This window comes from Gigantopelta aegis, chromosome 12, assembly GCF_016097555.1.
Source record: "Gigantopelta aegis isolate Gae_Host chromosome 12, Gae_host_genome, whole genome shotgun sequence".
NCBI classification, from domain to species: Eukaryota; Metazoa; Mollusca; class Gastropoda; order Neomphalida; family Peltospiridae; genus Gigantopelta; species Gigantopelta aegis.
Genome location: NC_054710.1, coordinates 42,062,202 through 42,134,290, shown reverse-complemented (window position 1 = coordinate 42,134,290; position 72,089 = coordinate 42,062,202). Strand labels below are relative to the sequence as shown.

At 35.9% G+C, this 72,089-nt stretch overlaps 1 protein-coding gene across 2 annotated transcripts; it reads left to right on the top strand.

Annotated features, from left to right (window-relative positions):
• Positions 1-43,778: 43,778 nt before the first annotated feature.
• LOC121386947 (hemicentin-2-like) lies at positions 43,779-71,863 on the top strand. 2 transcript variants are annotated; one of them, XM_041518006.1, is made up of 9 exons: positions 43,779-43,896; positions 51,480-51,779; positions 54,451-54,711; positions 56,656-56,916; positions 57,394-57,672; positions 58,636-58,938; positions 59,935-60,297; positions 69,633-69,747; positions 69,929-71,863. In XM_041518006.1, the coding sequence occupies exons 1-9, from the start codon at positions 43,809-43,811 to the stop codon at positions 70,038-70,040; spliced, it is 2,082 nt and encodes a 693-aa protein (XP_041373940.1). In that variant the 5' UTR covers positions 43,779-43,808; the 3' UTR covers positions 70,041-71,863. The 2 variants fall into 2 exon arrangements, with proteins under 2 accessions (XP_041373940.1, XP_041373939.1); XM_041518005.1 differs by having other exon boundaries at positions 51,480-51,809.
• Positions 71,864-72,089: the final 226 nt, after the last annotated feature.

Sequence of the window (72,089 nt, the reverse complement as noted above, 5' to 3'; positions counted from 1 at the left end):
TATTTCAGCACAGCACTACATCATCAACGTCTAATGACTGTCAGTCTAGGGGTTTTCTTGACAGGATGCAACACATCTCGTTCCTATAAGCTGTGCCCCAAAACGGCCTTAACGAGGCCACTCACGTGGACATATGTATCGGACTTTAAACTTTTAGACCTTCGTTCAAAATTTTATGTCGAAATTAATTTCTGTTTTAATATTATTAAATAGTCTTTCTCTTATTTATTTTTTGGACTGTCCTTCTAAAATGCTCCAAATTATATAAATATTCGGCTGACCAGTCAATTATTTTTATTTTTGGCTTGTAACCTTTTATTTAATTTTTTGTTTTTCAAATTTTATGAACTTTTATACTAATTGCTATTTTCAAAATTCTGCCCATTTTCAACTTTATTCCCCCCCCCCCCCCCCCATGCCAAGTCAGGCCACCGATCTTATCGGAGGCAGGGCACGGGATGGGCGTGTTCGAAACCCTAGTGGTATATGGGCACGTTAAACTAGATATCTATCTATCCACAATGTACACTGACTGGATTCGACCCTACTGCACACTTCGAATGACATTTAAAAATCCCTCACCTTAAGGACAATTCCATGGCAACACACGTGATATTCAGACATGTCTCTCAGTTTCTACCGAATAACTGTGATATATCTAGGTGCTCTTGGGTGCTTTATTATAACGTATATTGGTTAACCTTGTTACATATCCCAAACATATTAGACACTGGTGAGGGGTTGGGAAGGAAAGTCCCAAAAAGGGTTGGTATCACACACGCGACTTGGAATTGGACAAAGGTTTGAAGTGTCATGGATTTCATTCAGAAACTCTGTGAAGTGTATACAGATAACAAAGTGTGTTAATAGATTGAAAGATGATCTACATCTAGCCTAAAACAAAGGATAGTAATTCATAGTCTCCCTGGGATCTACGTCTGAGTTGGTGGTAACACACGTGAGAGAAAGTCTAGAAATGTCATCAGAACCACTGCAAAAAGACATTCAAAGCAAACAACATTTAAATTTTAAAACAATGTTTTTATGGAATTCCAGAGATTGCTATACAATTCTAAAATGTTAATAAATAGTAGTTGCTTCTCAATTTTTAACTGATCACCGTCGCTAATGAAAGTTAAAAAAACCCACCAAACATTCCCTGGTTTTATTATTATATTTAAAGTTTTAAATGCATCAAATGGGCTCTTTTTAATGAATAGTGAAATAGATGAAAGCCAATAATTTAATAAGAACAAGACCGTTAATGGATAACTGTTTAAGGGTGAATCCTTCTTGGCTGGAATATTTGAAATGGAAATATCTCTTATAGGGAAGACATCAATAAATGAAAATGTCTCTTTTATGAAACACAACAATTTTTTGCAGATATTCTGACTAACATGCTCTAAACATGACCCCAACCATTATGAATATTTTTTAAGCAATGGAAACTTAAAGTTTGATTTATTTAGTAAAACCACTATGGCACATTGATTTATTAGTCTCCATTTAGTTTACAGATTAGCTGCTAATTCTGGAAGCATTTTTAACAGAGTATGTGGAAACCTCACCACTATAAGTTGTCTTCCCTAGACGTGGAACTTCAATCTTTCTTGATTTGTGTCACGTGTGGTGACTTCTGCTACAAATTTACTTTCGATTTGTTTGTTAAAAGCCAACCCAGCAAGAAATAATCATCAAGGGAGCCTAACTGCAGCCCTTTGAGAATGTTTTGGCTCTTGTGCAGAAGTGCTTGGGATTAGAACATTCTCCTCCACCCTTGGATTTCTGCTGCTATGACTACAACCATTACAGTTAACATCTTGAGAAATCTTATTATCTTCACTGACTTGGAAATTGTCCTGGGGATGAGATTATACCTTTAATCATTAGTGTATAATAATAGGTCTTCAGTAGTTACCAGTGGTTTCATACAGTGTCACAATTAACAGGATTATTATTTATTTTTTATATCATTGTTTATTCTAACTTCCATTCATGTGACATCAATTAAAAAGCACCCCCACCTAATATAGTGAACAGTTGTTTACACAGTTTTGGAGACTGATATTTAGTCCATTGTTGAACACCACAAATTTGATTTAATTGGTAATACATGTTTATGATTGTTGATAGAGCTACAGTCTTTGCAATGAGACATTGCTTTCCGTCCACACAAAATAATGTTAAGTAGCTTAAATAGTGGGTAATAGTTTACATATATGCATTATGGAGTATGGTTTTGTTATCTGGGGCCTAAGGTTGATGTTTTTGTGTAATGCCCTTAACCACTCGGACATATATGGCAGAACTAAATGCAGTAATGGAACTGATTTGAATTGGGATTATACACTGACTAAACTGACAGATAATAAAATACAAAATGCCAACATATATTGTATGAGGGCTATACCTAGAGGAGAGGTAAATCCCTCTGTCCCCAACAAAATAAACAATACTAATGCTCAGATAGTTTAGAGGTGTTTTTTTTTTTTACCCCATTTGAGGTTATAGGGGCGGGACACAGACCAGTGTTAAAGCGCTCGCTTGATGTGCGATCTGTTTGGGATCGATCCCCGTCGGTTGGCCGATAGAGCTATTTCTCGTTCCAGTCAGTCCATCACGACTGGTATATCAAAGGCCTTTGTATGTGCTATCCCGTCTGTGGGTTGATGCATATGAAAGATTCCTTGATACTAATGGAAAAATTGTAACGGGTTACCTTTCTTAGACTAAATTAACAAATGTTTGACATCGAATAGCCGATAATTAATAAATCAATGTGCTCTAGTGGTGTTGTTAAACAAAACAAACTTCCCATTTGAGATTAGGTATGACCCCGTGTATGTTTGTTAGGCATCAACAAAGTCATTCAACTGGGTTTTTTTTATGTATGTTTATTTTGTAGATGGTCCAGACAGTGTCCAGGTAAACACCACTTCTCCACTGACAGTGAAGGAAGGTGACGATGTAGGTGTGTCATGTAAAGCGACTAACTGTTCTCCATTCTGTTCTTTCACGTGGAAGTTCAAATCTCAGATAAAATCAACCAGTTCTGTGCTGTTATTAAATAACATACAGAGATCAGCAGCTGGTGACTACACATGTACTGCTAGAAACACAAACACACAGAAATCATTAGACAAGACCATTACTCTGGATGTGCAGTGTAAGTAAAAATATATAATAAAAAAGTAAAAACATCAGACCCATCATACATATCTCCAGCTGTGCAAATACTACACTAACATCTTTTGCCATTCAGTCGAACTTAAAACACACACACACACACACACACACACACACACACACACACACACACACACACACACACACACACACACACACCACACACACACACACAACATCAACAAACAAACTATTATTTTACCTTTTATCTTTACATTACCAGTGAAATGTTTAAAAGCTAATTATAATAGTTGGAATAGGGGTGGATGCAGGATGTTTGTAGCCAGGAGTGCGACTTTAATAACGGACACGTACAATATTCTAAAGTGCACCAATATCCATTATATATAGCAATCTTCCACAGAATCACCTGGGAGTGCAATACATTACACCGGGACACTGAACGTAATAATTCGATTATATACATTCATTACACACTTGATTTTGGAGGCACTTCTAGCGTCTTCCGCTTGGACGTATGATTGTTGCTGTTATTATTAAAACAGCATATTGTTTCATATTGGATGATTATCAACAAGTTAGTAGTTAACATTAAATACAGAATTGCTTTTTAGTAACAACAAACAACCATAGCAATGGGTATATATTTATAAAGTGAATATATACTCAACAACGAAAGTTTAGCAAATATCTTTTATGATGTCTAAATTCGCCATGGTTGAATAAACTTAAAAGAAAACCAGGTCCTCCTGTTGTGTTAAGGCAAAGGTTGATGAGTTTATGTTGTTTGTAAATGGTAAACATTTCAGATAATTAATAAAAATATGTTAATATGCCATTTCTTTTAACATTAGCTAAACTTTCGTTGTTGAGTATATTACGAGATTAATACATGTACATGACGAAATGTAACTGTGTTAATAAATATTGTTTTTCGCCCAACTGATTAGGTTGCAGGAGTACTTGTAAATGTTATATGAAGATGAAAGTGTTATGTTTGCAGATTCCGTCACCTTTGCTTGGTCAATCCCTTACTTATTTTAATACTTAGAGTTGCGACTTTTTTAACATTTTAGTTATTGTTTTAAAATAAGTATCACTTTCATTGAAATATATTTTAAATCCTAGTTTCGAGTTCGTAAACAATAAATAATTTATTATTAAATTACGTCTATAACGCGTTAACATACAATTAATAATTTTTATCTTCATAAAATAATTTCGATACATTTTGTTTTAATTCTCCAGCAATACTATGTTTTACATGTACGTAGAATGCACTTTTAAAAGTTGAATATATGTACTTGCAGACCAATCGTCAATCACTGCACTGACCTTGAACTCAAAGTCTACAAAGATTACAGTTGACGAGTTGACTCCTATGACTCTGAGATGTGATGTTGACAGTAATCCAGGATCTAACATCAAATTGCTTAACAACTCACATACTCTGCGTGAAGTGACAAACTCTAAACAGGCTGAGTACACGTGGAACGAGGCTGGATGTCTGGATACAGGACACTACACGTGTGAAGTGGGAAACATCAAATCAGCTGTCAGTAAAAGTGTACAGCTTGTTGTCACATGTGAGTTACACATGTAAATATAAATGATTAATAATGTTTGATAATCTTAGTATGTATTTTTCAAGACCAAAAATAAGATACAAATATTAATATTTAACTCTCACACTACAGAGGAACCGGGTTTTTGACAGCACACATCCTTATCTATAATTAATTGGGTTTCCACTTTTTTTTATGGATGTCCCGGTTACTGAACGATTAAGGTCCTAGACTGTCAAATACCATCCGATTCGGTGCAGTAGCTTTAAATCCTCACAACTGACACTTTGTGCTTTGAAATCTTATGGAATCAAGAAACCTGGCTAGGTACATCATCAGCATCTCCTTTTTGGATACTACCCCGGCATTTAGTTGGATGGAATAAAAATTTTAAATATGTACAATTGATGATAATTAATCTTAATTTATTTCTGTTATGCTGTTATTATAAATAAAGTAATGTAATACCAATTAAGACACTTCTGGACCACGTCTACAGAATATGAATGCCTTGTATGAAGATAAACGTATTTATAGCTAGTTAATCAGGATTAAGTACGAACACTGAAGAGAATACGTTACATGTTTTAGGAAAGTTTCTTTACTCTCTACTGAAGTCAATTGCAATTAATTTCACCAGTCAATATATTTCAGGTTCACCAAGACGAGATAATCGAGTTCCATTCCAGAAAGAGTTTACCGCAGCATTAGGTGGCGATGTTATTCTGAAGATATCAGTGATTGCCAATCCAACACCGACATTCTCCTGGTATAAACTGACGGATGGAAACAGAACTAGTCTTGAGTCTGAGAGTTCAGCTACCACTGACGTACATGTATCTGCTGTTGGAAAACTTGCGTTGACAAATGTTCGGAGGGGAGATGTTGGTACCTACCAGGTCGTCGTTTCAAATGGAGTTAGAAATCTTGTGGAGGACCTCAGACTTGTTGTAGAAGGTATGAGTAGTGGTGTGAGTGAGCTGCAGAGTGTAGTTCTAAATAATTATCAGATTAATAGGGAGGAGATATATGGAAATTGGCTCTTGGTCTCTGCTAGTTGTAGATCTGTAGTTGTGGATAAATATTGTTGATTGTTATTGAAATTGAATCTTACTGCCACTCCATATTGGTCCTTCTTTCGATTTATGTCCTTGCTTATATCGAAATAAGGTTATGCCACAATGTCTCCGACACACACTTAAGTTGTCTGAGCTGTCTGTCCCTGGAGAATAGGTATCAATTATCTGTTGATAGTTCTTATTGAGAGACAAATTAGTATAATGGCCTTACATATCCCCAAGGAACCATATAAACTTGCCCTGAGTGGGATCCGGTACCGTGGCGAGAATCTAGTAACCATAATATTGATGGCTTAATCACCATTTTGTGTCTAATTGAACGTCTTCGTGAAGGTTAATTCCACATGTTGAGCTCTACAGAAGAGAACATAATTGTATTTGTTCAGAACACCATCAGTGTCACAACTGAGGTGATTTACAAACATTTCAGCAGCAAGTATACTGTTTAAAATATAATATATTCAAATATTCAAATAACTAAATAATAAATAGAGGATTCGTCACGAGTGGGTTTTTTTAATATGGAAAATACCAACAGAGTCTATGTTAATCAGAGCCTCGACAAATATGGATTAACTAGACGATTAAATAGTATTCCCACACTCTCTGAAGTCATGCCGCTGATACGATACAAGAGTAGCAAATTCTATTTATCCTATAACACCTCTAAAATAACCCTTTAACCGATTAGCACAAATTACTTTGACCTCACGCATTTTAACTAAATCTTATGAAAACGTTATGCTCTGTTAAACAGGTATTGTTGGCTTGTAAACAAATGACTCATTGACAGCAACACGTTATTACCTAGAGACCTTGCAAATTTGAATATACCTGCATGCCGTTATTAACCGGGTTAATACACTAAATGTTCATGTGGGTTTATGACATGAATATCATGGGTAAGTTTGTTAGGATAAATACATTTATGACATAGTTAATAACTTTGACAACTGTACACAATAATATACAGGTAATATAATCAAACTTATTAAAAACATTCGTGCTGAGGTGTAGTTAAACATCTACTCTATTCTATTCTATTCTATTACAAACTTACGACAGATAAATGCTTTTAAACACACCATTAATCAAATTACTAAAGGTACATAATTTCTTTATATTTGATACTTTTGGGGAATTAAATAACTGCATTAAAAACTGAAGGTGTTGGGTCTAATATTTCTTCTTTTTTCATTTAAATTTAGTTTTGTGCTTATATCCAATTATGATTCAAGCATGCTGTCCTGAACAGATACATCAGTTATCTGGGCTATCTGTCCAGAACACTGGTTAGTGGATAGTTGTTAGTGGTTAATGAGAGACAAGACAGTGTAGTGGTCCTACACCTACCCGTTGAGTTGTTAAAAACTTGCTCATGGTGGGAGCCGGTACCGAGCTACGAACCCAGTACCTAGCCGCAGTATGTCTGATGGCTTAACCACGACACCACCAAGGCTGGGTGAATGTAATATAGAAATATTTCTTTACATATTTACTTCTTTCATTAGTAAAACAGAGATATTAAAACAAATAATGGAACTCATCACCTAATGCAATGTTACAGGGGACATATTTTATCTTCTTCTTTTTTTCAATATTCTGCCATCTGACAATTTTTATTAGTAAATAATGATTACTAGATCTGAAGCGGCAAAAACTAATGTGAAGTTTTTCAAGAAAGTACAAAAGGTAATTTTCACATTCATGTATTATTTTAAATATCCTGTAGGCATTTTGGATACGAGTTTAAGTTAACATTCCAACATGTATGTATCTCTCAGTCATTCAGAAATTGTTTGAATAAAATATATTTTATTTAAAATGTTTTGGCTTAATCAATAAATACCCAAACTTAATTTAATTTATTTAGAGTACGATATATTTGTATTAACCATTTAAGCCTATAACCATGTTGAACATTTTCACTTATCATAATTCCATACAGTATTGTTGATATTTTGGATATCTTTCCGGCTATCAACGTGGCCCAAACATCGAACACTGTTAATACAGCTGTACTACTACTACTATCACTACTACTATTACAACTACTACCACCATCACCACCACCACAACCTCCACTACGTCTACTACTACTAATGTGTGGCACGTGATGTATGAGCTACGTATAATAATAATAATAATAATAATAATAATAATAATATTAATAATAATAATAATAAATAGATGAAGTCAATGATCATGTAGTTTGAAGGCAATAATTGTTTTTAATAGTTTAATACATTTGTAGTATTGTTTTGTTTGTCTTTTTGTTTTTTCAAAAATAATACGACGTACTGACATAAATATATTGCTTAATAGTTTTTGCTCTATTTTGTTCATAGCAACAGTAAAACGTATCTTTGGGCAATGATTGTTGTTTATTTTATTGTAGATGAATCTCTTCTGCCGGCCTCATCAAACATATTAAGCGGAGAAGGACTTGCGGTAGGGATTATTATTGGGATTGCTGTTTCTGCCTTGGTAGTGGCTGTCTTTGTTATTTTATGGAGACGAGGTTTAGTGTGTGTCTCTGCAAAATCAGGTACGACTGGGACAAAAACATTTCAGGTAATACACTGTGTCTGATCACACAATAAAGAATTCTCGACACTTTTTATTTTGTATTTGATTAAATCTCAAATCGTATTATATTATATATTGTACACATTTAACATTTTAGCTTAATGTTCAGGAAAAGGATGGGTTTTTTTTACATAGTTCATCATATACACGTTCTGAAAACCATTATTATTAGTAAGAAGGAACATATGACAAAAAAGTAAACTACATATTTACAAAGACTACCTACTTCTTTTTGCGTTCATCGTGTGCTTATTATTTTATGTTGTTATTTGTGTTTTTGTTTGACAGAAAAGAAGCAAAATGAAACCAGTTTGTAAGTATAGAATTGGTTTAAAAGTGTTACACTTTAAAAATACAATCAAATCGTGCTAATATCAAACGTGATTTAATTCCATAATTTGTAAACATTTTGAATGTTGACTAACTTTGTTCAGCATGTGCACAGTGGTATGATTGATTTATTCTTCATTGCATATCACTTTTCCTTGTGTAAAATTAATTTTAAAAATGTAAGATTCGATAAAAGTAGTTATAACTCTTATTTAAATATGAAATTTTGTTTGTTTGTACGTATTTATTTTCACATATTTGACTGAACGTTCGAGTCGATATTTGGTTTACTAGATATGTTTATGTGGTCCTAATATATCGACACAATGGTGCTCGACCATGTGTGTGTGTGTGTGTGTGTGTGTGTAAATTTAAAGGAAATTAAAGTTTCAAGGGCATACAACAGTTGAGATCAAAACTAACCAATCATACGTCATACCCTGAGTAAGAGACATCATGTGATATCTACATTTAATCAATTTTGTTACAGACATCAACACATATCGTTAGAAGTCAAAAGACGTGGAAACAGTAATGGTACGCATACTTTATTTTTATTACTTGCCAGATTATGTGTTCTCGCTTTTCAAAACAAAACAAGGTATGCGCATGTTAAAAATATGGAATACCATCAGCTATCATTTTAGTCAATGATGTCTCATATTTAATAGATACAACTTCCAAATGTCTACCATCAATAATTTTGAATGCCACAGAAGTCCCTGGACATCATAACCAAGATGGAACATCTTCTGTGCCAGAATGATATGGCATCATTTGACATTTGCCAATCTGATTAAAATTGGCTCTACTGAATCTACCAGTAGATCTAACAGCATTGCGTGGACTCACATGTCCAGGTGACATTTCATCTATAAATAACAATTTAAATATCGACCAATTACACTTCGCCTTTTATAGCGTTATTCGGGAGCATACACATTCTAAAAATATCGGGTGAGACTATTTATGCAATAGGCGAACTTGTTGGTCTATTTCAACATTAAAAAACAGGGGGGAAAGTCCAGTAATAAACTCTGGATTGTATACTAGTATAAACAGATTTTATGGCTATACCATCACGGATTTTGTTTCGTTTTGAAACGAATTTTATATAAAATATTTTATTGCAATTTGTTTCCGGCATACTTCGTAATTCACCTGAATCATTTTGTATACCTCGGCATAATCCCGAATGTTTTCAAATTCTTTGCAAATCACTGACATGATTTTGCAAGTAAGGTTTTGATTGATCGAATGAAAGGTCAACTGGACATGAGCTCCAACGGGCTGCTGTTAGATCCACATGTAATAGTAGAATTAATTTTAATTAGATTGGAAATTTCCATAAAAATTCTAACTTACCATCATGAGTCCCAGGACATTGTAATCCTGATAGAACAACTTCGGTATCAGAATTATTAACACATCATATATTTCAATTATTTGATACAATATTATAGTAGTGTTTATTGTGTAATATTGCATTTCATCTGTTATCATATTGTGAGTAGTAGAACTCATGGACTTTTGAAAATATAAGTTCATTTCATTGTGCTTTTTAGAACGTTGTGTTTCAGATAACCAAACACATACGATGAACTGGGAACTCGAGAAGATACACCGTATGCAAAATTAGAAGTTTATGAGGATGTCAAGAACTGATGTGTACAGATTTTAGGTGTGTTAAATATACATTAAATTGGTGTATTAATCACGCATTTTTATTGGTGTATTAAATAAACATATTGGTGTATTAAATATATATTTCATTGCTATATTAAATATACATTTTATTGGTGTATCAAATACGCACTTTATCGATGTACCAAATACATATTTATTGGTGTGTCTAATAAACATCTTATGGAGTATCAGAATACATATTTCGAGTATCAAAGAAATATTTGATTGGTGGTTTCGAATACACATTTTATTGGTGTGTTATATACACGAGTTTCTTTCTTTTGACATCCCATATCAGTCATGTTGTGTCGAACAAAGGTACATGTAAATATAAAAAAGCAGACACCCTATAGCCGATGTATTTTTCGTGCTGGGGTGCGTTAGACATCCATTCATTCATTCATAAACACGAAGTTCCATAATCATTTACTATGCTTCCTGTTGGCATGGCATGCTGTCCAACCTGATATCTGCCTTAGCAACTTTTAGCATGCTCATATATACTATTTAATAATTGTAAATTGAATATATTGCTTTAATAAGGTATTACCGTACTAAATTATGGAATCGAACGCAGAGGAGGGTGCAGTATTATTTACAGAGGGGTTGCGAGGGGAAAGTGAACCTACAGTATTCAGAAAGGTTTACAACGTTCACAAAGGGCACGTGCTATATTCGAATGTAACTAAGAAACAATAAAATAAAATAAAACCGCAAGAAATTAATTGTATTAATTTGATAAACGTTGGAGATATTCGGTATTGCTTGTTATACCTTTGTAAGATTCTTGTAGTGGTGTTTGTATTGTATTTATATTGCGTGCTGTGCATGTGTTGTATGAGTGTAATGGTTATATATACTGAATGTTATAAATATAAATTTCTATTGCCCATATTGCTTATGTATTATGCACAATTTTGTAATATTTACACGTATATATTTTGACTTATTGATACTATTGATTATATATTTATATCGTTAAATTCAAATAATAATACAAATGTGATATCCTACTAACGTATTATTTTTATTATTTTGTAGTCGTTTTTGTTTATATCAACTGGTTCTGCTTGGGAATAAATCGCTGAAACCATCCTCGTATTATTTTCATTAGACGAGTGTGTTGCAGACCTAAAATGGCATGATGAAAAGTATTTAACTTATTGCTCTAGTTTGTTTTAAAGTAGGTTAATAATATTTTGCTAATAATTATTAGTCACCAGAATATAAAAAATTAAACCAAATTGAGAAGGAAAAAACCCCTCTTAAATGAGCAACTATTTATATTAATATGACATTTATCTTTTATATTGAAGTCCTATCCACGTTAATTTTAAATTCACATTCATTATTATAGAATTATAAACTTTTACTGAGGCTGAATAAATAAATCTTCATAATAACACCTGTTGCGGATATTAATTTGTAAACATGATAAATTAGTTGGGAAACAAATGTCAGCCATCGTGGATTCCACAAGAACTTTGTTACGCAGTATCAAACTTTAGAATTGTCTTACAACAGATATATATAGCAACGGAGGCGTATTTATTTGTTAACATCACAATAACACACAACAATAATACCGTTTCTGTCAATGACTGAACATATGAAGTCAACTTTCATTTTTAGTATGGAATACACTATTTACACGAAAACGAAACCCGATTTTATATTTTTAGCAGATATAGTTCAATCATTTTCCTACTCTCTAAAGAGGAGATGTTTTCGTATATGCCCGTTAACACACCGTAATAGGGCGTTTAAAGAGAAGCCTGTTAAAAAGGAGATGGGGAAGGGAAAGTACTCTTACATTACTGTAATAAAGTATCGATAGTCATTAATAAAAGTTCATACACGAGTAAAGGCCACAAAGAACATTTTTTTCATGGCGCTATGAAATTGAAAATTTACAATGTATGTGCTGAATGCAACCGCTGTTGATAGGGGCTATGGGGGGCCTCCCCAATAATGGAAATGGGTTGGGTTTAGGTTTAGGGTTAAGAAAATAATAAGAAAAATCTGCAAAACAATTTGGGTATGACACCATTCTGATTTTACCCTCTGGCAGAAACGCTGATCGTGTATGGCTACTAATTATACACACAATTTGTACATTATATAAATATACTGTGTTGCAATGAATGAACGATTGAATGTTTAACGACACCTCTACTGTATTGGTTTACCTAATAATGTTGCAGAATATACACTTACATACATCTGAATATGTATAGATATTGATTGATTCAAGTGCTAATTTACTGCTAGCTGTAATACTGAATACATTTTTCTTTTTATTATTTGTAATACTTCCATGTAATAAATGTATAGCTATGCCTAATTGTAGTTCCTTATAATATACATTTGCATATATCACTGTATTTACCACAAGTGGTAGTCTATACTACCAAATATGTAATATAGAATGCATTCTTCCATGTACATGCATGTAGATATTAATATGAACAAACCATATGTTAGATCCGAATATTTAACATTTAGTTTGTTTGGCTGCTGCACCTTGAAACATGCACTGCACTTTAAACCCTTTATTGTATGTGTAGTAACAAAGTTTGTTTTCAAACAATGTACTTAATACACGTCTAGCTCTGTATCGTGTAGACACGGCATAAATATACCTTTCAGTTATAGAGTTGTAACAATGCGCATAAGGTTATCAGGTTAGTACCGTGACCAGACTCCCAGCGGACACTATTGTTATAAAATTATTTATGACTAAAAAGTTCGACAGAGAAATGTCTTTCACAAGGACACGAAGTGCCCGGTATAGGCTATCTAGAATGTTAGGGCATTCTTCCCTGTGAAACATATTTAAAATTGCATGGCCGAAAACGGAGGTGGGTGGGAGTCATTGATATGGCTATATTTAGCATTTTCTCAATATTTTCTTATTTACTGAGCTAAGTATTATATAATTCCCTTATCTGCACTACAGAACGATAGCAGATATTGGTAGCAATTGGTCTAGTCTGGCAATATGTGGGTAGGTATTTTTTACTAACAAAGGTGCAGGGTTTTTTGAATGGGGGACAGGCTGAGTTTTGCCCGAATTAAACGAACATGCCAAAATCAGGATAACAACATTCATTCGTATTACAGGGACAGACCCTAATTGTAAACACTAAGGCATATATTTCACTATTAGAGCAGTTTATGATCACTGAAATCAAACAGTGCTTATAGTTTATTGTTTAGATTATCAATTTCCGTACATCCTAAGTGTTTCTGGTCATCCTGGTGTTTCTAATACCACAAATTGCATTTTTTATATTTTGAAAAACGCACGTGCGTCTGAGAAATAACAGTTATGGAGTCGAGTTTTAGTCTCTTTTTAACGATATTTCACCGTTTCAACGTCACAGACTCGTTTCAATCTCTTGTAACTTTATACAAATGTGTAACAGGTTTGTAACTTAACCAAACCTAGTGTCCATTGTTACGGGTTGAAACTAGGGTCTGCGCCTTTAACATTAATACCAAACAGACTTGTAGGGTTTCAAACGAACCACTACGCATTTTTACATGGATTACAACTAGTAAATACTTGGTAAAAATGTCTCAGGGCAGCTCATGTGTATAAGGTTTGCCCGAATTTGAATATTTTCTTCAGAACTAGTTTGTGGGCAGAACCCCGACGCTCCCCCCCCCCCCCCCCCCCGATCGCGGTCTCGTACGCTTATGCATACTAAGATCAGGTAATATAACGAATTGCATCTGATTGTCTGCAGTAGGTAGACTACACATAATAATAATTTAAAAATAATAATAATAAAAATCTTACCAGGGTGCCGAATAATGATTAGAAGACAATATTTTATATCAACTTAATATTGTCTTTACAATTAATATTTGCGGTAACAACATAAGATAGTGGAGACTCAATCTTTGATGATCATTATTAAACGGTAAATAAGAGTTATTCCCCTTATACCATAAATCTACTCTAGAAATTATTTTAATAATAATAATAAATAAAATCTTACCAAAGTGCTAAATAATAATTAGAAAACAATAGTTTGTATAGAACTATTACATTTTGTATAGAAGAAGCATAGTTAAGTACCAAAAACGACCTCTCTTACCAGTTGGGCGATCGGAATATTTTGAATGTGTTCGGTAAGGGAGCAGGTCAACTCGCCCCAAAACAATCTCGCCCCGTACTTGTTTAGTCAACTCGCCCCAGTTGCACGTTATTATGTTGAAAGTAAACTCAAATTAATATTTTTGTTTGATGGAACTGCAACATATTGAGAGGCATAAATATAAACGCAATAGGTATCTCAATGATATTTGCTTATAGAAATGTCATCATATACACCATCGACGTCCCAAACTGCGAATACGATATTTTCGGAAATACTATTCTATGTCCCCCCCCCCCCCCCCCAATTCCGGAAAATGTAGGTGTAATCAGTGGCGTACTCGATATCATTATTTACTTGGCTGACAGGTGCCCCCCCCCCCCCCCAAAAAAAAAAAATCCTGCCTACGCCACTGCATTCCAGTTAATAACTTGTAAAATATCAATTTTCAAATGACTTGATTCGTAATTAATATAACTTATACACTCAAAATTATTTACCATTGTTACGAATGGATTATGAATAATATTCACTACACGAAAATGTAGCATACCTTTTACAGATCGAATTTCATAATTGAAAACAAATTCTAACAATAGGGGGCTTAAAATCATCAAAATTAAATGATTTGGCCCAGTAGTCCATGGGCCAGATACCGAAACCCCCCCCCCCCCCCCCCGGGATTTTGGGAGACAAGTATTTTTAGATACCTCATTATATATGAATTTAATATCTGCTTGTCTGCAGCAAAAATGTTGGTGGATTAAAAAAATATCACCATTTGAATGGGGGTACCGTTGCACATTTTTTGTCCCAAAAACACTATATTGAAAAATTAAATATAGTGATAAAGTTGTCATACATATAAATTTTTAACAGATATAAGGCCAAAATGAATGATATTCATCCTATACTAGATGTTAATAGTAAGAAACCAAATAACAATGCAATATGTGGTATGAATAATGATATACTCATCGGCAAAAGTTAAGTAATGCCTGAAATGCATTATTTTCTATATTTACACATATTTTGGGCTGCTTGAACCTTTTACTATTAAAAATTGCACTGTATTTAATATATTGAGGCAGCATTATTCCAATATGGTTCAGTATATCTGCCTATACTATACTCAACAAAATTAATTAAGGTCCAATAGATATTTTAGCATTTTCCTTTAAATATGGGGGAAAATACAACTTCTTCCGTTGAAAGTTGTCAGCATTGTGGCATGTTCTTAAACTTAATGACTTAAATAACAATTTTGAGGGAACACAATGCCAAAAAAATTCTGAACAAATGTGTAACAAATACTTGCCTAATGCTCATTTCAATATTTTTCATAAGTATGTGAAATCCCAGTAAAGGTTTACTGAAACAATGTATAGAAGCCATATATATGACCAAAACATGTTAAAATTATATGACAGTAACAAAGAATTATATTATAATATAAGAAAGTTTACTAGCCCTTAATTAATGTTGTTGGGTATACATGTATGTGCATCAATATTATGAATATGTCCCTCTTTACTAAACACCAGTGTTAAAAATTTAAAGCATCAGTTTTGTGTACCTACCATAATTTCTTTTGCATTACATGTACAAGTCATCTATCTCACAGAAGTTCATCTTATACTAGTCTGTGTTTGTAATAGTTTTAGATTTGCCTTTATATTTACATTGTGCTTAACTTATGCTCAAGTGTATATAATTAGTTTCTACATCAAATATTATCTAGGAAAGTTTTGACTTCCTTTCATATTCCATTGCATTTTCATGCAATTAAAGTGTGTCTGTCATGTTCACAATGTCTGGTATTCTCCTTCTCCAGGCTCTGCTCTGGTTCCCCCATCAGTATGTCCATCAGCTCTCATGGTATCATATCACTATTTCATCTCTAGTGTGCCTTCTAAAATTTCTCAGCCATATGACAATTTGGTTAGGGAATAGCCTGGACTGGCTGGTATGACTGATACCAAATGACAACTTGGCAATTTTTTCTCCTTGTGTGCATTCTCAGAGCATTCTCAGTGAATACATACATGTAGAGTGGAGAAGGCTGATTTATATTCTACTGTAGTTCAATATTATCATCCTTGGTTTGGCAACAAACATTTCCAGATATTTCTCAAGTCATGATGTTTTTGTATGTTATTCGCACCTGCACTCCCATAGAGAAGGTATATGAAATGATCTACTTCTTAAATATATGAACATCAATTGTTGCTGAACTTCCATGAGCTAACAACATTTCAAGGAAGTCTTGGTGTTGCTTGAGAATATTCAAAACCTCCAGTTTTCCATTCTGCATAAAAGCACTGTTGGTATCATAGCCAGTAATGGCAAGCACAGCTGGAATTTCTAGTTGGTGTCTTCCCTGCATCCTTAATGATGCTGTGCACATATATAAGATGCCTCTTGTTGCCAAATTGAGTGTATACAAATGTCCGTATCTGGGATGGTGAACTGGCAGCAATGTACAGACACTGAAGTATAATCTTTGTCTCTGCATCTTCTTGTGCACTTTACAACACCTCCAGACATGGTTTGCGTTTGAAACGTGTACTTTGTCTCACAAATAGAACCCTCTTCCCAAGAAGCTGAGGGCAGAGTTTTCTTTCTTTTTTCATTTAAAAGGTCTTCCAGTCTTTTAAGACCTTTGTAGGGATTCTTTAGATCAAGTGTGGCTTGGAAGAATCCCTTTCACATGAGAAATTTTGTGCCAAACCACGAATGCTGTTATTGTGCTACTGTGGATTAGTTGCAAACCTTCCATCCAGTAGATATTCCCTGAAAATATGCTGTACCAATAGAGCAAATTGGAAGAGAGCAAATTGCCATGGTCTCATATGGTATTAGTCATATCACAAAGTCCAAGGTATTCCTCAACCACATAGAAATGGCTGAGAAATGTCCAAAGAAATACTGAAGCTGAATTGGATGGTTTGTGATCTGATAATGCAAGAGCTGTTGACATATTGAGGGAGGAACAGGAGCAAAGGCCCAGAGCAAAAATAAGAAATTACAGATATTGTGAACATAATAGACATCATATTTGAGTCAGATGATAAGACTGAAGTAGGAAAGAATGTCAAGTGCTAGATATGCCTGATGACTATATCTGATGTCAATTATATAAACCTAAGCATAAATTAAGCACAAGTTAAATACAAATATGTTTTTAAAAATAGTACAAGCTTCTGTGAGATAGATGAATTGTAAATGTTTTAACACACATAATTGGCTGGTACTAAGAACAGAGGGAATTCTTCATAAATTTGTGAACATAGTATATAAACTCCATATACTTAACCATATTTGAATATTGAAGCCTCAATATGTTATAGAAAAAAGCCAGGTCAATTTGTTTTTTTAATAATAAAAGCTTCAGGCAATCCTAAGTATGTGTATACATAGAAATTAATACATTTCTGGCATTGCTTACTAGTAACTTATTTTGAGAAGTATATAATTATTTATACCTCATATTATATTGTTTTGTAATTGTTATTAACATCTACTTTATAGAATAAAAGGAAGGATGTAGAAATAGAAAATTGTAAACTTCGCATATATTATATTTGAGTCACATAAAATGATTGAGAATTGGAAATGAAAGTTAGATTTTTATAGTGCTAGATATTTGCCTGATGACAATATTCTATGTAGATATGAATTATATACACCAAAACATAAGTTAAGCATAATATAAATAGAACTGCAATTTTAAAATATTACAAAAAGCAACACAAAAAACTAGCTATTGTAAGATGAACTGTTGTGATATAGATAAATTGTATATGTTATGCAGACTTGCCTAGAATGGTATGTAAATTCACTTTTTATGTTTGTAAGACTTGTGTGTAATATAAAAAATATTAAAAATATCCATGTAAATGGTTTAGACAGCATGTACTGCACCATATTTAAGTAATGCTGCCTTCAGATATTAAATACAATACAATAATAAAAGGATCAGAATGTTTTAGGTGTATATACACATGTACATAGAGAATCATGTATATCGGGAACTGTGTAACTTTTGCTGGCGAGTATACCCCCGGTACTATATCCATACCACATATTGCACTGCTTTGTGGTTTGTTGTTATGAACATGTAATTTAGGATGAATAGCATTCATAATTTGGTCTTAAACCTGTTCAAAATATGTCTGAATGTTAACTTCAATATTGCCATGCAGGTTTTTCATATACTATGTTTGTAATACTCAGGACATTTCAAATTCATTGACTTACTATGCTTAGTCAGATGCCAAAAATGTATTATTTTTTGGGTAGAACAAGAATTAGCACACTGAGACCACTGATGGGGATCGATCCTAGACCAACTGTGCATACGGCAAACGCTTTACCACTGAGCTATTCCCAGGAGCAGTATTCACAAACTAATAGAGAGATATTTTGGAAATCTTAAATTTGTATTAAAATTTTTAATTTTAAAATAGAAATTTAACATTGAAAACTTACAACATGATAAAAAGGTTATTCTAAAATTAAGCATTCCCATGTGACATATATTGCTTATACATGTATGTGTGGAAAGACTTGAATTTTAGTAAATAACATTTTCTATTTAAATCATAGCAATTTGTGATAATCCATCATGCATTTTATTTTAAGTATAACACCACTGATGAAGGAAGGAAGGAAATGTTTTATTTAACGGCGCACTCAACACATTTTATTTATAGTTATATGGTGTCGGACATATGGTTAAGGACCACACACATATTGAGAGACAAAACCCACTGTCACCTCTTCTTGGGCTACTCTTTTTAATTAGCAGCAAGGGATCTTTTTTATGCACCATCTCACAGACAGGATAGTACATACCATGGCCTTTGTTATACAGTTGTGGAGCACTGGCTGGAAAGAGAAATAGCCCAATGGCTCCACCGACGGCGAACGATCCTAGACTGACTGCGCATCAAGCGAACGCTTTACCACTGGGCTACTTCCAGCCCACCACCACTGATGAAATGTTCTTGCTTATATGCCTAAAAAAAAAAATTCTAATTCGGATCAATCACTTAAGCATTAATTTTCAAAAATTCATATTATACATGTAAATTTAAAATTCATATGATTTTATGCAACCAAATATCAGTTTAGTGATATTTTTTATATATAGACTTTGAGACTCAAGTGGCTTTTTGTTTTTTGCCATCCCAACCAGGTATATCAAAAGCCATGGTATGAGCTATCTTGTATGTGGGAAAGTACATATAAAAAGATCCATTGCCGCTAACAGAAAAATGTAGGTTATCTCTAAGATTATTTGTCAGAATGATCAATATTGGATTGACCCCCCCCCCCCCCCCCCCCCCCCCCCAAAGGGCTGAACACAAGCCAGATCTCCTTGACTTAATGTATAATTTGACCGGCGTCGTGGTTAGGTCATCGGTCCACAGGCTGGCAAGTACTGGGTTCAGATCCCAGTCGAGGTATGGGATTTTTAATCCAGATACCGACTCCAAACCCTGAGTGAGTGCTCCGCAAGCCTTAATGGGTAGGTGTAAACCACTTGCACCGACCAGTGATCCATAACTGGTTCAACAAAGGCCATGGTTTGTGCCATCCTGCCTGTGCGAAGAGCAAATAAAAGATCCCTTGCTGCTAATCTGAAAGAGTAGCCCATGTAGTGGTGACAGCGGGTTTCCTCTCAATATCTGTGTGGTCCTTAACCATATGTCTGACACCATATAACCGTAAATAAAATGTGTGGAGTGTGTCGTTAAATAAACGTTTCTTTTTTTTAATGTATAATACAATCAAAGGACTCCCAACAGACAATATAAGGTTTGAAGAGATCCGTCCTACAATTAGTGTCTCTCTTCCTCAAGCTATAGCCCCACCCACCCCCACCCCAATTATTCTGAATAAAAAATATTATTTAATTTATTTATTCTCATTGTTAGTTAGGGTTGACCACCCTGTTACAAGAAGAGTAGTGCAGACATCAACACATACGTATGAAATATGAAAATCAATCATAATATCTATGCATACTAACCAAATGACTTGAATTAACTATTACAGAATACTTCCCGAATTCTAAATGCTTCACAAAAATAAATTTACTTAAATTCCACTTCTGTGTATGACATTCTGTATTTAATAAAATTATCATTTTTAATCTATTGGGATGACACCTGTATTTTGGAGACAGATATTTTATTCTTAAATCCCTATATAATGGACATATAAACAAAAAATGGAATTCATCTTCCAATATGTCATCACAATAGTGACACTGTTTAGGTAAGTCATGTCTGTATCTATGAGTGTTGATAATTGTATAGCCTAATCTAAATCTTGTGAGTGCATTTCTAAAATGATGTATATTCCAATCCAAATGTTTTTCTAAAAGTATAGTTGATTTAAAAGATCTATATATTTCATATATATCACTACTATTTATATCTGTTAACCATTCTTGTAAATATACATCTGTTAGTCTAAATTTTAAAGTTTTTATAAATATTTTAACATCACCAATTTCTTGAAATAGCCAGGCATAGCCAAAGCCATTACGGCATAAAATATTTTCCAAATGACTTACCCAATTATTTTTACCTTTGCAACAAAAATTATAAAGCATTAAGTATGTTTGTTTACGTAGCCTAGAAGAATGTAGCTGTAACAGACGTGTCCAATATTTAACAGCTTTGATAATAGTTATAATGTAAAGGGGATAACGACCAGTCTCGGAATACACCATTAGATTTGGGGTTTGTGGGGGAACACATAAATAACGTTTACATGCAAATAAATGTACCTTTTCAATTTCAGGAAGACTGGAAAGGCCCCATACTTCTGATGAGTATGTTAACATAGGCATAACTTGACAGTCAAACAGTTTAAAAAATATTTTACTATTAAATGAACCCATTTATATAATGATCTTATAATTTGAATAACAGCTCCTTTTGCTTTTGACAGAGTATGTTGTAATGCCAAAGTTCTACTAAGTTTCGTAGTGAAATTCATACCAAGGTATTTATAACTATTTACAACTTTGATTTCAAGGTTTCCATATTTCCATTTTTCTCTAGCAGAAAGGAACCCACCATTTTTAAAGTCTATCAGTAGATTTCCTCAAATTATTAATTTGCGTTTGCAGTCCACCAGGGGTAATTGATAACAAAGCTATATCATCTGCAAAAAGGAGCAAAAATAACTGATTTAAGTTAGGTAGAATTTGTACACCATATTTACCACCCTCTATCACTTCATTTGCCAATTCATTTATAAAAAAGAAAAAAGCAGAGGGCTTATTTTACACCCCTGTTTTACACCTAAGGGACATTCAAAGAAATCTGTAAACTCATGTGAATTATATGACACATGCCTTAACAGATGCATACATAGCTTTCAACATATCCATCGTCTTAACATGAATTCCAATAGTTCTTAAAATATTCGAATAAAAAAAAATAAAAAAATAAAAAAATAAAAAATATTATTGGTAAATCATAAGACAGATATGAATTTTACTTGTAGAATGCAGGAAATTCCATTTCAGGACAACTAGTTTCTAAAAGTGTACAGGGTTACAAGGCACACCTCCGAACCCCCTAGAAAGTTTGCTTTGCACACTCAATCTATCAGCCCCCCACCCCCCACCCAATGTTTACTTGCTTTTGCCATGCATGCATTTTAAATGTAAATGTATTCTTATGCATACATGTTGATAACCAGTGCACCACGACTCGTATATCAAAGGTTATGGTATGTGCTGTTCTGTGGAAAAAGGTTAACGTTTGTTTTGTTTAAGGACACGACTAGAAGACATTGATTAATTAATCATCAGTGATATCAAACATTTGGTAATACTGACGCAACGTAGTCATCGGAGGAAACCTGCTACATGTTTCCTAATGCAGCAAGGGATCTTTTATATCCACTTTCACACAGACAAGACAGCACATTCCATGGCATTTAACCATTTTTATATCCACTTTCACACAGACAGGACAGCACATTCCATGACATTTAACCATTTTTATATCCACTTTCACTCAGACAGGACAGCACATTCCATGGCATTTAACCATTTTTATATCCACTTTCACACAGACAGGACAGCACATTCCATGACATTTAAAAACTGAAATTGGGGCTATTTGACCAAATACTGGGGCGAGTTGGTAACTTTGGGGTTGCGGGTTGGTAAGGGGCGATCTAGTTTTAGGGCGAGTTGGCCAGTATTCTTCTGGTAACTGACGATGGGTACCAGGCATTTCTCCCCCAAGCCAGTTCGCACCCAAGTAGGATGTCAGTTCGCCCACGCGTGCTTAACCAGTTCGTCCCTACAAAGGAACCAGTTTGCCCCCATAAAGATAATCCCTCAATTAGAATAAGGCTCACCAGAAGAGGTCATATTGAATTGGCATTGTGGTTCAAAGCCCTCTTAGGTGTTTGCCGAAGATACATAATCAGCATGAAGGTTATGTAGCTGATTAACCATAAGGTGGAAGTTTATATCGTTTTATTTGTGATAGTTTGTAGATGCTCATAATTCTTTTTACACAAATTATTTCTTTATTCTTAAAACAGATGCTATCTCTAGCAGGAATGGATGTTTCAATAAATGTTGATAATGTGGTTTATATGTGTAAAAGTGCTCTTATATATACATATTAATGAAACTGGTGATTTATCATCGGTGTCCGGACTGACTCATGAAGCGTCTAAATCGTGGAAAGACAGCAATCCCTCCCCTCTAAGAAAAGACACACACACACACACACACACACACACAGTTTAACATGCCTTTTGAGAAACAATACAATAATTGTTTAAAAGTAACAAATAACTGGGAGTTGGGGGCGAACTTAGAAATAGTTGGGGGCGAACTGGTATATGGGGCGAACAGGTCACACTGGAGGCGAAGTGCCTTGGGAGAAAAACGTCATGGATTCACTGAGGAAGTTTGGTGAGCTGGATGTCGCTTATGCATGGCTAAATTAACATCAGCAGAAAGACAGACTTATTATTATTTAGATTTCTTGGCAGACAACTGCATGAACTCATCAGTGTTTTCTGACCAAAGAAATAGGACACTGGTTTGCTTCACAGTTCGGTAGTTAAAAAGTGTACGCTAAATTAAACCCCGATTTCGTGTGACGTCATCTGTCATGAACATGCCGTTTGATTTTAAACCATTATTTATAATTCCACGCCGCCCCCTTGCTGTGATACAAATTGAATAGGTATTGTATATCCATCTGCGTATTTTATGTTGCGTTTCACGACGCGGTTTGATTGAAATGTTCACTAAATTTGTGCCAACAATTCAGTTACGGTGTAAGGGGAATAACTCTGATTTATATTGGAGCAAAAAGTATTGAAAGATTGAGTCACCACATTTTCTCCAATGTCCCACATCAGTCTCGGAAGAGTCGGAGACAAAATAGCTTCTGTCATCTTTTTCAAACAAACAATGGTATTGGGGGAGGAGGGGGGAGGGGGGGTACAACAATTGATAATGAAATGTTTCTTCACTTCATGGTTATTATCAGTTCTAGTATATATTCTACTACTGAACACAAATTTAAGAAAAAATTAAATAACAGAAAAAAAACCCCAGATACCCCCCCCCCCCTAAAGAACCCACCTACCTACCCCCTGAATTTTTTTTTTTTTAAAATACCCCCACGCCGAACAAATAAAATAATCAATTTTATATTTTGTATAGTTCAGAATTTGTTTTTTTACTGATTAAAGTTAATGCTTTTACAAAGTGTTTCTTTTGAATTGGGAGGGGAGTGGGTGGGAGTTAACTCAGTCGGTTGAGTACTTGCTTGATCTACTCCCACTTTATAGTAGCAGCAATTGTTTGTATATATTTATACATGTATTAATGTGTGTGTATATATATATATATATATGTGTGTGTGTGTCCCCACCCCCACCCCTACACTTTGTGGCACCTTCCTACACCTGTGACAAGGAATCCTTTGTTTATATGCACCATCCCACAGGATAGCACATACCATGGCCTTTGATATATCAGTCATTGTGCACTGGCTGGAACGAGAAAAAGCCCAATGGCTCCACTAATAGGGAATGATCCTAGACCAGCTGCGCATCAAGTGAACGCTTTACCACTGGGCTATGTCCAGCCCACCACCACTGATGAAATATCCTTACTTATATGCTTAAAAAAAAAATTCTAGTTCAGATTTGATTTTCAAAAAGTGGATATAAAAGATCTCTTGCTGCATTAGGAAAAATGTAGCAGATTTCCTCTGATGACTTTTACCAAATTACCAAATGTTTGACATCACTGATGATTAATTAATCAATGTGTTCCAGTAGTGTTGTTAAACAAAACAAACTAACCTTTTTCAAAAATTCATATTATATATGTACATTTTAAATTCATATATAGAAATTGTTTTTTGATTTTATGCAACCAAATATCAGTTTAGTGATATGTTTTTTTAATGTAGACTTAAGAGATTCAAGTGGGTTTTTGGTTTTTCCCATCCCAAGCAGAGCCCACTACAGGTATATCAAAAGCCATGGTATGAGCTGGCTTGTATGTGGGAAAGTACATATAAAAAGATCCATTGTTGCTAACAGAAAAATGTAGGTTTTCTCTAAGATTATTTGTCAGAATGATCAATATTGGATTGACCCCCCTCGATGAGCTGAACACCAGCCAGTTCTCCATGACTTTATATATAATTCAATCAAAGGACAATATACGGTTTGAAGGGATATATGCTGCAATTATTATGTCTCTTCCTCAAAAGCTCTAATCCCCCCCCCCCCCCCCCACCAATAATTCTGAATAAAAAATATTGGTAAATCTTAAGAGAGGTGAATTTTACTTGTAGAATGCAGGAAATTCCATTTCAGGACATCTAGTTTCCAAAAGTTTACAGGGTTATGTAGCATAGTATGATACCTCCGAACCCCGTAGAAATTTTCTTTGCACATTCGATCTATCAGCCCCCCAATGTCTACTTACTTCCACCGTGCCTCCATCTTAAATGCCAATGTATTCTTATACATTCATGTTCATAACTAGTGCACCACGACTGGTATATCAAAGGTTATGGTATGTGCTTAAAGTTGTTTTTTTCAGAACGCTGGCCTGTTTTTATTCAGAGTAAACTAGCTATTGAAATGTTTTTGTTTGATGATTAGGAAAAAAAGAAGTCGGTTTTGTTTAACGACACCACTCGAGCACATTGATTAATTAATCATCAGTAATGTCAAACATTTGGTAGCGAAATGTCTCTTCACTTTATGGTTATCGACCCTAGACCAACTGTGCATCAGGCGAAAGCTTTACCACTGAGCTATTCTCAGGGGCAGTATTCACAAACTAATAGAGAGATATTTTGGAAATCTTAAATTTTTATTAAAATTTTTAATTTTAAAATAGAAATTTAATATTGAAAACTTACAATATGATAAAAAGGTTATTCTAAAATTAAGCATTCACATGTGACATATATTGCTTATACATGTATGTGTGTAAACACTTGAACTTTAGTAAATAACATTTTCTATTTAAATCATAGCATTTTATGATAATCCCAGAAGCATTTTATTGTAACACCACTGATGAAGGAAGGAAGGAAATGTTTTATTTAACAACACACTCAACACATTTTATTTACAGTTATATGGCGTCGGACATATGGTTAAGGACCACACACATATTGAGAGAGGAAACCTGCTGTCGCCACTTCATGGGCTACTCTTTTCCGATTAGCAGCAAGGGATCTTTTATATGCACCATGCCTCAGACAGGATAGTACATACCAAGGCCTTTGTTACACCAGTTGTGGAGCATTGGCTGTAAAGAGCCCAATGGCTCCACCGACGGGGATCGATCCTGGACTGACTGCACGTCAAGCGAACACTTTACCACTGGGCTACATCCAGCCCCCCACCCCATCCCACCCCACCACTGATGAAATGTCCTTGCTCATATCCTTAAAAAATGTAGTTTTTTTCTAGTTTGGATTAATCACTTAAAGGCACTCAATCACGGATTTAGTGGGCCTTATTTCTCTAAATATGGATTATAAATGGAAATTACATTCATTTGGAATACGAAACCTAGTTACTGTATGATCTAAAACATTTTAATTGAACTACGATCGAGGGAATTCCATAAGTTCTAACACACTTCATTTTTAAAAGTTAGAACTCTTCATGTTTATAAGTTAAAAAATTACGGCAAAACAGACTCGTAGTGATAAGGCTATATATACGACAACCGTATAATGTATTTTTTAATTTTATATAAACGACCGCCGTGTATAGAGACTTGGCAAATGGGAGCCAGCTATATACATGGCAAATAAAAAATATATTATTAATTTCACAACGAAAATAATTGCGAATACGCTGAAATAAAATAATAAACATTCAGAACATGAATTCGCTATTTATTATTATTATTATTAAATTATTTTTACTGGTTCGCAAGGTGGTCATTCGGTTTAAAGTTACATTATCTGGATAAGCCAGCGTAGTGAAACCAATGCGGAGTGCGGCGTCATATATCCACCAAACGTAATTGGATTTTCTGTTCTATATGCTTAAATAATAAAAATATTCCGGATACTGCCGCTTTAATGTATAGCGTAAAAAAAACAGTGTACTGTCGCATGTTTTGTCGTCCAAAGGTTGGTTTTGATTGGTCGAATGAAAGATCAGTTGGACGGGCTGCTGTTAGATCCACATGTAATAGTGGAGCTAATTTTAATTAGATTGAATTATTACTTAACTCAGTTGAATCCAGTTCTACGTGGAGGGACAAGTTCAGCCTGTCGTTTGTGCGTGTGTGCACGCACGTTAATCTTGCATTTTTATAGCCAAAACTCTCCCAGAAAAAGCACCGCCCCCTCCACCCCAAAAAGGTAGTAGTAGGCTAATAATAATAATAATAATAATTGTGTATTATTATTAATATTATTTTTTTTAAATTATTATTTATTTTGATAGTACTGTACGGGCAATATTACGCTATTCATATGTCTATGAAAAACATACACAAAGGGGTCCGCTAAATCCATGTACTCCCCCCCCCCCCCCCCGTTCAGAAAACGCTCTGTTCGTACAGTACTTGGCATATATTCCCCCCTGTTCCAGATGGTTCGGTAATATGGATCAATCAAATACTTATTTACCGCCTATATACATTTGTGCTGTGAATATAGCGAGCCCTCGTTAGCTGAGGCTATATACACGGCCTTCGTATATATAGTCACATCGTATATAAACATCGTCTGGTTTAGCGTATTCTTTAAAAATGTAATAATTCCTATTTGATTTGTTTAACGATACAGCTAGAGCATATTGATTTATTAATGATCGGCTATTTGATGGCAAACATTTGGTAATTTTGTCAAATACTCTTAGAGATGAAACCCGCTACCTTTTTTCTTCAGTAGCAAGGGATCTTTTATATGCAACATCCTACAGCCAGGGTAGTGCATACCACAGCCTTTGATATACCAGTCGTGGTGCACTTTTATAAAGTGATTTTATATCTGACATATAGTGGGCCGACATTATTATTATTATTTTAAAATTTCATGTTTTTAAACTCATTGATATATAGCCCGATATTAAATTTTATTTTTAATACAAGTATCGAATACGGCGTTGATTTAAATAGAAAACTGGTGTACGATGAATTGTACGGCCATTCCACGTGACGTTATATGTCATGAACAGGAATGTACAGTTTGATTTTAAACCATTATTTAAACTTCCCGCCGCTCTCTTGCTGTGTTATTAATTGTGGAACAGCCTTGGTTGCGTATTTTGAGTTACGTTTTACGACGCAGTATTGATTAAAATGTCACCGAAATCGTGCTATTTTTAATTACGGTGTAAGGAGAATAATTCCTGTTTATATTAGAGCAAATATCATTAAAAGATTGACTCACCAATTTTTCCTCCTCTAGTCACTATATTAATAAAACACCCACCAGAACAAATAAAACATAAATTAAATACAAATAAATAATAATAGAATATGATGATCATTATACGCACACACACACACACACACACACACACACACACACACACACAAACCAGGAAAACCCCCAGGAAAACAATAAAATGGTTGCTTTCGTAGGGAGACCAGTGCAGGGAAAGCATGTGCAAAACGATTTTCATACACAATGCTGTGTTGTTGCAATGAACACAAAGTTATGTTTTTGGCTTCAAATGCATTTTAATCCATTTTTCTAAAATTTGAACAAAATCGTCGTTCACTTATTGTTGTTACCAATATGTCATTTTGTCCACATACTTCATATATATAAAATATGATATTTGTGTAAGAAAATATTCCAATTATGTACGTAATATCTCTCAGTATATTTCACGCCAGAACATTCACTGGGCGTTAAAAGATATAATTTGTCACAGTAGTAACAGGAGCAATGGGCAATTATATTGTTTAGCCGATATTAGGCCCCCCCCCCCCCCCCCCCCAACCCACCCCATCATCAACGTCCCTAACTGCGTTATGCTTCCAACTGCGTTCACTGTGTTTCCTCGTGCACGGTTCGCGCACTTAACATCCGATTTGTTGTCGTCTGCTTGTCGTTCATTTGTGAGGTTTTCTTCACAGTTCTAGAACATTTTCATGAACAATAAAGTTCAAACAAGTAAGTATCTAAAGACAAAACTTTACAAACTCCTAAAACCATTATTTTACTAAGTCGTTTTTGTTTAGTCCTTAAAATTACCGATATCGGGTCCACTTGACTCGTAGAAATTTACTTAAAATGGAGAAAGATGAGTTAACATTCGGTGCGTGTCACATGACTTCACACGTGCAAGACCAACAGGGCCAAAGCATTTAATTTGTATGATGTTTTACACCCCTGTTGTTAGAATTTGTTTTCAATTATTATATTCGATCTGCAAAATGTATGCTACATATTTGTGCTTCTACTTTAGTGAATAGTATTAATAATCCATTGATAACAATTGTAAATAATATTTAGTGTATAAATTGTGTTAATTAAGAATCAATTTGTAAATAAAATGATATTTTACAAACTATTCACTGGTATGAACGTAATGCCTATCAGAATTAACAATAAGTGTGAGCGATGTGTGTTGGTAAAACGCGGACTGGACCAGAACGCTTAACAAATTGAAGTTTTCTTTTAGAAAAATATTAAACAAAGAGTTCGTCAACTGTGTATAGTTAAGAAACATATATTTTGTAATGTAGTGGCCTTAAAAAATGAAAAATGACGAACCATACATGCGATGTTCTATACTTTTTGAAAACGCATGCGCCTGAACACAGTTAGAAACGTCGCACTCTGTCCTGTTTCCTGGAGGGTGTTTCACTTGTATTTACTAGAATGGATTTGTTTTACGCCCACGTTGTTGATTTTGTACGTTAATTGATTGAAATCTATTTTGTTTCACATATCGTAGCTGAAAAATGTAGAATAGAATTTCCGTAAATATCGTATTCGTGTTTTTGTCGTTAGGTGAATGCAGTTTAGGACGTCAATGGTATATATATCTATATACTGAACAAAATAAGAAACTTCCGCTAACTTTGCTTGAACATAACTTGATGAAAACAAATCGGGGGAATAATTGTTATATATGCGTTTAAAGAGTGTTCCATGATGCATCGTTTGGTGCCAAAATCATGGCCATAGGTTAACAGAAACTGGGAGAAATTTTGACCAAGTGTGGTAGGGGTTAAAAGAAAACCCAGCCACTTAATAACGGGTATGACCACCTCTTGAATTGACCACTGCAGTGCATCGCAGGCGCATAGAATTGACTAAAATGTTGATTTCTGCCTGTGGAATATTGTTCCATTCCTGAATGAGCGCTTGACGAAGTAAGTTAGTTGACGTTAGCGGGTGGGTTGGGACGACTCCTCAATCGTCTGTCCAGACTATCCCAGACATGCTCGATGGGGTTGAGATCAGGACTTTTAACGGGCCAGTCATCAATGAAATCAATATTATTTGTCCTAAGAAAATGTACTACAGTGTCTCTAGCTGTATGAGAGGTGGTATTATCATGCCGAAAAATCGAGATGTTGGCGTTGTTATGGAACAGAGGAATGACGTGATGAGCGAGAATGTCATCGCGGTAACGTTGAGCATTTAAATTGCCATCAATGACGACTAGTCGTGAACGATAACCATGGGCAATGGATGCCCAGACCATAACAGAACCCCCACCCCCGAAACGATCTCGTTCAAGAACACAACAGTCAGCACAGCGTTCATTTCTCCTACGGTAGACGCGCACCCTGCCATCACCACGTTGTAAAGAAAATTTGGATTCATCCGAAAAAAGAACGGTATTCCAGCGTCGCCGAATCCAACGAGTGTGTACACGTGCCCAATTAAGACGATTTAGACGATGACGTTGCGTTAAAACGCATCCGACGTAAGGACGTCGTGCATGTAAACCGTTCTCCCGCAGACGATTACGAACAGTTTGCCCACTGATTCGGTTATTATTAAGCCCAGGTGTGTTAGCAGCAGTAGCAGTGGCAGTTTGGAATCGATTGCGCAAATGCGTGTTCATGATATAGCGGTCTTGACCACGCGTTGTAACACGCGGACGTCCACGACGTGGCAAGTCGTTGGTGCTTCCTGTCGTTCGAAATCTTACGCGAAGATTTCGTATCGCTCGACTAGAACTCCCAACATGCCTTGCAACGTCTTCTGTCGACATGCCAGCATCAAGCATGCCAATCGCCCGTTCGCGTAAATTATTGGGTATTCTTGGCATACTAAAAATGCTACAATGTAAAAAACGTTAATTTTTTTACAAATTTTGAAGCGTTTTCGTTCACTTGACAACAATGTCAGTAAGACAAGTAAAACAAATTGACCGAATACTACACAGGACATGTTGAACCATGCATGCACGTGCAAATTGAATTTCACGTTGTTGACGATTAACAGTGCAAAAATAATCAATAAAATTCATGAATCCTGATAATACAGCTCAAGGCTAATACTACCTATATAATTTCATTATACAATGAATTCTTTAACACAACAAATACTATATGTACAAATCGGAAGTTTCTTTTTTTGTTCAGTATATATGTATGTGTGTATGTGTGTGCCCCCACCCCCACCTCCTCCACTTTCTGGCACCTTCCTACGCCCGTGACAAAGGATCCTTTGTTTATATACACCATCCCACAGGATAGCACATACCATAGCCTTTGATATACCAGTCATTGTGCACTGGGTGGAACAAGAATTAGCACACTGGGACCACTGATGGGGATCGATCCTAGACCAACCGTGCATCAGGTGAACACTTTACCGCTGAGCTGTTCTCAGGAGCAGTCTTCACAAACTAACAGAGAGAGATTTTGGAAATCTTAATTTTTTATTAAAATTTTCAATTTTAAAATAGAAATTTAATATTGAAAACTTACAATATGATTTTGATAGGTTGTTCTAAAATTAAGCATTCACATGTGACATATATTTTGCTCATACATATGTGTGATAATCCCAGATGCATTTTATTGTAACACCACTGATGAAGGAAGGAAGGAAATGTTTTATTTAACAACGCACTCAACACATTTTATTTACAGTTATATGGCATCGGACATGGTTAAGAACCACAAAAATATTGAGAGAGGAAACCCACTGTCGCCACTTCATGGGCTACTCTTTTTCCAATTAGCAGCGAGGGATCTTTTATATGCACCATCCCACAGACAGGATAGTACATACCAAGGCCTTTGTTACACCAGTTGTGGAGCACTGGCTGGAACGAGAAATAGTCCAATGGCTCCACCAACAGGGATCGATCCTAGACTGACTGCGCATCAAGCGAACACTTTACCACTGAGCTACGTCCAGCCCCCCCCCCACCCCCCACTGATGAAATGTACCTGCTTATATGTTTAAAACATATTTTTTTCTAGTTCATAATCAATAATTTAAGCATTAATTTTCAAAAATTCATATTATATATATATATACATTTTAAATTCATATGTATAAATTGTTTTTTGATTTTATGCAACCAAATATCAGTTTGGTAATATTTGTTTTTATATAGACTTAGAGACTCCAGTGTTTTTTTTGTTTTTTCCCATCCCAACCAGCTCCCACTACAGTTATGTCAAAAGCCATGGTATGAGCTGTCTTGTATGTGGGAAAGTACATATCAACAGCGACAGAAATAAGCAGAATTTTTCATTTGTCCACCGTAAAACTGTACATCGAAAAATCTACTTGTCCAGCAATGTTTTCACTTACACAAATAAATGTTTTATTTTATTAAAGTACAGGGACTGTATGTTTGATTGCTCAAAATTAAACTGCACTGAAAAGTTTTACTTGTCCACTGGACAACCATTTAGGTACATTTTGCTTGTCCGAGCAGATTTTCACTTGTCAGGACAAACGGACAAGTGCTTATTTCGAACACTGATAAATAGATCCATTGCCGAACAGAAAAATGTAGGTTTTCTCTAAGATTATTTGTCAGAATGATCAATATTGGACTTGACTTGATGTATAATTCAATCAAAGGACTCCAAAAAAACCCAATATAAGGTTTGAAGGGATCAGTCCTACAATTATTGCGTCTCTTCATCAAGCTGTAGCCACCCCCAACCCCCCCCCCCCCCCCAATAATTCTGAATAAAAAAATATTACTGGAAAATCTTAAGGTAGAGATGCATTTTACTTGTAGAATGCAGAAATTACATTTCAGCACACAGTCTTCGCCATGAGCAAAATCAAGGCGAGCTGAAGATCACTCTCCTGAAATGGTGCTAGGTGAGCAATCACTAAAACAACATATAGTTTACAGGGTTACGTAGAATACCTCCGAACCCCTAGAAAGTTTGCTTAATGCTTAAGTAAATGATCCGAACTAGAAAACCCCCCTATTTTTTAAGCATATGAGCAAGGACATTTCATCAGTAGTGGGGTCTGGACCTAGCCCAGTGGTAAAGTGTTAGCTTGATACGTTATCATTCTAGGATCGATCCCCGTCGGTGGAGCCATTATACTTTTTCTCATTCCAGCCAGTGCTCCACAACTGGTGTAACAAAGGCCTTGGTATGTACTATCCTGTCTGAGGCATGGTGCATATAAAAGATCCCTTGCTGCTAATCGGAAAAGAGTAGCCCATGAAGTGGCGACAGCAGGTTTCCTCTCTCAATATGTCAATATGTGTGTGGTCCTTAACCATATGTCCGACGCCATATAACTGTAAATAAAATGTGTTGAGTGTGTTGTTAAATAAAACATTTCCTTCCTTCCTTCATCAGTGGTGTTACAATAAAATGCATCATGGATTATCATAAAATGCTATGATTTAAATAGAAAATGTTATTTACTAAAGTTCAAGTGTTTACACACATACATGTATGAGCACTATATTATGTCACATGTGAATGCTTAATTTTAGAATAACCTTTTTATCATGTTGTAAGTTTTCAACATTAAATTTCTATTTTAAAATTTATAGGGGTGGGGTGGGGGCACACACACACACACACACACAGATATATATTAATACATGTATAAATATATAAAAACAATTTCTGCTGCTACAAAGTGGGGGTAGCATACCTCCGAACCCCTAGACAGGATAGCACATTCCATGAATTTAACCAATTGTGGTGCACTAGTTGAAACAAGACAAAACTCAATCAGTTGAAATGATCCACCGCGGTGGTTAAATCTTACGACGCAAGCACTTCAAGTGAGTAATCAACCAGCTGAATCCAGCGCCGTCTGTGGAAAAGTGCATATAAAAGATCCCTTGCTGCTAACGGATAAAATGTAGCAGGTTTCCTCCGAGTCTGTTAAAAAATAAATTAAAAAAATATTTGATATCCAATAGCTGATGCTTAATAAATCAATGTGATCAAAGTTTGTTTTGTTTAACGATACAGCTAGAGCACATTGATTTATTAATCATCCGCTGTTGGATAGCAAACATTTGGTAATTTTGTCAAATACTCTTACAGTGGAAACCCGCAACATTTTTACTTTAGTAGCAAGGGATCTTTTATATGCATCATTCTACAGTCAGGGTAGCACATGCCACGGCCTTTGATATACAAGTCGTGGCGCACCTTTTTTAAAATGTGACTTTATATCTGACATAGGCCTAGGCCTATTGGGCCGACATTATTATTATTAGTAGTATTATTATTATTATTATTATTTTAAACTTTGATGTGTTTTTAGTCTTTGATAGATAGCTCTTTATTAAATTTAATTTTTAATATGAGTATCGAATACGGCGTTGATTTAAATTAAAAATTGTCGTACGATGAATTGCACGACAATTCCGTGTGACGTCATATGCCATGAACAGGAATGTGCAGTGTGATTTTAAACAATTATATAAATTCCCCGCCCTCTCCCTTGCTGTTGTATCAATTGTGAAACAGCACTTGGCATTAAGTACAGATCTGCGTATTTTGAGTCTTTATTTACGACGCAGTATTGATTAAAATGTCACCAAATTCGTGCTATTTTTAATTACGGTGTAAGAGGAATAACTCTTGTTTATATTACGTAAATATCATTAAAAGATTGAGTCACCACGTTTCCCTCCTTTGGTCGCTCTGTTTAAAAACAACACCAAAATAAATAAATAATAATTTAAATACAAATAAATAACAATCTAATATAATGATGATAATAATAATAAAATAATAATAATGGCGTATGATGGCACAATATCTGCACTGTATGGTCATAAAATAAATAAACAAACAAAGTAAATATATAAATAAAAAGAACAATAATAATAAAACTAATAATAATAATAATAATAAAATAATAACAAAATTTACCAAACAAATATTGATGGCGCAATGTGTTCATTGTATGGTCATAAAATCGTATACAGAATTTATTCCTTCACAGAATAAACAAACAAACAAACAAACAAACAAAATAAATAAATAAATAAATAAATAAATAAATAAATAAAACTAACAAACAACTGTTACATGTAAATTGAAGATCAATGACAGGCTATTTCTGGCAGCATAATTTTGGCGTTGTGCAGTAAACTGAGAGAGACAGAGACGGAGACAGAGAGACAGGGGTGTAGGTGAGAGACAGAGGTGTAGGAATTACTATCCTACATTTAATTACTGTTAGATTTCCCCAACATTTTGTACAGACAGAAATCTTGGGAGAAAGAAAAGTATTACAATGACACAGATTCCACACTGGATGACAACCAACCAGGGGCGAATCCAGGATTGTTTTTTAAAAGAGGGGAGTTAAATTTATAAAAGGGCAACTCCTTAAGGGAGCGAGCTATGTAGGGGATCTGAGGGATTGCCCCGGCAGGGAAAAATTTAAATATATATGCCTAGAAACGCGTTTTCAAGGCAATATAGTATTATTTTCCTACTATTCTGTTTGGAACAGTTTTTGTGATAAGTTGTGAATTTTACCAGTTATATAATATGATTTAATGGGAAGTTGAACGCAATAAGTTAGAAAACTCACTTTAATTGGTTATGACATCGCCCCTGTCGTAGTCAGCCTGGAGTGAGATTGGGGACGGTGCGGTCATATTTACCGTTATAAACAAAACAAAAAAGAGAAGCGTTTTGCAACCCTAACCTGATAAACAGTGGTAGAATAATATAAACACAAATTCAGGGCAAGGTGATTTTAGCCATGGATTTGAGGAAATGTGTGGGGGCACCAAGACAATTGGACAGCGCACCCAAAGTCAATCATTCTGTCAACATTCTACACGTTGATCATACGTGGTTAATTATCAAAATAAAAAATAAAAAACATGCTGGCATCTTACAGGTCCTAACGTTTTCACACACCAACATTCCTATTTCTAGCAGGCCATATTTGATTGTTTAGCAAGACATACTTCTTTTGCTCTGCTATTTTTAAAAATGGTAATATTTTACTTCCTTATTTCAAGCCCTGCCTTTGTCAGATTTGACCAAAAATCCTAGCTACGGCCCTGTATAGTTAATAATATTAACAGTATAGTGTTTGATTTGGGTGGTGTTTAAATTACAGATTGTGGTTGAACGAAATTTGGACTTTTTCATAGTCTAGAAAATTATTAATCATTCTGCTTTGTAACACAAAGAAACAGCTTTTAAAATAATAATCTGGAATATTATTCAGCAAAAATACCGTGTTAGTTCGAAAATGGGGGAACAAATAAAAAGTGTTTCCTTCCTACCTACAGTACCCTATTTTGAAAATTATTATTTTTATTATTATTTATGTTTTTATTGGGTTGGTGTTTTTGGTGTGGTTTTTTTGTTTTTTTTGTTTTGTTGTTGTTTTTTTGTTGCTGTTTTGTTTCTTCTTCTTTTTTTTTCTTCTTTTTTTTGGGGGGGGGGGGGGGGGATGGGGGGGCATGTAGCAGGAATCAAACTTTTTTTCTTGAACAAATACAACTTTTGTTTCAAGGGGAGAATGGGCAAATGCGCCTTTATGCGGGAGTAAATCCTCAAATTGGGGAAAAATGTAGCCAATATGTAAATAACTAGGCCTATATCTCAGGCGCTTTGTTGTTTGTTCGCTACAAACATGGTGAATAATTATGTGAAGTGGTGGATCGTATTATGCAGTTGTGCTAAAAAAACAAAACCCAACAAAACCCACCCCCCAAACCCCCCCCCCAAAAAAAAAAAGAAAGAAACAAAATTAAAACGGGCATCTTTTGTGTAAGGGGGGGGGGGGGGGTCGAACCCATCTCCCGTATCCGCTTCTGTCAACTCACCTATATGGACTTCGCTGAGATCGCATAGGGCAAAATCATGTAATTTTGTGCTGCCTGTCATTTTGTCTTTTTATGGACTATTCTTCTAGAGGGGTGAAGGATTGTGGCGTAATCTAATTACGTCATAACATAGCCTACGTTTTGATATAAAAAGCAATTGTACTTCTGAGCATGGGCGTCCGACCCGGGGGGGGGGGGGGGGGGGGGGGGGGGGGGGGGGGCAGGGGGGGAATTCTCCCCCCCAAATTCGAGCAAAACAGTGGGGAAAATTCGGGCAGTTTTTATCTGGGTAAAATTTCGGGCAAATCAACCCCTCCAGCCCCCCTAAATCAAAGTGTCCCCATACGCCCATGGCCATGGCAGTACCATTTTTTTGGGCCCGGAACGTTTTGTTCTCTCTTCCTATGGCGATCACATAGTATAGATCTCATATACATTGCTTGCATGGCCGTACCAACTTTTAATGGCTTCCAACGCTCTTGTAAGGAATCTGCATACGATTGAACCCTGATATCAAAATGCTTTTGTGTAATTAAGAAAGCCTTCTCAAAAACAAAGTGAAACAAAGAAACAAAACAAAAAAACACTAAAAAAGACAAGTAGACATTCACAATTTTTTTATACATAGGGAAATGTATTTACGATCACCATTCTGCACTCTGTGCACCATATTAAATGGCATGTAATATTAAACAAACCTAAATAAACAACAGTTTCACACCGCTGTCATTGTCGGTCTCGTCTGCTTCGTAAGCTAGGAGTAAAACTTTAGCTTCTCCGAAAAGAAAACCCTGACCAGGTTAGTCAATAGGCCTAGGACAGTGAGGAATGGTTATCACCTTCTCAGCCGAATGGATCAAGTAACTCGTTAAGACTCCGTACAGGCCACACCAGACTAAATGTTCACATGTTCAAATTGATCAAGCTAGCACCTTCACCAACTTGCAGCTGTGGACTCGAAGACAAAACAGCGGAGCACGTTCTACAGGCTACAACAGTGCCCAACCTATCAAGGTTTGGAACAATCTGAATGGCCTATTGAAACAACTGGAAAAGACAGCTCAATTCATTTTACAAACTGGACTACTGGTGTTGCTTTTTTTTTATATAATTTTTATTTACCATTGGTTTATTGTCTTTTCTTATATATTACTATTGTTCCAAATATTGATTCTATATACACTTTTCAATAGTTTTATAACTTTGATTTTGTTGAATAGTTTGCCAACTTTGTAATACATATTTACAAAATGTATTCTTAATTTTTTACTAAAGTTGAATAAAGTGATGTATTATCAAATTTTCGATTGTTATTTCTATAACTGCTTGAAACAGATTTACCTATACTGACGTAGGAAGCGGGGGTCAAGTGGGGCATGTACCCCCGACTTTTCAAATATTTTGCTTTATATTTGCTTTATAATCGTGTAAAAGTGTGTAAATATAAAAGTGTGACCCCCCCCCCCCCCCCCCCCCTTTGGCACCTTCCTACGCTAGTGCTATAGTATTTCGAGTATTAGGTATAATAGTTCCTTATACACGTACTTCAACGCTACCATAAAATTGTTAATGTTTAACATTGTAAGCTCACCATTTTTGATATGCTGTGTGGATGTGTTCCATCTCAAGATTATTTGTAATAAGTAAAGGTGCCCCACTTAATGTTGATAGGTCCTTTGTAGAAGTAGAAACCTATCGCTAACGTCAGATTCAGCCACGTATCACGCTTATCATGTATACCGGCATTATCAGGTTCAAATATGGTTGGAGTAGTAGGATGACCTGAAGCCAGAAATCTTGGCATAGCTGTTCAGACGGGGGACATATGAACCTAATCCAAACGATCTCCTCACAAGAGCAATCTGAAGTTTGTAAAGTGCCAATGTAAAAACGATTGTGACTTTACACAGTGCAACTCGAATGCATGTGATGATTGCAAAGCCAAATGTGTCGGTTGCCAAAATAAGTTTGTAAATAACACATAACTAGATGACTTGGACCGATTTGTGGTTTGATTAAGATTTGAATTGCTATATTTAATAAATTGAGTATAAATTATCTGATATTATACTGGATGTCACATTAGGACATTTTGTTTTAATTAGTGGCATTATTTTAGACATCAGGCCCGTAGCCAGGATTTTGAGAGGGGGGTCGTTTAGGCTTATGGTGAGGCACGAAGTGCCTAACAAGTAGGCGCGAAGCGCCCGAATTGCTGGGGGGGGGGGGGGAGGAGGGTGTTGGTTCCGGAGATATATTGAAAAAAGTCACCTGAAAGTGTTTTATATTACGATAATGAGAATGATAGGCAGAGGGTGATAGATGAGAAAGATTCGCTTTTCTCCGAGGCAATGTCTCAACCTGACAATACATGTTCTCATCCTGCCTATCATTTGTGATATTACATCATTAATGAATTATGCATTATTAGAAAGTCAGTGGGTAAATGTATGCCTTTAGTATTGTATCTGCTGGAAACTCTACGTTGTTATCGTAGATATGAGCAATCTTTGAATCTTGCATCAACTATGGCGGATCAAAAAAATGAGGCAAAATGCCAAGGGAACTTTGGGGGAGGTTTGGAGGGGGATCGTAAGACAAATGAAAATTAATATGTATAATAAAATTATACCAGTCGCAAAATGTGCACACACACCCCCCCCCCCCACCCCCCCACCCCCCGATCCGGCTCAGGGCCCATATTTTCGAAGCCATCTTAGCGCCACGAAATCGTAAAAATCATCTTAGGCACACGCCATAGTGACGTCATAGATTACGATGGTTTTACGATTTCGTAGGCTAAGATGGCTTCAAAATATGGGCCCTGGTCATGACGATATAGATGCGTCACAGTATATTTTTAACAAGATATTTTGAGTCTTTGGTATCATAATCCTATCTACTCATAATACATTCATAGGTTCTAAAATCAACCGTTTAGGAGATATAAGGCCTCTAAGTTTGTTTTGGTGGACATATTGGATTTATGCTGATTAGAAGTGTTTCACACAGTGGCGCGTTGGGGATTATGTTCAGTTGGGTTCCTTAAGGCTAATACCCGGTGAGGCCCCAAATGTCGAGCAAAACAGTGGGGAAAATTCGGGCAGTTTTTATCTGGGTAAAATTTCGGGCAAATCAACCCCTCCAGCCCCCCTAAATCAAAGTGTCCCCATACGCCCATGGCCATGGCAGTACCATTTTTTGGGCCCGGAACGTTTTGTTCTCTCTTCCTATGGCGATCACATAGTATAGATCTCATATACATTGCTTGCATGGCCGTACCAACTTTTAATGGCTTCCAACGCTCTTGTAAGGAATCTGCATACGATTGAACCCTGATATCAAAATGCTTTTGTGTAATTAAGAAAGCCTTCTCAAAAACAAAGTGAAACAAAGAAACAAAACAAAAAAACACTAAAAAAGACAAGTAGACATTCACGTTTTTTTATACATAGGGAAATGTATTTACGATCACCATTCTGCACTCTGTGCACCATATTAAATGGCATGTAATATTAAACAAACCTAAATAAACAACAGTTTCACACCGCTGTCATTGTCGGTCTCGTCTGCTTCGTAAGCTAGGAGTAAAACTTTAGCTTCTCCGAAAAGAAAACCCTGACCAGGTTAGTCAATAGGCCTAGGACAGTGAGGAATGGTTATCACCTTCTCAGCCGAATGGATCAAGTAACTCGTTAAGACTCCGTACAGGCCACACCAGACTAAATGTTCACATGTTCAAATTGATCAAGCTAGCACCTTCACCAACTTGCAGCTGTGGACTCGAAGACAAAACAGCGGAGCACGTTCTACAGGCTACAACAGTGCCCAACCTATCAAGGTTTGGAACAATCTGAATGGCCTATTGAAACAACTGGAAAAGACAGCTCAATTCATTTTACAAACTGGACTACTGGTGTTGCTTTTTTTTTATATAATTTTTATTTACCATTGGTTTATTGTCTTTTCTTATATATTACTATTGTTCCAAATATTGATTCTATATACACTTTTCAATAGTTTTATAACTTTGATTTTGTTGAATAGTTTGCCAACTTTGTAATACATATTTACAAAATGTATTCTTAATTTTTTACTAAAGTTGAATAAAGTGATGTATTATCAAATTTTCGATTGTTATTTCTATAACTGCTTGAAACAGATTTACCTATACTGACGTAGGAAGCGGGGGTCAAGTGGGGCATGTACCCCCGACTTTTCAAATATTTTGCTTTATATTTGCTTTATAATCGTGTAAAAGTGTGTAAATATAAAAGTGTAGCCCCCCCCCCCCCCCCCCCCCCCTTTGGCACCTTCCTACGCTAGTGCTATAGTATTTCGAGTATTAGGTATAATAGTTCCTTATACACGTACTTCAACGCTACCATAAAATTGTTAATGTTTAACATTGTAAGCTCACCATTTTTGATATGCTGTGTGGATGTGTTCCATCTCAAGATTATTTGTAATAAGTAAAGGTGCCCCACTTAATGTTGATAGGTCCTTTGTAGAAGTAGAAACCTATCGCTAACGTCAGATTCAGCCACGTATCACGCTTATCATGTATACCGGCATTATCAGGTTCAAATATGGTTGGAGTAGTAGGATGACCTGAAGCCAGAAATCTTGGCATAGCTGTTCAGACGGGGGACATATGAACCTAATCCAAACGATCTCCTCACAAGAGCAATCTGAAGTTTGTAAAGTGCCAATGTAAAAACGATTGTGACTTACACAGTGCAACTCGAATGCATGTGATGATTGCAAAGCCAAATGTGTCGGTTGCCAAAATAAGTTTGTAAATAACACATAACTAGATGACTTGGACCGATTTGTGGTTTGATTAAGATTTGAATTGCTATATTTAATAAATTGAGTATAAATTATCTGATATTATACTGGATGTCACATTAGGACATTTTGTTTTAATTAGTGGCATTATTTTAGACATCAGGCCCGTAGCCAGGATTTTGAGAGGGGGGTCGTTTAGGCTTATGGTGAGGCACGAAGTGCCTAACAAGTAGGCGCGAAGCGCCCGAATTGCTGGGGGGGGGGGGGGGGGGGAGGGTGTTGGTTCCGGAGATATATTGAAAAAAGTCACCTGAAAGTGTTTTATATTACGATAATGAGAATGATAGGCAGAGGGTGATAGATGAGAAAGATTCGCTTTTCTCCGAGGCAATGTCTCAACCTGACAATACATGTTCTCATCCTGCCTATCATTTGTGATATTACATCATTAATGAATTATGCATTATTAGAAAGTCAGTGGGTAAATGTATGCCTTTAGTATTGTATCTGCTGGAAACTCTACGTTGTTATCGTAGATATGAGCAATCTTTGAATCTTGCATCAACTATGGCGGATCAAAAAAATGAGGCAAAATGCCAAGGGAACTTTGGGGGAGGTTTGGAGGGGGATCGTAAGACAAATGAAAATTAATATGTATAATAAAATTATACCAGTCGCAAAATGTGCACACACACCCCCCCCCCCCCCCCCCCCCCCCCCCCCCCCCACCCCCCGATCCGGCTCAGGGCCCATATTTTCGAAGCCATCTTAGCGCCACGAAATCGTAAAAATCATCTTAGGCACACGCCATAGTGACGTCATAGATTACGATGGTTTTACGATTTCGTAGGCTAAGATGGCTTCAAAAATATGGGCCCTGGTCATGACGATATAGATGCGTCACAGTATATTTTTAACAAGATATTTTGAGTCTTTGGTATCATAATCCTATCTACTCATAATACATTCATAGGTTCTAAAATCAACCGTTTAGGAGATATAAGGCCTCTAAGTTTGTTTTGGTGGACATATTGGATTTATGCTGATTAGCACTTTTCCCAGTGTCAGATTTGGGTATAATGTTCAGTTGGGTTACCTTAAGAATAATACCCCCCCCCCCCCCCCCCCCCCAAACCCCCCCCCCCCTCCCCCACAAAAACCCATCAACAACAAAACAAACCACCCACCAAACAACCAAACCTTCTGTTGCTAGGTTCACCTAAATTTTGGCCTAAATTTACAGGACTAATATGACGTTTCCGTTTTAAGAATGCTGGAAAAAATTCAATGAAAAATTGCCATTAAATGTTTGTTTTGTTTGAACATTACTATTGCATCTGAATGAGTTTGAAGAAATTCTTGTGATTAAAACATTCCACCTTTTTACGAAATATGAATTTCAAGTGAAATTACTGTGAGGTATGCTATATTTATTGTGTACATAGCCAAAACAAGGGTTCCACAAATTACTGTCGTCTACCTTAGTTATAATAACTTTCACGAACGCGAACAATGGTAAGTAAACATCATCAGTCATTAATAAAATACAAAACTTTAACAATTATTTCTTTACTAGTGCAGACAAAATTTGTCGTTACGACAGTACTAATATCGGGTGTCGGCCCCAAGTATTGGTGATCAGTATGGTTCGAAATCGATGACAAGAATGACTATAATCCGTTTAGAGTTGTGTCCCCTAGCTTGCTTGTTGCTTTGTTTGAGTTATGGCGTCGTTCTTGAAGTGGGTCTCCGAATTATACGGGAAGAAATTAATTCTTATGGCGCTTCTGATAAACATTGATATTTGTTTAGGTGAGTTTAGGGGGATGTTCTGAGTTTGCTGTTATTATAACGTGTTTCTCCCTAAAACCAGTTTGGTGCGTGACGTCATAGGGTGTTAGCAGCATAGGCACTTCCAAATTGTTAACAACAACGATAAATTACTCTTCTACCTTTAATTACCGTTAGATTGTCCCTACACTTTGTTCAAACACAGATCGTGAAAACACCATTACAGTGACAAACTATATGCAGTTTTCTGCCGTCTGCCATGTTGCTTGTTTATGGAATACTCTTCAAGAGGGGCGGAATCCACCTAACTTTACAGTGTTCGCGCTTAAAAAAAAATTTGAGTTGCCCCTCGGGCAAGTTTTGCAGCACTTTCACTTGCCCTTGGGGTTTTTCACTTGCCCGACTAAAACGTTTTCAAATTGTAAACTATAAACATTTATCAATATCCAAACAACATAATACTGTGAGAAAACATTTATTTTGTACACTGAAGAATATTATAGTGTGGGTCAATAAAATAAAATACCATTCACTTAAGACCTAATTAGCCATGCAGATTACAATCCTTCCTTTACCCGGACTGTCAATATAACATTATTTTTTCAAAGACGTGATTGTATCTTAACAATTATAGTCCGTCCCATCCTTTTATAAAAATGTTCTTTTTATAGCCTAAATAATTTCGGTTTGGTTTAACGTAAGGAGAAAAAAAAGAAAGAACAAAAAAAGAAAGAAGTGTTTTGGAAATAACAAAAAACAACAAATAAAAAACAGTTTTTGTGTCCAATTAAAAAAAAAAAAAAAAAAAAGAAATTGGTTTACAAATAAATGAAACTAATACATGCCATAGTAAAAAACACACACAACACAACCAACTACGCTTACAGCGTTTTAGCCGCCATTTTGGTTTATGTAATGGTATAGTCTTACTTTATTGAAATAACGGTCTATTTTCTCTGTAGTGAATTTAATCAAATAGAGTTATCTCGCATAAAGACTACACCAATCTATACTCAAAAATGGCGGTCATAACGCCCTAAGCGTCGTTTCTTACTATGATATGTATTACAGTTTTATTTATTTGTAAACCGATTATTTTTTTAATTGCACACAAAAACTTTTAATTTTATCAACCGAAATTATTTACAATTTAAAAAAAAAATTTATTTATATAAAAGGATGGAACGGACTATAGTCATTCCTCTGTGACTGCCGATGAAATTCATCATGTTCCATCCTTTTAGGTCTATTAAACAACAACAAACAAACAAATAAACACCCCAAAACAAAACAACAACATATATACTAGTCAGCCCTGGTTAGTAAATATAAAAATACATTAGTCTATAGATATTATCACTATAGCCCGAGATTTTTTCCCTCAAATTTTGTTAACATATTTTTAACCGTAAATAAAATGTGTTGAGTGCGTCGTTAAATAAAACATTTCCTTCCTTACTAATTAATCTGACGTCATGATGAGAGCATTAACCTTAGCTCATGTCATGACGTTGTTGGGTTACGTCATATCGACCCACCCCTCTTCAGGAGTATTCCATAAACAAGCAAAAAATTAGACGGCAGAAAACTGCATTTTGCCCTACGCAATCTCAAGGAAGTGACATTGGTGACATCGTTACACTTAGTCTCGTGTGTAGTAGAATTTGTGTCACTGTAATGTTTTTTCCAACATTGTGCGTCTTGACAAATGTTTTATTTATTTTTATTTTTATTTTACTTTTTGGCAGGGGTGGGGGGGGGATGGAGGGAATCTACAACTGAAGAGATATTTACGAAACAACGTAAAAGTAAGTTACGTGTAAAGTTGGACGTAAATATTATATATATAAGAGTGCCTCCGGTTACAACTAGGGGTGTAACGATATACTCGAATATTCGGTGCACCGAACAGCGATCTGTATCGTAGTTGCATTCGTATTCGTCACTAGCTGAACCGAATACACGAATACTTATATATAATGTTTACTGTATAATTTATGTTTCTAATTCATACTAACCAAAACGCAATAACGATTCGATCGTTTTTATTGTCCTTTTTTATATTAGGTCAACCGCATAGTCAGACTCATAGACCGATCCTTTTTTTATTATTATTCCATGCGTTGGACTGGTACTCTACATGCAGCTTGACTGCGCTTCTGTCAAAACACTGTATGACGTCGCATAGTCTCGTTCAACCAGCCTAATACGAGACACGGGCGAGTGTAGTTCGTTAATTTATGCATTCTACGCAGTGCAACGTCAATAATGTTGAACCAATATTCTAACGTTTAAATGGCAGCTCAAAGCAAAATATATTTGTATAATTCTTAACGAGAACTGTGGCATATTAGCAATTCAAATATGGATATAAATTGATTAATACTAGATACCGAAAACCAAAATGGCCTTAAAAATATATATTTGATATTCAAAATAAAATGAATTTACCGGTAATCCATAACTTCTGTCTACATTATAAAATGTATATACGGTTTCGGTTTGCACGCGTGGAAAAGGGTGAATTGTTATCAAAGCACTTAAGAATATTTTTTAAAATATGTACAATTTGTACATTTATGTTTGCAAATGCCATGGTATATTTTAAAATTCCGATAATAACATATACATATTTTAACTTGTTACTATTTTGGTTCCGTATGAGGCTTTTAAAATGTTTTGCGCGAAAAGGTGATTGTAGGATTTTTGCAGTGGATTTTGTTCACAGCTAGTGAGTAGTTATCTTTTGATATTTTCGAATTCGAGCGCTCGCGGAAACAATATATTGCTTAATTGAACAGAAAAAACCCCCAGGAAACAGAAAACTAACAACAACAACAAACCGTGTCAAACAGCCCCACAGAAATAAAAAGAAAACGTTCGTAAACATTCGCGTTATGAAACGCGCACCATACTTCGGCTATTTCCGTTAACTTTCGGGACTTTCAGCAAAGCCTTTGTACTTGTGTAATGTGTATTCATGGATGTGAATACATATTCGTATTCGTCACCTCATATTCGTGATATGTATCGTATTCGCCACCATGTGTATTCGTCACACCCCTAGTTACAACTAATGCTGCACGTAAGTCGTGTACATATAATAAATCAAGCACGATCGCCGTTATTTACTATTATTTGCGGGAAATGGCAGCATTTCCAATAATTGAAGCAGTTTGCGATGGCAAACGCCCACGGATTGAACATATTTTGTTTTGTGATCGAACGGATGTTTTCGACTCGCCCACATTTCTCCTGAGTTATCTTTTCCTTTTTAAGAATGTTCTAAATTTCGTACCAAAACGCGGATCCTCACCAATACCAAAATGCCACTGTTCGTCGTTCGCGATGCTATTGTTAGCAGACGACAAACGAAATTGCGTTTTGCACATTTGTTATTTGATAGCCATCGTTTGTAATGTTTGGTCTGGGGTTTTTTTTTAATTTATTTCTCCGGTGAGACAGTTAAGTCGTAGATTTACGTCCAACTAAGTTACGTTTACATTTACGACCGTCTTTGAGAATAAGGTGTTTCTTACACGTAAACGTAAATCTACGCCAGACGTAAGTGCTAGTCGTAGACGTAACTTTACACCTTTTTTGTGAATATGGGTCCTGAACTCCCCATTTGCAAAATCCTGGATCTGCCCCTATAATGTATATCAATATTTGCTGATGTGTTCAGGGGCGGGACGTAGCCCAGTGGTAAAGCGCTCATTCGATGCGCGGTCGGTCTGGGATCGATCCCCGTTGGTGGGCCCATTGGGCTGTCTCTCGTTCCAGCCAATGCACCACGACTGGTATATCAAAGGCCGTAGTATGTACTACCCTGTCTGTAGGATGGTGCATATAAAAGATTAATGCTAATCGAAAAGAGTAGCCCATGAAGTGGCGACAGCTGGTTTCCTCTCTCAATATCTGTGGTCCTTAACCATATAACCGTAAACAAAATGTGTTGAATGCGTCGTTAAAAATAAACATTTCATTCCTTCATAATTACTCTGACGTCATGATGAGTGCATTAACCTTAGCGCATGTCATGAGGTTGTTAGATTACGTCATATCGACCCACCCGACTTCAGGAGTATTCCATAAACAAGCAAAAAATTAGACGTAGAAAACTGCATGCATTTTGCGCCATGCAATCTCAACGAAGATGACAGTCTCGTATGTAGAATCTATGTCACCGTAATATTTTTTACTCTTCACAATTTGTGTCCGGATTTTTGTGATTTTTTGATTTTTTTTAAATTTATTTTTATTTTATTATTATTATTATTATTTTTTTTTTTTTGATTGATTTTTTTTTTTTTTTTTTTTTTTTTTTTGTATATATATTTTTTTTTTTTTGGGGGGGGGGGTTGTGGGGTGGGGGATCTGCATACGATTGAACACTGACATGAACATACTTTTGTTGAATTAAGAAAGCCTTTCCAAAAACAATGTACATAAATGAGGAAAAGACAGACATCAAAATAGTTTTTATACATGGGGAATGTATTACTCGACCGCCATTTGGCACTGTGCGCACTGTATTAAATGGCGTGTAATACTAAACATACTTAAATCAATACCATTTGTACACCGCTGGCATTGTCAAAGTCTCGTCTACTTCGCATATTCATTTCATAAGAGTGTTGGTGGTGACACGCGTCACGCTTGAAAAACAATAGCCCGGTTTACCGGAGTAAGTGAATGCATTGAATCTTTTCACAACAGAAACTGGCTTGAATATTAACATATTTACAAAACTATTTAGAGTAATAACTCATGATGGCTGATACTGTCCTATGCAATCTCAGCGAAGTCGATATTGGTGACATCGTCACAGTCTCATGTGGAATCTGTGTCACTGTACCAGTGTGTAAGTAATACATTAACCGGGCAGTTAGGCAAATGCTTATAAAATGTATTTTTAATAGTGAATCATATTGAAATGAGTTTTGGAAATTTATTTTCGTGGTCTTGGAAAAGTTATGGAAATATTATGGAAATTTCCATTTCCATACCTGTATGAACCATGGCGAACATATATTATATAAGCATTTATTTTCACACCAGAAATGAGAACATTTCCGTCCCAGTTTTTTGTCTATAAATGACCGCATCTGACTGTAGTATCGGTCCGAAGAGGTGGTTCATTAACCGATTCACTCCGGCTGTCTCTTGCGCTATACACCCATGTCCCAAAAAGTCGATACACAATATTACAAAATAACATGGGCAAAATACACCCAGAAGGCTTACCATTAAAGGTACATATTGTTTTTTAATATATTCTCCACCAATTCCTAGAAGTGCATATGTGAACCACAACATGTGTCACAATTAGGAACTATAGTGGATCGTGATCAATGAACTCTCATTCGGAAGTGAAGTGTGTAGTGAGACCTAAAATAAAAACCAATCTACTAACCTTGACTTCTGTCATATTTCTACAACAAGTCGACAACGCTGTTTACAGGTCGGTATTTAAACAAATTTCTTTTTCATAATTCTGGACAAAATATTAATTTTCAGTTTACAAAAATGAAAGAAATAGAAAGTACCTTTTGTCAAATATATCATATCAAAAAATTACTATTGGATATGTTTTATTTATTGAGCACGAAGCCGAAACAAGTATCCGAAAGTGACTGTCGTCGACCTTAGTGCAGAACTCACATTAAAGGGGAAGTTAACTCAAACGTGAACCATTTGTGTTGGAAGGGGACGGGACGTATCCTGGTGGTAAAACGCTTGCTTGATGCACGGTCGGTTTAGGATAGATCCCCGTCGATGGCCCCATTGGGCTATTTCCCTATGGGCTATGTCTGTGGGATGGTACATATAAAATATATCTTGCTGCTAATCGAAAATAGTACACGAAATGGCGACAGCGGGTTTCCTCTGTATATATCTGTGTGGTCCATAACCATATGTCTGACGCCATATAACCGTAAATAAAAATGTGCTGAGTGCGTCGTTAAATAGAACATTTCCTTCCTTATGTTTTGGAAAGATGTGTACACAGACCACCAACACATACTGACACTTTTAAGAAATAAATGTGTAATTTTGGAGTTAATAAAATCGCGATTATTCCTGCTAACTGGGGGGCAGCCATTTTCTTTTGTTTTCGTTGCTTCCGGTACTCTAGCTTTGAGCGAAGTGACGTCAGCTCCTACCAACTCCCGTATGCACAGTGTAAACAAACGCAGTAATATACAAAAAGGTGCTTCACTTTCATCAATGTGACTTGCAAAACAACATAAATGACTTGATGGTATAATAAACTATTTAACTAAAATATATATTTCAATTTGCACCAATAGAAGCAAAATGGAGTTACCTATAGTATTTTTCTCTCTTAAAAAAAACGAAGAACAAATGCATATTATTAGGCCTATTGGTAGGGTACGTTGCATCAAAAATGACCACTCACGATATCCAAGTGATAATTTTCTTTTCTTTGGGACTACTTAATTGGTCAGTTCTGTGATTTTAGATGATAGTTTCTGCCGGAAAGAAATTTTTGAGTTTGGCGCTATGCATTTGAATATTTTCAATGTTTGTATTGAATGCAATAGGCCTCCACCAAAAAGAAAATGGGTTAGGTTTAAGGTTAGGGTAAAGCAAATCATACAGTAAAGATAAGAAATTAAATCTGCCAAAACATTTAGGTATGGCGCTATACCCGTTTTACCCTCTGGCAGAAAACCTGGATGGGAAAGGGTTTTACAAAATTATTTAGAGTAATAAAGCATGATGGCTGATACTGTCCATTACCATTTTAGGGGTGGCAGGTTATCCCACAATACCCAGTGATTCTCATAATAATACTGCCATTACGTAATTTTGTGCCAAGACGTCGGTAATTAATGGTGTGTACCTACCAAATGTACACTTGCCAATCAGGAATCAGGTGGAGGCCACTGAAATTATAGACAAATTAACTAAGAAAAAACTCATTTCAGTACGTAGGTTAATGCCTGGACACTTTAAAGCAACTAAAACGTATTTTTTCGGTTATTTTAATTTCTTTCAAGGATACTAATTATGGAATGAATGAATTAATGTTCAACGACACCCCGGCACGAAAAATACATCGGCTACTGGGTGTCAACCTATGGTAAAGGCAAAACACTAACTGATGAACCACTTCGAGATAAAAATTCAACAATCAAATAAAACGGTGTAAAGAACTGTGCAAAAAAATACAAATATCACAGATAGGTAATAAAAGTATCTAGAAGAAATTGCAAAATTAGTTCTGGATGGAATCGAAATGATTCCATCACATTTCGTTGTCCAAATATAATATATCTTTTCGAGTTTCTGTCAAATGCTTACACTCACACCAAAATGTGGCGCACAGTCAGAGTACATGTGAAATTATGGAAAATATATACTTATAAAGTCATGAACTTTCTGCAAATTACATAAGTTCAAAGTACAGATAAACCAATTTGTTTTCTTAATAAAAAAACCCCATCAATAAATAAACTCTTGCTTAAGCAAGTGATTAATAAATTCAATCATTGTGATGCATCCAATGGCTTCTTATACTAGTATTACTGTTTTGTTTACAGTTTTCAACGTTTAAAAAATATTTTATATCACAGGTTTGGCAAATACCACGATTGACTGTATGGGATACGGAATTCCTGGACGGAGTACTGTATTGACTTGTGAAATAGCGGGCACTGTAGTTGCTGGAGTCCGTTGGATTCGACCAAATGGTGGAACACCATTAATGGTGATGACATGTAACAAAGCTAACACTCTGTGTTTGCCAACTGGTGGTGTAACTGGCTACGGTCTTTCTCGTGACTCGCCCACACACCAGACTCTCACCATAGAATCGTTCAACTCTTCGGTAGATGCTGGAGAATGGATTTGTCGGGATGGAATAACAGGAGTTGGTAAATTTAGATGTAATAAAATTGTTGCAAGTAAGTCTCGAAGTATGATTTGTTTTTTTTTACAAATGGGCACTTTTTGTTTTAATATGACAAATATTAATTGAGCACAGACCTACTTTTATGCAACAGACATAAACATATACAAATGTGTATATCATTTGCACGTGCGCGCGCACACACATATAATTCTAACCTGACTGTTAATCCTCTTATCTGATTCAGTGACACCATATATACTACTCAAAAGAATTTAAGGGTCAAAAATTTATAACCAAATAAGTTTCAGAGTGTATTAGATTGATGATGTAAACTACACCAATTTTTTTATTTATTGTTCCATATTTACAAAAAAACACAAATAAACGTCACTGTATACAAGAAAGTCACATGACATGCTGTCAAAGTTGAAGGTTGTCAAACATGGATTTTACACATTAGAACATTCGTTTAATAGTGTGTGAATCCACCCCTGGCGCGAATACACTCGACACATCGTTGCCTCATGCTGTTGATCAGACGTCTGAAGAACTCTTGGGGAATGGCCTGCCACTCTGCCATAAGAAGTTGACCCAGATCATGAAGGTTGGCCGGAGGGGCATGGTTATCCCGAACTCTCCTGCCTAATTCGTCCCAGGCGTGCTATATTGGGGCCAAGTCAGGCGAATATGCTGGGCAATCCATCCTGGCGATACCTTGTTGTCTGAGAAAGTCCGTTATCACCCTGGCGCGGTGGGGTCTGGCATTGTCATCCTGCAGAACTGCCCCGCCGCCAATCTGCTGAAGGCCTGGGAGAACCAACGGCCAGATACTCTCATTCAGATAGCGGATTCCATTCAGATTGCCATCCACCACATAGAGGGGGTTCCTGTGGTGGATAGAGATGCCGCCCCACACCATGACGCTGCGACCACCGAACCGGTGACGTTGTCTAACGTTAACGTCAGCGAAGCGCTCCCCAGGACGTCTGTAGACACGAACCCGACCGTCGTTGAACTGGAGACTAAACCTGGACTCATCAGTGAACATCACTCGACCCCACTGAACACGTTGCCACCGCAGATGAAGCGTGCACCAGTGACGTCTGGCCGTTCTGTGACGTGGTAGGAGTGGTGGTCGAACAGCCTGGCGACGGCAGCGTAGATTATTGGCTCTCAGACGATTGCGTATGGTTTGATCAGACACTCGAGTTCCAGTCGCAGTCCGCAGATTGTCACGTAATCGGCGTGCAGTGGTTGTGCGTTGACGTAGAGCCATATTGGTGATGTAGCGGTCCTCTCTATTTGTAGTGCTTCGGGGTCTTCCCGAACGTGGACGATTTCGAACAGAATTCGTTGCTTGGTACCGTTGCCACAGTCGGCCAACGACACTCTGACTGACACCAAGTCTCAGAGCAACATTTCTTTGCGTATTGCCATCCTGAAGCCAAGCAATAGCCCTTCCTCGATCTTCGATAGTCAGTTGAAGTCGTACCATTGTCGAATTTGGAGTGTGCACCGTACACGAACGCAAGCTCCAATTATACGGAAATTCAGCATTGGGAACATGGAATACACGTGCAAAGCGTGCAAATGAAGCACTTTGTGAAAAAGCAAGTTATGGGCACTTAGCAGACCTTTCGCTTTCGCCCTAATTTACGTGCAAATGTAAGCATGTTTTCGCCATTAGAACTAGTCGACAGTGTCAATGACAGTGGATTTTAATTCATTTATGGGTTGCTTAGACCCACTTTCGTCAAAATGGAACAATACCATGCGTGACATTATGGTCTAGCTAATATAATTGACATTCAGGAAATAATGTAAAAAATATCGTCTGACCCTTAAATTCTTTTGAGTAGTACTAAAAACGAACCAAACAAACGAAACAGAAGAAACAAACACACTTGAGAAAACAGAACAAAACAAAACCCAAACAAACAAGCAAATCCCATTCCCAACCTAACAGAAAAACAAATATCACAACACAAAACACTAAAAATCCCCGCCCCCACAAGAAAAACAAAACAAAAACAAACAAACCAAAAAAACCCATAACAAAACAAACCCAAACACACACCTCCCTCATTAAACATGATATGTATGTTAAAACATATGAGGACCATACATTTTTGGCAAGTATCTGTAAGGAGAGTTTTACCAGCAGACGCTGTGACAATCATGTGAGTTCAATAACCAGATAGCAGTACAGCTGAAAAGAAACAGAACTAAGTTTTAAAATTAGGTTTCTTTCAAATTACAATCTTTGAAAATCATAGGAAAAAGGTATTGAGTATGTGCCGTGTTTATAAGTGGGTTAAGTTAAGTCTTGATTTCTTTGCTCGTTTTAACCTTATTGTTACGGACATTTCTGTGAATATGACAGACATTTGTTTACTTTTCGCATGCAAAATGTACGTACTGTTGCGCACAAATGATACAGCTACCGAAACAGGTCCATGGGATATATATATATATATATATATATATATATATATATATATATATATATATATATATCATAATACAATTCATTGTAAGTTCTCAAAAAAGTGACGTCACTAATTAATATCGGAAAATGCTGCCTAAAAGGCTTAAGTGGAAACAGAACTTTAAACAGTGCAGGGCAGCACAATTACTTTTCTCTAACACCCGTAGCTGATGCAATGGGCAAATTGTGTCTTTTGTATTTTTAGGTGGTCCAGACTCTGTTACACTCAGTATTCCATCACCTGGGTTAGCAGCAGAAGGAGCCAATCTGACTGTGACGTGTGCTGCTAGTTGTAAACCACCATGTTCCTATTCCTGGACTCTCGGAAATCAGCAGATCTCAGCAACCTCTCTGTTAAAACTGACAAACATCAATAGGAGTCAGACAGGGAATGTGTACACGTGTACAGCAAACAACTCACTTATACCAAAATCTAAAACTAAACAGTTCACACCCACAGTATACTGTGAGTATTAATCTAATATGTTGCATATCTTGTATTACATTTTACTTGATGAACGAGAAACTATTCTGAAATATCAAGAAACCATTTTAATATTCTTCCTAATATTTGCTATAGTACAAATCTGAACAAGAAAACCGTTAACCACGACCAAGACCGCAATCTCTGCACAATGCAGAATTGAATGGGCATTTGGCAAAATAGTAGACGATTCCATGAATATCTATCTTATAATTCGTCTGTAGGAGGATAGTCACTCCCCAGTAGATCCCTACCGGACAACACACCCTTCCTGTGCCGCCAGAGAGGACTGCCACTCATAGACTACTTTACTAAATCAAAACTACAAGGCAGATCTCATTGGAATGGAAGCAGTGCAACATTGGACAGTGGTAGTTGGTTAAAACACGTTTACTGAATGTGCTAAATAATAAAATCACAAAGTGTATATACCTAAGGGTTCCAACCTAGCTACTGCTCTAATACATAAGACATTTGAGAGTCCTTTGTGATAACAACTCGGCTAGTCAGTACATACCTGGAAATGTTACAGTATAAAAGTGATAAATTCCATCTGAACAGTTTATTCCAGATATTCATGTATATATTGGCATTTTCCTCATGGAGTAGTCAGAACTAACGTATCATTAACATGGAATGAATGGATGATGTTTAACGACACCCCAGCACGTATTATTAACATGGAATGAATGAATATTTAACGACACCCCAGCACGTAGTATTAACATGGAATGAATTAATGAATGTTTAACGACACCCCAGCACGTATTATTAACATGGAATGAATGAATGTTTAATGACACCCCGACACATATTATTAATATGGAATGAATTAATGAATGTTTAACGACTTCCCGGCACGTATTATTAACATGGAATGAATGAATGATGTTTAAAGACACCCCAGCACGTATTATTAACATGGAATGAATGAATGAATGTTTAACGACACCCCAGCACCTAGTATTAACATGGTTCTTACTTCCTACAGAGACTGCTCTCAGTGTGCTACCATTGTTAAGATATTTCCGACTAGACTAAAATTAAATGCATTTGTTTGTTTTCAAAATCAGCGTCTGTATATTCAATGCATTTCTGATCTTTCCAATGCATGAAGAGTGCTCAACGTCCATGTTATGTCATAATATGTGTGTGTGTGTATATATATCTATATATATATATATATATATATATATATATATATATATATATATATATATATATATATATATATATATATAATGTATGTGTGTGTGTGTGTGTGTGTGACAGTGTGTGTGTGTGTGTGTGTGCGTGTGCATGTGTGTGTGTGTGTGTGTATATATATATATATATATATATATATATATATATATATATATATATATATATATATATATTATGTACGAAGTTAGTGGGAGGTAAAATTAACTTTTGGCTATTAGAAACATCAGGGTAACCAGAACCCCATTGAGTATAAATACACTGCTATTCTAAACAAATAAATGTCATTAATAGACATTATGGTTGTCATTAATCTTCTAATTTTCTATTAGTCGGAAACGAGTTACAATGGCAGTAAACTCAAACTTATTTATCCTGATTTTATAACAGTGAAAATGTTTCATTTCTCTTTTGTACAATTTGTGTATTAATGTTTCCACACGTTTAAGATTGCTGAATATAAGGTCAGTCCCATGTAGCGGGGTGGTAAATTCCATATAAATGGTTGCATTCAAAATATGTCAGAATGATTTTAGTCAGCAGATCCATTCCTAGTGAAAACGCGATATGAAATTTAATTATGTTGACACCACAATACGCATAATCCTAGTTTAGAACATACAGTCAATGAACACAACACTACTTATATATCAAACTAGATAGTTTTAATGATATATATTAACAAAATGATAATTTATACATTGATTTTTCTCTCATTTACAGACGGACCAGACCGAGTCCAGTTAAACAGTACTTCTCCTCTGACAGTGAAGGAAGGTGACGATGTAGATGTGTCATGTGGAGCTACTAACTGTTCTCCATCCTGTTCTTTCATGTGGCAGTTTAAATCTCCGATAGAACCAAGCAGTTCCGTGCTGTCATTAAATAACATACAGAGATCATCAGCTGGTGACTACACCTGTACTGCTAGAAACACAAACACACAGAAATCATTAGACAAGACCATTACTCTAGATGTGCAGTGTAAGTGAAATTGAAAACGAAAGAATGATTCCAATGAATATAGTTTATAAAGTGAATATTTTATAAGGGGAATAGGCGTACAAGATGAACTGGAACTTTGTTAATACATACTGGATTTACCAAATGTTATAAGAAGCTGAACTAGTGTAATGTTTTCAGATTCTATCACCTTTGCTTGTTTTATTTTATCTCTTCATTATCCAGTACTTAGTCTTGCTAGTTATTTGTGACTTTGCTGTGTTTTTTCTTTCTAATTATAATGTTAAAAAAAAAATATTGCTTTCATTGAAATTTTTTTTAAAAAATATTACTTACAGTCATTAAATAATTTGATATTAAATTACGTTTATCAAGTTTAACTCACAATAAACACATTGTATTCAATGCCATATTTATTTATTTAAAAAAAGAAGCAATTTTAGTAACATTATGTTTTATGTCGAATGTTTCTTTTATGATTAATACATTTTCTTACAGACCAATCTTCAATCACTTCTCTGACATTGAATACAAATTCTACAAAGGTTACAGTTGATGAGCTGACTCCTATGATTCTGAGATGTGAAGTTGACAGTAATCCAGGATCTCACATCAAACTGACGATGAACTCACAGACTCTTCGTGAAGTGACAAACTCTAAACAGATTGAGTACACGTGGAACGAGGCTGGATGTCTGAATACAGGACACTACACGTGTGAAGCGGGCAACAACATCAAATCAGTTGTCAGAGAAAGTGTGCAGCTTGTTGTCAGATGTGAGTTAAACAATAGTATAATTAATGATTAATGTGATAACTATTGTCCAAGTGCTACTCACTAAGTTATAGCACGTCCAAAATAAAAGTGTGTTTGCTTTCTTACTCAAATTACTCATATCATTACCATACTTATGTTACACCAAATACCTTGCACTTCGCACAATAGTCATGTGTTACCGTTTAGTACTTTGTTCCTTTACAGTATATTCGTTCCATTGCTCGTCCATTTCTAAACAGTTTACTACTTGCAATAATACATACGCCACTTGTACGTATGTTTGAATATAACATTTTATACGTGTGTATTACTTTGAATTATCTGTAGGGGCGGGGCGTAGCTCATTGTAAAGTGTTCCACTTATACGCAGTCGGTCTGGGATTGATCCCGACCGGTGGAACCATTGGGCTGTTTCTCATTCCAGCCAGTGCACCACAACTGGTATATCAAAGGCTGTGGCATGTGCTATCTTGCCTCCTTCATAAATCCCCTGCGCGTGCTGTAACCTCACCGTAGTGCAGGGGTGTAACATTCTCTTTGAGAGTGACGAATACAGCACAAATCCCCTTGTTTTCTTCGAGATACAGTTAATATTTTGAGTAAAAGTCAGTATCTATCTGTGATATTTGTATTTTTGCACAGTTCTTTACACTGTTTTTATTTAAATCTTGAATTTTTATATTAATGTTGATCATCACTTTATTTGTTTGCATTACTATAGTTTGACACCCAATAGCCGATGTATTTTCGTGCAGGGGTATGGATAAACATTCATTCATTCAATCATTTATTCACTCATAAATGGTATTCATGTAGTTGCCTATATTTGACACCCACCATAGCTGGACCCATTAGGCTATTTTTCGTTCCAGCCAGTGCACCACGACTGGTATACCAAAGCCTGTGGTATGTGCTATTTAGTCTGCAAATTGTAATTACTTTTAGCAATCAATATATTTTAGGTTCACCAAGACTACAGCATGGAGTTCTAGTGCATAAACAGTATGTAGCACCAGTAGGTGGTGATGTAACTATGAAGATATCAGTGATTGCCAATCCAACACCCACATTCACCTGGTATCATCTGACTGGAGGGAATAAAAACAGACTTGGGTCTAGAAGTCCAGATGCAACTGGCATATATGTCGTTGGAAAACTTACACTGACAAATGTTCAGCAGAGAGACATTGGTACCTATCATGTTGTTGTGTCAAATGGAGCGCCAAGACAGGATCTTATGGTGAACCTGGCACTTAGTGTAGCAGGTATAAGTAGATGTGTATGCTACTAAAATTGGATCTTACATCCGTTTCATCTTGAATAAATGTTGTCGTCAGAATAATAGTGTGGTTAGTTATTGAAATTAGATCTTGGTCGGTACTATTAGATTTGACATCACACAATGTCTACTAGTTGAATTAGTTCCTCGCGCAATGCATTTTAGTTAGACCCCAACCTCTCCAATTGGTTTTATTTCCGCCCGTATGTCCATCATCCCACACGTAGTTTTACGGATTTCTTTTCAGAATGTTTTGAGATTTGACCTGAGATTTTGTGCAAAACTTTATCATGTTCTATTACATGATCAGATATATGCAACATCCCACAGACAGGATAATACATACCAGTTGTTACACCAGTTGTGGAGCACTAGCTGGAACGAAAAATTGTCCAGAGCCCCAGCAATGGGGATGTATCCTAGACAGACTGTACTTCAAGTGAAAGCTTTACCACTTGACTACGTCCCACCCCGAAAGCAGTTGTATTTGACTTTGCTAAATTTGAGAAATAATCCTGTCAGTAAATATCCTAGTATCATATTTGATATAATAAATCAAAACTACAGAAATGCATTATTAAACAGTACATTTTGAATGATACTGTTCCACCGTTGCAAATACTTATAATATGGTGGCTATGTTGGATCATACCACACATATATGTTATCACATTTATGGCAATAAATAATTACCTTATTAAGACTTGGATGTTGATTTTATAAAGTTTATGACAAATGACCTACATTTTGTTTTTCCGCCATCATTTTTGTCGATGGTCACATTTTAAGAAAGGAAATGATGATCTTGGAAAAATATTCCACAACTGAAATTTGACAAAAATACCACATTATTTTTGCATTTACCATAGTTTGACATCCGATAGCTGATGCTGGGATGTCGTTAAACATTCATTCATTCATTTGACAAAAATACACTAAATGTAGTATTTATAAGAACATGTTATATTTTTAATTTCCACAGGTGCACAAGAACTGGCTCTTTCTGGATCTTCATCTTATGCAGTGTTGAATCAGCCGTTTACCTTGACATGTACAGTGACACAAGCTGCTGATCTTGGTGATACCGTACAATTCTATTACAATATATATACTGATGTATTTGCTTCACTGTACCAGAGTGGTGGCTCATGTACTGAGTTTAGTGGTCCCAGCCTACGATCTGATTACTCCGTATCCTGTGGAAGTGGAACAGACAGCAGCTCGTCCACCACTAAGAAATATACTCTGAAGATCAACAGAGTCGCAGACAGAGATGCCATAGACTGGTGGTGTATACTGAGTTCAGGGAGAATACGCAGCAACAAATATAATCTGCAGCTTAGCAGTAAGTTATGTCTTAAAAGTTGCTTAATGGCGGTTTGCCAACACAGTTATTTATTAACTTTTGCTTAAAAATATAAACATTGTGTCCATAGCAATTATCAACCAAATAATTTAATTTACTAGAACAAAAAAAAGTTATATTGGAGAATCTTTAGAGGACGACTGACTGTATTGGACATGTTCATTTGAGGCAAATATTATGTAATGTTATTTCATAAGATTTGTTATAACATGATAAGGCAGGATTTTAGTTCTACTGACCGTGGCTGTTTACACATCGTTCAAGCACAATCAAACAGTTGTAATTTGTAGTTATTTATCACAAATAAATGTAAAAATAACAAGAAATTGCACTTCTAACTATGATATTGCACCTTTTTATTACATTCCATAGATCACCAGGCAGAGGCGGATTTGGGGGGGGGGGGGGGGGGGGGGGTACGATAGTTATAATTTTATTATATATTAAGTTTCATTTTGTTTTACGATCCCCCTCCAAACCTCCCCCAATGTTACCTTAGGATTCCACCTCATGTCACTGGGGTCTCCCTAAATGGACTTTTTGGATCCACCACTGTTAGGTATGTCACAAGTTTAGGTTTATTGGGGACAGTAAAATCACCGATGTATGTCAACAAAATTTATTTCCCTAAAAATGGTCATTACAGTCAGGCCTGTGGAATTAGAAATTTGTTTTAGTAGCTAGTCGGACTAGTAAATAAACAAAAATCCACTAGCCCGCAGATATTATCACTAGCGTGAGTTTTTCCTCAAATCTTACGACCACTTTCATATTTAAAACAATCAATTCGTCAGCACAGTTTTACTTTGTAACTGAATCAATGGAGGAAAATAACAATAACTGTATTTAGAAAACAATAAAATGTTTTACTTTTCACACTGCAAATTATCACACTGTTCAAATTTATTAATATCTCTCTCTCTCTCTCTCTCTCTCTCTCTCTCTCTCTCTCTCTCTCTCTCTCTCTCTCTCTCTCTCTCTCTCTCTCTCTGTTAAGAAATGCAACTACTAGTTCGACGGGCGATTGTATTATAATTTTATTTATTTATTTTGCATTGAATCCGCGTCTCCGTATCAGCCATGCAATAATTCCAAACCATTCAAATAAACGGTTCAGAAGGATATCATACATGCACTGCATCGGAGTTCAGAACTGCGCAAGCGCGACATTCTGGAAACGGGTTATAGTGAAAACGGAACCATGCCAAAACAGCACCAAACGAAAATGGAATCAAATTAGACAAGTCGGAATCTAGGTTTGGCTGAAACGGCACCACAATCTATGGCTATATGGCTGAAACGGAACCCCCAAACATGTATGCCTAAAACGGTATCATTACACAAACGATAATATCTTCAATAAAACAACCAATCACTGCACACCATCTGTTCATGTGCTATCAGTCATGATGGCGGCCTGGTTCAATTCCGAATAGCTGCTCTGTACTTTGTGTCAGACTTCTCTATTATTGGGGAGATAGTATTTGTTAAGCATTCAAAAATGTCAGGGGGCATTCTAAAAAAGTTAGTATACGCTAGTATCTCATGGTGTTTTAACCCAGGTATTAAGAGTCTTATATGTTCCTTCTTCTTCCCTCATTAAAATGTGTGGCCGCATCCACACTTTCCTTTTCAACGGTTGTCAACGACGCCGCCTCCATACCTCCAGCATAGCAAGATGTGAAATATGAAGCAGAAGCAGCTTTCTCACAAATCGCGCCATTTTTAACAACACAAAAGTATTTCCACCTCAATTTTATTGAGCTTCGACAATCGCGCCGGCTTGGTGTGTGCTGAGAAAAACGTTCCGCCAACTAGCGCCGATGTTTTCGAATTGGCGTTATCGCCGATAAGACCGTATTGTCGGGCTGGTGTACGCTTAGCATTAGCAGTTAGCTAGAAGTCGGTGAAATGTAATCAAATGAAATGCTGTTACAGTATCACTGAGGTGCCGTTATATACTGACACACAATGAAAACGCAAAAACAACTTTTCATAACGACAAACTATTAATGAATTGATGGATAATGTAATGTGACATTAATGCCTGGTATTCATGAGATACATTCACAGGGAAACATGGCCAGTTATCATCAGTAATCGAGTTGCATTCGTAATCGAAAAGTTCAACAGCCCCCCCACCCCACCCCACCACCATATCAAGGTCAGTATCTGCTGTGTTCACCATTGGCCCGTGAGCATGCGTGAAGACGACGGGGAAAGGATTGGCACAAACATCTCAAATAAGCCACAGAAATGTTCCTCCATTCCTCTTGCAACGCCTGTGCAAGCTCAGCGACGTTACGCGGTGGTGGGAGGCGGTGACGTACACGACGTCGTAACTCATCCCACATGTGTTCAATTGGGATCAAATCCGGTGAAACGGCGGGCCAGTTCATAACGGTGATACCGGCTTGTTGCAGGAATGCCTGAGTAATTCTTGCAGTATGTGGACGGGCATTGTCTTGTTGAAACAGAAGGGGACCTCCTGGACTTCGGTGACGGCGCAAAAGTGGCTGGAGAACTGGTCTTAGAATAACGTCAACATAACGCTGGGCTGTAAGGGCATTGTGGACAATGATGAGATCACTCCTGAAATCACAGTTGATTGCCCCCCATACCATCAGACAACCGCCGCCAAACCGATCACGTTCCCTCACACATCCGTCAGCGTACCGTTCATGGAGTCTCCTGTACACACGTGCTCTTCCATCGGCAAAGGAGACAGAGAAACGGGACTCATCTGAGAAAACAATGTTCCGGTAAAAGGCTGGTGGATGATTACTATTCTGGAGAGCAAACTGTAGTCTCGCAGCACGACGTCGCGTTGTCATGATGTTACCGTTGTACGGGCGTCTGCATCTGAGTCCAGCCGTAGTCGACGGATGACCGTCATCAGATGGATATGCCTTTCATGACGTCCTATCGTGTTGCTTGCTGTCATCGTCACAGTTCTGAACCGGTCACGGATGTCGTGTTGCCGAATCTGCCGATCTTGGCGTGGGGTCGTAACGGGACGTTGGCCAGGTCGATGACGGACACTCCCAGTCTGTTGATGACGTTCAACAAGTCGTTCAATAGTTGATGGATGGACTCTGAAGGTCCTAGCAACGTGGCTTTGCAAAGCCCCCCCCCCCCCCCCCCTTGAACCATGCCCAACGCTCGCTCCCATTGTTCTCTGAGTCGTGGCATTCTTAATGTGACGAGGAATATGACTCCATTACGTGACTTTTATGTGTCCACATACTGGCATTTCACGTGGATTGCATGCAGTGAACGCATTTCACACCATTTTGTGTGTTTCAGCTATTGTATGTGTAACGAGAACAAAACCAGGATTAAAACCCAGACAAAAGTACCAATCAATGGCTTCCTCTCATAAATTGTTATTCTAAGTCCAATAAATATATTTTTCATTAATCACAACAAAATATTGAAAAATATCTGTTTTGCGTTTTCATTCTGTGTCAGTATAGTAAAATTGGTTTCGTTTTCGCCAACAAAAACGGTTCCGTTTTGACGGTGATTCCAACTTAGCCTAAAGTGCTTTACACACTGTACGCGAGCGATTGTTGGCGCGAATTTCGCGTTGACGCTAGCGACAAGTACATGCACACTGCTCGCAAAAAAACACACAAAAAATTCGTGCGAATTCGTCAGTGTAAAATGGCGTCTGTCACAGTCGAAGTTGACCACGAGGATGATGATGAGGAAATGTTGCTATTGACAGTTCTGCATCTTTGTAGTTGCAGCTGCTTTTATCATAAAGCACTGGATGTTCTTGGATGGCTATTATCAGTTCTTCCTTTTTATTTTATTTGGTTGACGGTGCCATTTTTTTTTAACCACATGCTTCTTGACCGGGAACAGGAAATGACGTTGCAGGCGAATTGTCAACGCGTACGGAAAAAAAAAAGGATTGATTCTATTTTTTAACTTCGCTCGCCTAAGTATTTGTTCGCTCTCCATTCGTATGCGTGCAGTCGCTCGCGAATTCGCGTATAGTGTGTAAAGGCCTTTATTCTCAGGACAAGGGGCCTATCAACGGTCAATAGTTCCTAAAAATGATTTGTTTAAGTTGAAAGTATGTTAGGGACATGTACATTTTGTAAATCTATATGAAAGAAATGTGAATAACGTACTGGGATTTTTAATCCAGATACCTACTCCAAACCCTGAGTGAGTGCTCCACAAGCCTCAATGGGTTTGTGCAAACCACTTGCACCGGCCAGTGATCCATAACTGGTTCAACAAAGGCCATGGTTTGTGCTATCCTGCCTTAGGGAAGCGCAAATTAAAGATCCCTTGCTGTCTGTCGTAAAAGTGAATGAATGAATGAATGAATGTTTAACGACACCCCAGCACGAAAAATACATCGGCTATTGAGTGTCAAACTATGGTAATGCAAACAAATAAAGTGATGATCAACATCAATATAAGAATTCAAGATTTAAATAAAAACAGTGTAAAGAACTGTGCAAAAATACAAATATCACAGATAGATACTGACTTTTACTCAAAATTTCAATTTTGTGCTGTATTGGCCATTCTCAAAAATAATGTTACACCCCTGCACCACGGTGAGGTTACAGCACGCGCAGGGGTGTCGTAAAAGAGTAGCCTATGTGGCGACAGCGGGTTTCCTCTAAAACACAGTGTCAGAATGACCATATGTTTGACGTCCAATAGCCGATGATAAGATAAAACAAAACAAAATGTGCTCTAGTGGCGTCGTTAAATAAAACAAAACTTTTTTTAACTTTCAACATGTATTGATATCTCAGTCAAGGTTTGTGGTTTAAGAAAGCAAACTGACAATCGTAGTCCACAGGAAAGGATCGTATAGGGTACAATCTGCAGTGATCATATTTTGACCAAAAACAAACTACAAGTTGATAATCACGTATTGTGTCTACTGGGATATTTTAGTAAAATTATATCAGTCGTTTTTATAAATTAAACTTTCAAGCTGCTTAAATTTTATAATATACTCTGAAATAAAACACAGTTTTGTAATCAAATTTGGTAGACTGATTCCCATAATTAAAATTGGTTCCGCGATTATATGGTATAGTCCTTACGTTCGTTCTTATAATTATATATTACAATGTTTGCCCAGTGTTGTTATAATGGCGATTATTCCTTTGAAATATGTATGTTTAGACATGGCTTATTTTTAAATATGTGACTTAACAAATTATTATCAAGGTTCAAATCGTACTGATATTACATCCCACATCGGATCCCTCCCACAGAGATTGTTTGTACAGTGCGATGTGTTGGAGGTTTGAAAAGACCCTTAATTAATCATTGGTGGTTTTAAATATAAGGCAAAGTAAAAATAAGAGTTAGTAATTATCTCCAAAGGCGGAGTGGAGGGTAGAGATTGTCGTAGGTCAATAGAAGGAAGGGAGTGTTTTATTTAACGACGCACTCAACACATTTTATTTACGGTTATATGGTGTCAGACATATTGTTAAGGACCAAACAGATACGGAGAGAGAAAATCCGCTGAAACCACTTCATGGGCTACTCTTTTCGATTTGCAGACAGGGTAGTACATACCACGGCCTTTGATATGCCAGTCGCGGTGCACTGGCTGGAACGAGCAATAGCCCAACAGGCCCACCGACGGGGATCGATCCCTGATCGACCGCGCAACGAGCGAGCGCTTTACCACTGGGCTACGTCTCGCCCCCTAGGTCAATAGTTTACATGTAAACAAAATATATATCAATAAAAACATAATAATGTACACTTATAACGGACATGCTTAAAAAGAACTACTACATAGAACGAACTGATCATAAAATCCAGTTTTATCACCCTATATATTAATGACCAAATACTTTACATCCCGCCCTCTAATAGCAATCTTGTCAGAAAACTTGAACATACAGTAATGTACACTTATAACGAACATGCTTAAAACGAACTACGAACTGATCGTAAAATCCTGTTTTATCTCCCTATATATTAATGACCAAATACTTTACATCCCGCCCCCTAATAGCAATCTTGTCTGACAACTTGAGCATACAGTAATATACACTTATAACGAACATGCTTAAAACGAACTGATAGTAAAGTCCTGTTTTATCGCCCTATATATTAATGACCAACATATACAAATGTGTACAGTAAACTACTGCTATAACGAACTATCAGGTCCCTTCTAGTTCGTTATTAGAGTACTTTACTTAATTAGGTATTCGCTACTTCAACACTGACTGAATAGTTCTGCATTTAAGTATAATGATTCTTATGGGTAGTCTTCACAAACTAATAGAGAGATATTTTGGAAATTGCGAATTTTAAAAATGTATATTTAATGTTAAAAATAATATAAAACAAATTGTAACATTTAACGTTTTCTAAATCTATCTTCTCCTAAATTTCTAAATTTAAAAGACAAATAAAAAGTTAATATTCCAAATTTGAAAGTGTATCTTTTTGTGGAGTTTTACTTATAGTGAATCGAATCAAATGTACAACTCTATTCCGAAATAATAGAAATTATGTCCAGTGGCCATATTATTTTCTTCTTTGTTTTTAAATATCTTAAAATATGCCTCAAAGAGTTTTAATTGGATAATTCTTAAACTTCATACAGGGATATTCTAAATATTCATTTACTTTTATAGTGACAGAATTTAAAATTAAATAGCGAAGCTCTCTAGGGCCTAGACCAATTGTTTGTTTAAGTAGGCTCATAGTTTGTAACTAGGGTCACATCAAAAGGACTTACCAATGACTATTTTGTCAATGTGGTCAGCTATTCTATAATATTTATTGAAATTCGATAGATAAATAAATATATTTTATACTGTAGTTGATTTATTTGTTGAACGGTGATGTCATTTATGGATTCATGAAATAACGTCCGTCACGCACATATTTCTCATTACACACCAAGCCATACATATTTCTAGACACTTCTTTGTAGCACGAACATTGTTAAGTATCACACACAAGACCAATTTACCGGGGATACCACTGGCAATCAGGTCGCTTGGAATGGCCTCCAACGCCTTTGAATGCAATGTCTGTCACCCCTCGCCTCCTCTGATATTGAAACTGTTTTGCAAGTGTCTATGTTCATCGCTCAGAGATAATTATTATGTACTCCATTGCTCTCATACAAGTATACATATTGTTTTCAACTTCTTGAATTAAGCATTGGGCCTAATTTTGGACAAAACGTTTATCTTTTCCAAGGTGGTGTTTTTCGTATTTAAGGGGCTTATAAACACAGCAAATCCTGGTGAAGGTATATATTATTCTCTCATTAAACACTAAGCACTAACCATTAACGGGACATTCCTGAGTTTGCTGCATTGTAAGATGTTTCAGACTAATAAAATAGTTCTATGATTAAACTTATATATTAAATATATTTTCTTGTTTCAAATATCAATGTCTGTACATTCAATGTGTTTCTGGTCGTCTTAATATTTGTAAGAAACCCAAATTGTATTCGGTCTTCAAATAATTTTGTACGTACGATGAAAATATATTTTAGGAAATAAAATGAAATTTAACCCAGTACAAATATTAGAACGATCATAAACATGATTAACATACAGCCACTAAAATTGTATGCAGAAAAATATATTTGATATTTAATTACAATCATTAAAAGGTATCTGTTAGTCGATAACATCTTAAATTATACAAGAAACTCAGGAATGTCCCTTTAACTTTAATATTATACTTGACAAACAGCCCAGATAGTTGTGGACTGGTGTATGTCAGGATACCTTGTTTGAACATTAATTAAAAATAAAATCTGATTTCCATAAACCATGTAGCAGGTCCGTGGCAGACGCAGATCAACGGACACCATAAAACTGGTGTTGGTCTGTATCGATCTGTATAGGCCGCTAACGTGTTACATGTATCCCTAGCGAAATGACTTTTCAAACAAAACAGTAAACATTTGTAGTATTGGTAACGGCTGTAGCATTTCCATACTGCACAGAAAACGCACCGTGATATTTTTGCTTAAATAATGCTAGAGACGTATAGCATAAAAATCAATACATATTTCATATAATGTAAATATTGATTATAAACGAAATTCATAGCAGCAAAAACCCGTTATAAGGTGATACTATCTAAAATACACTTACATGATTGGGGGGTGTGTGTGTTCAGAATTGAAAATAACACGTCACTTGAAGTAATACATTTCAGTTTCGATCACGCACTAGTAACGTGTACTCACCCACCACCCCCATTTGAGGCAGTACATTATGTACAGCGTCTCTTCGTTGGGTTAACAAGTATCTGGAAAAACACCTGTGGCAGATTGTTCCAAGCATCCACCAACACTGCTTCTAATTGTTGGAGAGTGCGTGGCTGTATTCCACACTGTGCATGTCCTATGTCATCCTAGACGTTCGCAATAGGTGACATGTTGGTTAAAAGAGATGGACATGGCAGTGAATAACAATTACTTAAGACTGATAAAAAACGCAATAATAATAGTGCCAAAACGTATTAGCTCTAGAGAGCCTGAACCTGTACATACAAAATTAAAATTGTGAACAGCATATTGGTTCTGTTATTTCTTTTAAATGCATCTAAATTGTAGAAACTTATGTTAGTATTGTGTGAGCTGTAAAAACTAAATCATTCTACCATGTAGTAACTGCAGCTAATAGTGTAAAAACTAAATCATTCTACCATGCAGTAACTGCAGCTAATAGTGTAAAAACTAAATCATTCTACCATTCAGTAACTGCAGCTAATAGTGTAAAAACTAAATCATTCTACCATGCAGTAACTGCATCTAATAGTGTAAAAAGAACCAAAAATATAGCAAAATTAAAATTATGAACTATTTTATCCGTTTCAAGTATTATATGTCATACATTAGGTTTTAAAAAACATAGCTCGGTGGCAAAGTGTTTGCCTGATACACAATCGATCTAAGATCGATTCCCATGACATTACCCGTTGTGATATTTCTAGTTATATCCAGTACTGCACAACTGGGGTATCAAATGTCGTGGTATGTATTGTCTGTGGGATGGAACATATAAAAAATCCTTTGCTGCTAAAAACAGTAGCACACAGAGTTCAAGCAGCGAGTTTACTTTCGTTACCTGTGTGGTACCTAATAACCATTCATAATTTTATTTTATTTTATTACCATATTAACTAAAACGTTTTTTTGTTTTCTTTCAAATGAAGGCACAATCTTCAAAGTTGGGTGGGGGCGGGTGAGGGCAAAGCCCTCTACTTCAACCTCATTTATGTAGATTGTGTATCACTGTTACATGATATATTTGATTTTTATTTCTTTTCAGCAAATCCAGTTCCCAATCCAGAGAGTCAGGTTTCGGAATCCACTATTAGTATAATAGCAGTGGTTGCTGTTCTACTGGTCGTCGCTATTGCAGTATCTTGGTTCTGGTACAAGAGGTAATTCAATCTCTTCAATACTGTTCTGGTTTAATGAGCTGTAACCAACACAACAGTTTGTTATTTCTTTTAAATACATCTAAATTGTGGAAAATAATAATAGTATTATGTGAGCTGTAAAAATTAAATCATTCTACCATGCAGTAACTAATGTCTAATAAACTTAATACCTTTTACTTAGGAGAGTGAACCGAGAACCAAAATCTGAGCAAGAGAAAACTGAAAAGACAACTCAAGAAGGATGTGATGAGAGAGTCCTAGTTGACAATCCAGCTTTTGAACAGTCAAATTAATTAGTTGTAAACTTGCTTGCTTGTCAATGTTCGGAGCAGTCGATTTCAACAACCATTGCTAGCTCGAAACAGTTAACCAATTAAATGAGTGCAGGTTTTATGATCGAGTACAACAGAGTTGAAAACAAAATTATTTATCTTCTTGTTCTGTGGCTTTTGAATGACTAATCAATATGTTTAATGTTAAATTAAAGTTCAAAATATTAGTAATTATCCAGTATTCATTACTCGTTCGTTAATTACTGATTATTAATTATTACTAATTTAATTGATTAATAATTAATTACTAACAATTACTAATTACTTACTTATTATTCGAATGCTGACAATGAAATATTTATGTAATACACAGTACGGGTAGAAATAATATATACAGTTTCAGGAGCTAATCTCTCTATAGAATGAGTTAATTTGGGGGTCAATTAGAGGGCATTATTTCCAGACCTGCCTATTAAACAATCAAAATTATTTTTATGCCTATATAAATATCGTTAATTTCTTTATTTCAAGTTCGTTGTCTCTGATATTCGACTGGTTTTCTTAACTCTGTTCAAAGTATATTTCACTTCTACTTATATCATGGATTTTCTTTATAAAATATTATGATATGCAGGAAACCTGATAAAAATAACTCTTGTAATATCCTTTCCTATAAAGCATATGCGATGTTAATATCAACGATATCACAGTTATTTCAGTGAAAATTTTTATCTGCAGAGGTCAGTCGAAGTGGAGTTATCACGTCTGTTGTCCTAACTAGGTACTGCTTTGAAACAGATATGTTTAATTTTCAGACAATATGTATTTTGTTTCTTCTTCTTAAAAAAACACCTACGTGATAACATATCTTAAACAAAACAACATAACATAGCAGTGACACTCCATTGTAATTTTTGAAACGCCTTACCTTGTTTGTTTTGTGTGTTTTTTGTGTGTGTTTTGTTTTTTAATTTTTAAATAGTTTATTGCCTCAAAATGTGTTATGGTAATGTCAGGGATAGGACCCCGAGTTCATCACCTTAGATATTATATATAGCAAATTACAGTACATAATCTTCATCTGAAAATAAATTAACATGAATATCAGAATGAAATATAATAATTACAAAGTGGTAATAAAATATAGACTAAATAAAGATATACAGAAAAGATAACGGATAAGTAGATATACTTTCCAAACAGGTATCGTGATTAAAAACATGTAATACCAAGTGTTTCAAATGTAGCATTCTAGAACTCTCAACCAAGGTTCCCAGTTGTCGAATTGTGTATGTAACTAGTTTAAAAAAAAAAATATATGTACTTGTTTATTTGTAACTTATATTTGCTGAAATGTTTATTTCCAGTTTCGTTTACTGTACTCTTTTTGTATCTTTGTTTTATATATGTAATATTTTATGTTAACAATTAACCAATTTACAAAACTATTTTAACTATTTATAATTCCAAATAAAACTGTGGTTCTATTCATCGGGATAAAATCACATTTTTATAATAACCAATCTTCTATAGTACTCCAAAGTTCGACAACTTTAGGGTTGTCATAAAATAGCAGAATAGTACATTGTAATACTTTGCCCATACTAAACAGATAACAGTACACTTATCTTACGAATATTTAATGTGTGATGTTGAAACAATAGATGATTTAACTAGTACTTTATGGAAATGTTTAGTTCCCGATTTGTCCTTTCAGAGGAGCTTAATTTGTTATGTAAATATAGGTTGTTTACCTAAATTGAATGTTTGGTTATTTGAATTAATATGTTCCTGTATAAAAAAAGGTTAACTGCCATTAATAAAGATGTATATTCTAAAAACAATTGATCTTATGTTATATTTTGTTTTAAAGATAGTAAAGTTCACGTAAAGTCCTTTGTCGTCCCAGAAATCCTGTATAAATAGTATGTCCTTTTAAATATATTATTATAAATTATTGGAGGTTTTGTATTGATATATTGCTATTAAACCAAATATTAGAACTTAGTATGTCATCTTTATTGCAGGTTGAAATAAATATAAGCCAGCTATTCAGAACATCTTTCTAGA

Bases quoted from the DNA above. Each gene is read 5' to 3' on its own strand.
- LOC121386947 (XM_041518005.1), top strand. From the start codon at position 43,809: ATGGCGTCGTTCTTGAAGTGGGTCTCCGAATTATACGGGAAGAAATTA. The intron at 51,810-54,450 runs GTAAGTCTCGAA...TTGTATTTTTAG, and splicing joins ATGTAATAAAATTGTTGCAA to GTGGTCCAGACTCTGTTACA. The intron at 57,673-58,635 runs GTGAGTTAAACA...AATATATTTTAG, and splicing joins TGTGCAGCTTGTTGTCAGAT to GTTCACCAAGACTACAGCAT.